Raw genomic sequence first — 68,663 nt, 5'->3', positions numbered from 1 at the left:
ACATTATGCATGTTGCTATTCTCTGCGTCCTCAGAACATGATACAGTTATTTATTTGATTATTTATTTACTTTTTTTTTTATATTTCTCAGTGGCAATCTAGCATACTATTAGAAATGAAATAAGATCTTGCAAGTTAGATTTCTTATTTGTCCAAATAGCTGCTATTTTACAATGCAATGTTTGTTTCTATTACTATCTCTTAATCTGCATAAACTTCAGAGTAAGGCTAATAAAGAGATTTCTTACAATTTTTAAAACCGTCATCTCATGCTGTTTGGTAAATCCGTAATGTAGATGTTCTCCATTTATGCATTCTAATTAAAGAGTGTTGGCTGTTGTTAAACCTGGATTAATTTATTGCTTTAACTACTTTTGTTTTGATAGAAGCTACTATATCTAAAGACTATTTGAGAAAAAAGTTGTAGTCATTGGTCAGCTAATTTACATTGTTGTCAAGGATGAAGCCTGAATTGCTCACAAAATGAATGAAATTTGATATACTATTGCATTTTGAATGTCACACTGTTCTTGTTTTAACTTGTCATATTAGAAGGAGCAGATGCAAATCAAATTTAATTCAGCAGTGATTATTTACTGGAAAGATCATGATAGCTTGAATATTAAGACTATGAATAATACTTATATCTATTGTAACATCACAAGAATGTGGCAGGCCTTTTTTATTGGGCAAACCTCCATCTAACTAAGCAGATATAGAAAATTCTTGCAAAAGGTATTCTTGCTAAAGTTTATAAGAAAATTAAAAGCACCCATCAGGCCCATTGTATCATAAATTATATCAGATAGAAAAATGCTTGACAAATGAATTAATGAATAAGGCTTATGGCTCAGGTGGTCTATATATCCTATAGCCTGTAGGGCTCCAAACCCCAGACACAAAAAACACTGATGACAATCCCAGGTTCAACCTGCTGATTTATTTTATAACAAACTAGCTGTGTAAGCCCATGCTGTAAAAAACGTAGAGTGCTAGAAACTTTTAAATTGTCAGAATAAAAATTGAAATGTAGAAATGTCAGGTAATTGAAAGGAAATACTCTGGGCGTCTCTCTCCTCGTATCGCTTGAGCATTAGCAACGGGAAGAAAAGTAAAAGGGATACCATTTTGTTGATGTTAGCGGCTAAGTGACTCTGTCTTTCTTCTGAGGTTTCATTTTGCTGACGCTTATGTTATTAGTGGCTAAGCAAGTTTTCAGTTTCCTCAAAGGCGGAGCCTTTACTCCAACTCCACCTCTCACTTCCTGGCCGGACAAGCACACACACTTCCACGCATAAACGTTTATATATAAGATATTTTGCACAAGCCTCATTCACTGTCGGCAATACAGTATTATTTTTCTAGCTTTTCCTTTCTCTTGTACTATTCCCCGGGCAAGCAATGTCTGTCTCCTCTCCTGAAGGCAGCTCCTTTTATGCTGGACCTGGGAGTTCTTCTTGCACAATGACATTGCTTAAAGGAAGCACTTCCGGGTCAAGTGGAGCCCCCTCAGAATAAGGACATTGATTCTATATTCTATTCTATAGCACCCAGCAGGGCTACCGACAGGATTAAAATTCCCAGATTGTCCTGCACATTGGTCATCCAGCAAAAGGATGCTGCCACCTAGAGCATTGTGGGAGTATACAGCCCTGATAGGTGGTCTACCTCTGTTCTTCCATTTTGTTGTTTCGTCAGGAAAAGGGAACATTAGCCAGCCTGGTCAGGACATACATTTTATGGGCCTTTCAGCCATCCATCCCAGGTGGGAAGCTAGTCCATCTCTGCCTTCCATTACAATCCATAACATAATTGCATTTATGTTTTTTTTAGTTTTTAATATTAAAACTTCAAATTATATAAAATCACTTTCAGATTATTTGAAGTGTATTTCCTCAATGTTTCCTAACTTTTATAAAATGGTAAAATGCATCTTGTATTATTCAACTAAGGTAAAGTTGTCAGCATTACTAAGTCGAACTTCAATAATCAATGAGAAATTATGCTTTTTACTTAATAAAATAGTATTAACCAAATTGGTTTTGCTTCACAATGAACAAATTGTTATAACTAGGGCACAAAAGTCCCAAAAGCACTTCAAAAATGCCCAGTACAGGGGAAAACTCTGGGCTAGTTACAAAAAGGTCCATGTAGAAGCTTAATAAACTAAAAGATGTATTCTTCACAAAAATGACCTCAATAACACTGAAGCTCTCATGGAGCACAAAAGCAGTAGGTTTTTTTCCAAAACAATAAGACAATCTAATGAAATCAATGTCCAAATACAGAAAGCCAAAATTAAGTCAAAAACATGAAAGCATGAAGTCAATATCCAAAAATCATCTATCCATTATCCAACCCGCTATATCCTAACTACAGGGTCAAGGGGGTCTGCTGGAGCCAATCCCAGCTAACACAGGGCACAAGGCAGGAAACAAACCCCGGGGAGGGCGCCAGCTCACCGCAGTCCGAAAATCATAGTAAAGGTAAAAGATAAAATGTAACTCAACACTCCCTAGCACTTTGAAGTGAACCGCCAGGAACTATGGGAATTCCTTGCCGTCATAGGGCTGATGGCAGTCCCTGGCAATGACTGGCAGGTGGTCCCACCTCTTAGGGAACCACCTACAAAACAAAAGAAACACAGCAAAGGAAGCTTACACATACAGAAACCAAGCAATAACCTAAACTAATACAATACAAGTAATATCAGATTTCCAACATAACTCACAATATTAACATAAACAAAAACATGAACAAAGAAGACATTAAACAAAGATCTGAACCCCAGCCAGGGGAGGAACCCTGACTGAAATAGTTAAGGAGCAGTATATTCCAATGTAATGCTATACAAAGGCTGATTCATGCATTTCATATGCAGTAATTACTAATCCAGACACACAAATTGGTGATGTTTACTTATTTTTGCAGTTTTTAGGTTTTTATTTTGTCTCAGTCTTTTTCGTTATTTTTCTTTTTGAAGGTTTCCCCTGTCCCATCTTGTTTTTCCTTTGTCTTTTGCTTTTTTTGGGGTTTGGTTGTAATGTTTGATCCGTCTGGTATGTTTTTGTTTAGTTTAATGGTTGTATAAATGGAAATTACTTTTCTGTTCTTTGTGTTCACTTTAGAATATGTTTTATAGGTGTGTATTCTTGTTACTGTTTTTATTCTTCAATTTACTGATTGTCACAGTCCCATTATCACCCTTGCGGGACTTGGGTCATGACATCTCTGAGACATCCAGTATTAATTTAATGCCAAACAGTGTTTAGTATCCCTAAGTGAATGTTCTTGACAACAAAACTGCTTGTGTTAATCAGGATGTAATGGTCATGGTGGTAGTGCCCAGTGTTTTTTCTCAGAAGTAAGACTAGGAGATGAAAAAGAGGCAGGTTTGCAATCTCTTAAAAAGCCGACATTAAAACCAAAAGAGAAAAAAATAGAACTTGCAAAACTAGAAGGCAGACCAAACAAAACCTTGGGAATTATTTTCCCTAACTATAAGACCTTTATTTTGAGTCTTTCATCAATCTACCAAGGAACACCTGGAATGCGGGCCCTGCCATGTTTATAGTGAGATGTGATGACTTCAGTCATCTCACATCATGCTCATGTGACAGGCAACAGATGTCGATAATATAAACAACATGGTAGCTTCCACGTCTAAATACTCAAAATAATAAAACAATATTAACAACATTAGAACTGATTCAAGAAAAGCTAACTTCGTAATAAATATGAAAAGAGCAAGATCAAAAACCAAGATTCCTGACAGAGGGTCAGCCAAGTTGTGAATGTTTATTTTGTAATTTGTTCTTTTTTTATGACCTATTTTATGGTTTCTTTGATATTTATTTAATGAATGAGTGTTCTTTGGCAAAATTGTGAGTGAGACCACTCCCTTGGCTGAGAAGCAACTCCACACATGAATGGTCTCAGGATGCTTTACTGTTGGCATGACACAGGACTGATGGTAGCGCTCACCTTTTCTTTTCCGGACAATCTTTTTTCCGGATGCCCCAAACAATTGGAAAGGGGATTCATCAGAGAAAATGACTTTACCTTAGTCCTCAGCAATCCAATCCATGTACCTTTTACAGAATATCAGTCTTTCCCTGATGTTTTTCTTGGAGAGAAGTAGCTTCTTTGCTGCCCTTCTTGACACCAGGCCATCCTCCAGTCTTCGCCTCACTGTGCATGCGGATGCACTCACACCTGCCTGCTGCCATTCCTGAGCAACCTCTGCAGTGGTGGTAACCCGATCCCAAGCCAGGAATAAAGAATGGTACCAAAACATCCTCCGAGAGCAACTTCTCCCAACCATCGATGAACAGTTTGGTGACGAACACTGCCTTTTCCAGCATGATGGAGCCCCGTGCCATATGGCAAAAGTAATAATTAAGTGGCTCGGGGAACAAACATCGAAATTTTGGGTCCTTGGCCAGGAAACTCCCCAGACCTTAATCCCATTGAGAACTTGTAGTCAATCCTCAGGAGGCATGTGGACAAACAAAAACTCACAAATTCTGACAAACTCCAAGCATTGATTATGCAAGAATGGGCTGGTATCAGTCAGGATTTGGCCTAGACGTTGACTGACAGCATGCCAGGGCGAATTGCAGAGGTCTTGAAAAAGAAGGGCCAACACTGTAAATATTGACTTTTTGCATAAACTTAAAGTAATTGTCAGTAAGAGCCTTTGAAACTTAAGAAATGCTTATACCACACAAACATCTCACAAAAAAATCTAAAAACACTGAAGCAACAAACTTTGTGAAAACCAATAATTGGGTCATTCTCAAAACTTTTGGCAACACCTGTACTACAGTACTTACAGTATGTCAGCCATCCATTCATTGCCAAATGCAATTAATCGGTCATTGGAGCTGGAACTTATCATTGAATGACTGGATTCAATGCAAGAACCAGTCTTGCAGTCCAATGGATGGGCACACCACACCTACACTCACATATAAATAGCCAGTTTAGTGTTGCTAATTAACCAAATGTTTTTGAGGTGCTAGAAAAATGAAAGTGTTTGTAGAAGACATCTACACAGGTACACAGACAACATCATACACACAGTGACCAGGTCCAAATTGTGGAGCTCTACACAACCAGCATTAACCACTCTGGCAACAGCTCACACCTACAACTATGTCACCCAGCTTCTAAGGGAGCACAAAAAGCCTTACTTCAAAAATGGATCTTGTCTCTTCCTAATTTCCTGTGTGCCTCCATAGCTACTCTCATCAATAGCCTGGAGTTCTATTTCTCCCCTGGTAACTCTTCCCACTAATATCCCAGCGAGCCCAACATCAGAGTGGTGACAGGTTACAGACTATACAAGAGGCTCTGATTACTTATCTGAATTTATTACTGTAGGAACAGTCAGGTCAGGTTGGGAAGCATGCACTGGTACATCGTGTCGCCACACCCACCACACAACAAAACAGGTCGGGATCCTGGATGGCAACCCCCCAGGCAGCCACATGGTCCAGTCCCACCCTCCAGATATGACCGTCTATGTACCACAGCGAAGTGTTACATGGGCACCTTTGGCCTGGTCCAACTACTTAGGTTATCAACAATGAAGATCACCCTCTGAGAATTGTGCCATATGTCCATAGTGCCGCCATTGACACTCCCTCACATTGCAGGTAACGTGCCTAATTTGGGACTCAGTGAGCAACTGCTCATTTGACACAAAGTCAAACCAATGGTACCAAAGGATTCTCCGAAGAGACACAGTACCAAAGGAGTCTAGTCTTCATCTCAGGTCACTGAACTGTGTCTATGTCTTGCAACAATATAACAAAACAGGAAGCACCAGGACTCTAAATACTTGGACCTTCTTCTTTTTGCCAAGATATCAGGAGTGCCTCACACTCCTTTCCAGCGACCTCATGACTCCCCATGCTCTCCCAATCTGTCTACTGACTTTATAGGAAGAGTCACCAGAGATATGAATGTCATTGTCAAGGTAGGTAAACCTCTCGACAAAGTTGACTTTTCTCTGCAGACAGACACATTGCTGATGGCTGTGCCCAAGAAATCATTAAAGGCCTGGATCTTGGTTTTTATCCAGGACACTCGCAAGCCTAGGCACTCAGATTCCTCACTCAGTCTCTAGAAAGCCCCAATCAGAGCCTCCATTAACTCTGTGAAGATCACATCATCATTGGCAAAGTCAAGATCAATGAATCTTTCTTCACTAACAGATGCCCCACAGCCACTGGACCCCACGACCCTGCCCAACACACAGTCCATACAAGTATTGAGCAAGGTAGGAGTAAGAACACACCACTGACAAACCCAAGAATAAACTGGGAAAAATACAGAGGTTCTTTTTCACTCTGCACAGCACTCACAGTACTAGTGTAAAGGCTGGCCACTGTAGGAAAGATGACGATGAATTTTAACTTGCCCATCCTGGGACAGTCATTACACTGTAGGAAATAAGGTAAGATTTCACTCAGTTAATTAATTGTCAGATTTGCCTTCTGCAGTACCAGTAATTAATCAAATAATTCAGCAAGGGTCTCACTTTCTTTACCTTTCTCTGTTGAGGGAGGCAGGTCTCTGGCCTTTAGACTTATATTAAGGTAACTGATGCACACTCATTTTAAGAAAGAGAATAATACAATTTATTGATAAACACAAGTTTTACAGAACTTTGATTAATGCACATATATATTGACATACCAGAGGCTTTGCCCCCAGTCTCTGCCACTCGTGTATGTGGATTTCACTTTCACCAAACAACAAATCTTTTAATTCTTGCGGATACGCCTCTTCATTGAGAAGAAACACTACTTTTCCCTGATGGCAACACAAGTTAGATAATCTACAAGTCTCAGACTTAAAGTCTAAATCCAAACAATATATTCAATCTCTTTTCACTGTTCCGTTATTTCACCGATTAATAATTTCCATTTGTTTGTGCTAATGCGATCTTTACTATCATTTTTTTGAGACTTTCAAAGTTAAGTACTTTCATAATCTCCAACCTGCTCTGCATGTGTATTGCACCAACATTTTTGAATTCTTTATGACATTCTATTTTGTCATCTACTCCTTGTCTTTTATTTCCAGCCCTGGGCATGGTTAAATCTCTTGGCACAAAGTCTCCTCTTGCAGGACATGAAAGTATCTCTGAAAAAGTCATGTCTTGTCCCAGGCTAAAAAGTCTTGTCTCGTCCCAGGATTTTTTTATTATAATAGAGAGATAAGATGAAGCAGTAAGATAAGACAGATAAACAATATAGAGTTCTAATTTATCTTGGCACAGATAAATAATTTTACAATGCCATGTCTTTAATGATAATGTGTGATGTGTGGAGTCGTTGCTTTGTTGTTGCTCTGGGTTCAAATGGAAGATTCTTCTTGTATTGGGAGTGTGCTCTTTCTCTTTGCTGTATGATCCATTCGTCTGTGGTTTCCTCAGTTAGTCCCTTTGCTGAGATGCCTGCAACTTTTTAGGAAAAATTCTTACTCTTTATAGCACAAGAGTTAGATGCACAAGTTTCCTTTTTAAAGTGATGGCTACTTCTCAGCCTTCAGATTGGCACAGCATTTAGTGTGCCAAACTGGATCTCGGCTCTCAGGTTCATAAAGAGAAGAGTTTGTCAACTTCAGCTTCCTAACTTTTTAGTTTCAGAGAGCAAGTTTCCGAGGTTTTCAGTTTAGTTTCATTTTGGGGAGTGACAGCATAATGCTTCCCTGAGTGTTTCCTCAAAGAGCCCTCAGAATTTCTCATGAGAGATAAGTGAGTGTGCTCCTCTCTCCAGGAATATGTACGGGTACAGCTAGTTTTTAAGAAGGAATTGTAACCTCTCCTGATTGGATTAAAGTCATTTACTGTTACAGTTTTGTCCATCCCAGTTGTCATTCCTTGAATTATAAGTCTTTGTTCTTGCTCGAGTCCCTTGCTTTTGTCTCTGCTGTAACTGACCATGGACCCTATTTTTATTTATTTATTTTCCTCTCTTCTGATTTCAGTTTGCCATAGTTGAACAATTAATTAATCGAATGATAGTGCTAGGCTCCAATTATGTTAATTAGTTTAAAACTATTTGTGTCTTGTCACGCATGCATGTTCGGGATTTCCCGGACAAGCTAAGATAAGCACCACCGCTCTTGGGAGAGAAGGTGGTGCTGCTGCCAATGGTATGCTCTCACTGCCCAGTACAGACACCCAATGAGGGTACTTATAACCTGTCCATGACATCCAGAGTAAACCTTCTGGTCACTTTACCATAAAAAGCATTGACCCAGGAAAGTGACGTCTCATTGCCGAGCATGACCCGAGTCTAATAAGAGCTGCAAAGTAAAGAACAACAAAAGTGTTACTAGCTGCTCTAGAATTTTTGTTTTTTCTGTTGTGTCTCACATACCTGTTTTATTTTAATTTTTTGTTGCTGATCGCAATTAAACAGGGTTTACCAGGGCAGAACCCCAACATTTCTCCCTGCTTCTGACTGTCTTCTTGCTGCTGGTCACAGTTTTATGCACTCCCTATGTACTTAGTAAAGTTTGTAATTGTATTTTACCTGAGAACTCATCACAGTGACCTGTGCTGGCAAATAAACTGAATTGAATTGAATAAAGACAGCAGTTTGCCAATGCCAGACTTGATCATTTATGTCTACCTTAACAGCAACATCATTAATTAGTAGGGAACTGACTGGCATTACAACTATTTATATTGTTTGACTTCTGGTTTCACAGTTGAAAATATTTTTAAGGACAATTCTTGATTCCAGGAAATACAATACATTCATGCTGTTCAAGTCAAACTAGCTATGAAAAGTTATCCAGTAAGGAGCAGTGCTTCATTGTCTATCTGTTTAGTGAGCCTTCACCACACTAGGTATAAAAAACAGCTTTTGATATTTGGCACACTGTATTAATCAATGTACTCACTCACATTTTGAAGTCACTTTCCATTGGTCTGGTATGCAGAATGTCAAAACACAAGAAGTACAAGGAAGGAATAAAAAATAGATAGAATTGCAGAACAGCATTACATTTCAAAGGGAATTTATGATTCAGGAGGCCAACTAGACATAGGCTACATGTGCTGTTGATCTGAGAGTCTGTGTACCATGAAACTGCAGAGATAAGAAACGCAACAAGGTCAGTGAAGTTATTACTAAAAATGTTTGTGATGCTGTGGTGGGCTGGCACCCTGCCCGGGGTTTGTTTCCTGCCTTGTACCCTGTGTTGGCTGGGATTGGCTCCAGCAGACCCCTGTGACCCTGTAGTTAGGATATAGCGGGTTGGATAATGGATGGATGGATGGATGTTTGTGATGACAACTTTTGCAATGACAGAGATGTATCAACCAGAAGGACACACAGACAGACACGAGGGCACTTATCCTTAAGTGGATTTTATAGACAACTACCTCAACAGATGAGCTTTCATTAGTGCTGCTCAGAGCCAGCATTTCTCATTTCATGTTTGTTCTCCAACTTGAAACCAAAACAAAAGAAAAATTGTACAAGAAAAAAAAATCATAAAACCTTTTCATTTTCTCCTTCTCTCTGCTCTTAATGGATAAACTCTTTTACTCAGCGTTGATATTTAGTGACACATAAGTATTATCTTAGGGAGTTAAACACATTTTAGTCTGAACAGAGAAGGCTGCATGATGGCCTAATCTAGTTAAATGAGTAAAGGCATTGATACATTTGATCCAGCAGAGTTATTTTGAAGCAATTCATTGCACAATGCATTTTAGGAAGCTTAACAATATAGCAAGAAATGTAGTTCAAGCAAAAACCTTGAAAACATCTGCAATGTGTCTGGATGGGGTACTGTGGTAGCTTACTCAAATTAACTTGATGGGCTAAATGATCCTCTATTATGCATCAAAGTTTTTATATTCCTATATTCATATTGGAGTTTGTTAGACTACAGGTCACTTTTGAATATGTTTTATTGGAAAAGCAATTTATAGCAGCTTATAAAGTACAGTTAACTCACTATCATCTTCGGCTATGGCTATCATATATTCTGGCTCCTGTTCCATCTCACTAGCAGCACAAGCTGCTATATACGTAAGTGCAGGTATTGGGATGAATAAACACTTTGAGATGCATCTAAATGCAGATTTTTTAGTGGATTTTTTTTGCACATCTTTTTCTTTTTGATCTATGTTTCTTTGAGTGATATACACTCAAAGGGCAAATTATAAGGAACCCTTACTTATCTATGCAAACCTATTTAGCCGATCATATGGCAACAGGACAATTCATAAAATCATGTAGATACGGCCAGGAGCTTCAATTGGTGTTCACATGAAACACCAGAATGGGGAAAAAATGTGATCTCCGTGACTTCGACTGTTGCATGATCATTGGTGCCAGTTGGGCTGGTTTGAGTATTTCTGTAACTACTGGTCTCCTAGGATTTTCACACACAACAATTTTTAGAGTTTACTGAGAATGGCAGAATAAACAAAAAAAAATATTCAGTGAGTTCTTTGGATGGAAATTCCTTATTTATTAATGGAAAATGGCCAGACTGGTTTAAGATAGTGGAAAGACTACTGTAACTCAGATAACCACTCTGTACAACTGTGGTGAGCAGAAAAGCACCTTAAATGCACAACACATCTAACTTAGAGGCGAATGGGCTACAACAGCAGAAGACCACATCTGGTTCCACTCTAGTCAGTCAACAACAGAATGCTGAGGCTGCAGTGGACACCATCTCACCAAAACTGGACAGTTAAAGACTGGGAGAATGTAATCTGGTCTGATGAATCTCTTTAGGTGGTATCTGGAAGCTTAACTTTAATAAATGTCGCCCCTTAGGTGATGGTGCCGTAGGCAGCCACCTATGTTGTCTAATGGATTGACCCGCTCTGGTGGCGGTGTAATGGTCTATCCAAACTGTCTTGGCATGCTTTGGGCTTATTCATACCAATCAAAGACTGCTTGAATGCAGTGGCGTATTTCAGTATTACTGCATAATGTGCAGCCTTTCATGGCCACAATTTACCCATTTTCTAATGACTCATTCCAGCATGATAACACATGTCACAAAGCAAAAGTCATCTTAAACTGGTTTTATGAACATGACAACAAGTTTTGTGTTCTTCAGTGGCCATCCCTCTCACCACATTTAAATCCAATAGAACATCTTTGGGTGTAGTAGAACAGGAGATTCACATTATGAATATGCAGCTGACAAATCTGCAGAAACTGCTTGATGCAATCATGTCAACATGGACCAAAACTAAAAAAATTGAGGCTGTTTAAAGTGCAAAAGAATGCTCTACATAGTATTACTATGTTTCTAGTATAAATTAAAAATATTTTTTTTATTATTGTTTAATAAACTATTTAAATTTATTTTTCCATCAAGCAATCCACAGGTTTATGGCAGCTGGCTTCCTACTTTACTAATGGCTAGTTCAAGCCTGGCTGCCAGTCCAGTTCAAATATCCAAACACACCACATTATTAGCTCTGATTTAATAGTATTGCACTGATCATCTGTTAGATATATTAGGAAAATTTTGAGTTTTTCCAAAACTCATCTTAAGATGACAAGCATGGCAAAAAATTCTAGTTTTTTTTTTGTCTAATATAACCTCACACCTTTCTGTGGATATATTGTAAACTTGGCAGTTTGGGCCTGAGTAGCATCTAAATGATACACATGCAAAGAGCAGCAGCACTTTTGCTTTACAGAATTATTAACTCACAGTTCATGCTGCTGTAGTGAATAAAAAATGTTGCCAAGCAGGACATCAAATGTACAGACAAACCCAAAAGTCAAGGACAGCCACATTACCACAGATAACACTGACTAAAACAACTTGGGATGGCTGAACATGCCGAAAACATAAACAAAACAATTAAGTACATTGCTAAGACAAGACATCACAACCATTAGCGCATAAGACAGAATGTATGTGTGGGGGTTAGAGAATAGTGATAACAAAATACACTTAACTAGAGAAAGACAAATGTGTTATCACAGTGTCGGTTCAGATAGAATTAGCCAAAGAGCTAAATAAGGTGCACTGACACTTGTAGTGGCACCTAGTATTTTAAAATTTGGGTACACTGAGCTGGTGTTTTTTAGTGTGTTGTAAATGAGACGGTTTGCCCTATGATTAAAAATTAATAAGCTGCCAATATTTTTAGAATAACTGAAGATGATATGTGATCTTCTGCCATGGTCTCACATTTTATGTCATCTGCTGTCCTGTTTTCCTGCTGGATTGTGATAATAACAGGGCTTTGTTGATAGGACCAGACTAATCCCTACCAACCGCTTCCAGCTTCTGGGTGGGAATTCCCTGCTGCACCCAAGCCAATTATAAGAGATACATATAACCACCCCAAAGTGTTCCCAACTCACCCCTTCATGTCGTCTTATTAATTTGGGTCGGGCACGCCTCTTGTGGAAGTCACCCAAACAGGGAGGCTAGATGCCTAACTCCATCTGGAGAAGTGGTGGCTCTGCCTAAAACCCCTCATGCACATTTCTAACACCAGCAACCATAATCACTCACAGCTTGTGACCATAGTGTTAGGACTAAGAGTGATATTCTCTGGTCAGTGTTTGGCTTCTAGGTGATCCATATAGCCACTCAGGGTAATTTTGAAGAACTTGTGAAATTCTAATGAGTTTTTAATCGCAACCATAGTGAAGGTCAGAGGTCAGTTTCAGTGCCAACTTGATGACAGTTATGAGCAGGAAAGGTCCATTAGACATTGGCAGTCCACACTGGCTTGGCACATAGAAATAACTTCTTACTGAAGGAATGCAATTGGAACTTATGCAGGAGATTGTAAAATAACAGCTAAATAAAATGCATGTGGAGATTGGAGTGATGGAATTAATCTACAGTATAATCTCTGTGTACTGTATGTATCTACTATTGTCCTCTCTTAGAAACAGTGAGTTTGTTGTGTTTGAAAAGATGTCACCAACTTCACTTGTGAAGGTGGCCCCAACTAGCAAAAGGCTGCCAGGGGCAAAGGCCCTACCTGGATGACACAAGCCATATGAAAGACATCCAGTGCAGAAAGAATGAGATTGAGAGAGGGCAGGGGTTGCAAGACCTTCTGGATCCTAGTGGGCAGCATGGGGTTCCAACTAGTAAATGGATTAGCACTGAAGGGACACTGAGGGTTGCTAGAGAGAATTCCAACCATATGCCCCTTCTATGATCCTGGCAGCAAGTTTAAAGTCAAGGGGATAATGAAAGTTGGGAGGAGAGAGAAATGACATGTAACAAGGGAAGTGTTTATAGTTTTTAAAAGGCGAGCAAATAAGTGAGCCATCCCTCAGGCAGATTTGGAGCATAAAACCTATAGTCAGGTTCAGAGTGGCAGTTGTGTTCATCTACGTATTTTATATACTCAATACACTCGAATACAGAGAGAGGTGAGCTGTCACGCGTAAACTACCAGTTGGGTGTGTTGGCTCAGATGACAGATAGATAGACCCAAGGAGAGAATCAGATGGGTAGTGATTTTGTGCATTAATTGCTTAGTGGAGGTTTCTGTTTTGGGGGAATTGATCTTGTACCATTTATCAGGGCTTATACCTTATCTCATGTTAGGGCTAGGGCTAGGGCAAGGGAATAAAACCTCTTGATTTCAAACAAAAGACCAGACGGTGTGCTGTGTTTTATCAAGGAATCACATTCCTTCCTATGTCTTCAAAGAATCATTGGTGGGGTACTGGGAAGGAGAATGGCTGAGTTGCAACCTCAAATTCTGAAGCAGCAATACAGAAATTTCCATGGCTATTCCAAAGAAAACATTTTCTCTTGTGTACAAATATTTGATGGCTCATACAAGTTTGTCAATTCTGTCTGCTTCTTATGGACTTGGACAGCTCTCATGACTACTTTAGGATATCTTGTGAGAGCTTATGCAAAAGAATTGGGTTCCATGATGACTGCTGTGTGACATCTAGACCTGTGTTTGTGGAGCAAGGGTTATATCTCAATCCATGAGGTCAAATCACATTAATTAAAGTAGAGGACTTATCTCTACTTTAATCACAATTTTCCTGAATAAAATAATAAAGCATATGGAAAACATAACATTACTATATGATAGGGTACAATGTTGCACTTTTGGCTTCACCTGACTGTGATCTCTAATGCACACCAGAGCAGTTAATAGCTCAAAATCAAGTGGTCAAGATACACAGAAAAATTCAAACTCTGATCTGAAATCTTGGTCCTCCAGTGTGTTGGCTGTGTAGGTGAGAACAGATCAGTGCATGAACTGAGGTACCTTGCAGTCACATGCACGAGAGAGTAGAGTTGATGGATACCTCAGCAGTTCACAATGTGTTGGAAAAATGGGGAGACAAATCAAAGTAGAAGGCAATAAAACAAATGCACGGTGAGCATTAAGTGATAATGGGAGGTGCACTGGCTCATTGGGATCACATCTAAAGCACACTGCTGGAATTATATATCGTATTTGGTTCTGAATTTTCTCAGGTGGAGCTGTGGTCTGTTGTAGGGGTCTACCCTTACCTATTGTGAATTTCCCCTTGGGATTAGTAACAGACAGACAGACAGTCAGTCAGTCAGTACCTACCTACCGTGCCTATTGCCCATTCTATAAACCATATCAGAAGTGAGACGAGAGTAAACATGGAATATCAGACATATTTCTGATTTTTCTTTGTTCTAAATATTTTCTTTGTGTGTCATTTTGATTAAACATTCTGGACATGTGGTGATTTCTTAATGGACCTTGACACTAAAAAAAAAAAGTAATTTTTAGGTCTTGTAGTGTTTAAAGTGTCCTACAAACCTCATTTTGAGTGATCTGTTTTAATGAAAAAAAAAAAACTATGGAAGGATTAACCAACACCAACTCTGGCTTTAAAATAGTATTTAAATGTAATTTAAAAAAAAATCAAAATTTTATGTCATTTTTCCTATTTAGATCATTTTATTTAAATAATTTTAGATAAACATAGATACTTAAAAAACAGTGAATTTAAATTAACAAGACTGCAAATGTTTTGGATATCGTAATCCTAACAAAGATAATACAGTATAATTAACTTATGTTATCATTATCTAGTTTGGATAAAATAAATACTTATAGAATTCATCCATGAAGATAATCTCATCATGGGTTTGATTAGGGGTCACTCTTCAAGGAGTTAATGGCCACCTACTAGAAAATATGCTTTTATTTTCTCAACCCATTTATGCAGCAGAGTGTTCTGGGAGGCAGGCGGCACGGTGGCACAGTGGTAGCGCTGCTGCCTCACAGCTAGGAGACCCGGGTTCACCTCCCAGGTCCTCCCTGCGTGGAGTTTGCATGTTCTCCCCGTGTCTGCGTGGGTTTCCTCCCACAGTCCAAAGACATGCAGGTTAGGCAATTCTAAATTGGCCCTAGTGTGTGGGTGTGTCCTGTGGTAGGTTGGTTTGGTTTTGGGGGATTGGTTCCTGCCTTGTGCCCTGTGTTGGCTGGGATTAGCTCCAGCAGACCCCCGTGACCCTGTGTTTGGATTCAGTGGGTTGAAAAATGGATGGATGTTCTGGGAGGCTCGTGTTCATCTTGGCAGCACTAGGGAACTCTACAAAGTATCAACCATGCATGGGGTGCACTTTCATTGCATGGCAGAAGCATGCTAAAGCTGAATTTCCACTAGCACTGGAAACCAGACAAATGAGGTTAATTAAATGTTCTGTGAACTACCTGTAAAAACTGAAGGCTCATTTGAGTACTGTTGTATATTTGGAATCCTTGTCAATAGAAACACCCTCAACAAAAGTGTTGTGACATTGTGGTCACTGAATGTTTTTTTAAACATATGCTTTGTTGTTTAGGATTTCTGTTATTTTAGGTAATGCTGACTTTTTGAGCAAAATGGATTTAAAAAACATGTAACCAAATATGACGTGAAAAGACTTACTACAATTCAACCTAAAACTGTGCTTAATGCAACTTGGAGACTTTGATCCTTAACAAAACATTATGTCTGGACGCATATCAGAAAAGCTGAAAGAAACTGGTATCTGGTGCAATTTAAAGCAAAGGTGAGGAAAAATGTTGCTAAAAGTACAGCTTCAGTAGTTTATAGCAGTATCCAATGCTTAAGTTTGATGTCATAATTTTAAAAGTAATAGCTTCAATTAACTTGCAGCTTCAACTAGGCCATCAGTCAAACAGAATGTCAGTGTTGCCACTAGGTTTCTAAATCAGCATAAAAGCATGTCTTGGCAATGTGGGGGAAAACTGAACTTCCAGGATGAAGTCCGTATGTACATAAGGAAAATGTGCAAACTCCAAACGCAAGCCTACTAACTCACTTATCAAACCAACAACCACTGTGCCCATTTTTAATTAATTATATTTATTAAGTATAAATGATTGTTTCTCAAATGATGTGCATAGTTTCCATGAACTTTAACATCATTACTTACCATAAAGAAGGGCTAAATATAGATTTTGACACTGGCTAAAGTCAGGATTTTTCTCATTGACTATTAGGGTGAGGTCCCTGGTGCACAATTGTAATTTCTATGTCTCAATTCTTTTACCTCTTCTTAAATCTATCACAATGTAGAGATCTGAAGGTAATGATTTCAAACATTTGAATTAAATCGAGTGAACTATAGGCCCTAAATTGACTTAGACATCGAATTAATTTATGAATCATCTTGCTAGCTACAGTATTTCTGTTTCTGTTTACCAAAATATGTTCCTGCCCAAGATTTCTACTTTGCCCCTCGTCAATATCTTTAAGAGAAGCACAACGAAAAAGCGGATTTAAAAACCATATGGTGGTATAACCAGTCCACCTCAACAAGTGATGCAGAGTGGATTTCAGAGTGCCGGAGCTTAGATTGTGCTATAAATCCATAATGTTAAAGTTAATTTAAATGAGAAAATTATTAAATTACTTATTTCCTGAATATGGTTAATGAGCTTATGTCGAGGCATACTAGTTTTAAAATGTGATCACAGTATCCCTAATGCTGCCAGAGTATATCTTGCCGTTCGCTACTTAAGGTACACCCAAAAGGTCAAAGTCGCATTTTATTCTGCTTAAGTATTCAGGATCTCTCTGTTCAGACGACAGTAGGCGATATCACTGGTTTGTCAGGCTCGAGTAACAAAACAGACAGCGAATACATTCATTTTTTAGTATCTTACATTCACGTCAATAGGAGTACGCGAGTGGCGTGCGACAAATCAACCCGCTCTTGCTTCGAAGAATGATCACCGCATGGACTTTCCACAGGGAAGCAACATTCTCGGCGACGTCAGGAGGATGTCTCCTGTTGATCAAATTACTTGTGGGTGGTTTTAGGCACCTTAAACGGCAATCTCCTGTGTAGAACACCAGGTGATTTACACCGTCCAGTCTCACTTCCTGGCAAATGCAATATACGACTTCTGTCGATAGTGACGTATAGTTAGTGACATTTTCCCGTAAAAGGGGGAATGAATGAAACGTAGCAAAATAGCGTATACTGTGTTGAAGATTTTTTTAATGGTATATGTATATATATATTGCATATATAATATATATATTTATATATATATATACAAATGATCGTGCTTTCAAGGCAATCTAAGTAATGGTTTACAGTTAAAAGTGACCCCCCCAAGAAATGGTTTCGCCCTTGCTGAGGGGTTTTTCCACGCTTCAAGCAAGCAGAGGCAAACTGAATCAACAATAGTTGTACATGGGTTCGCTGTCGAGAACGTTCTGCTCTATTTCTTTTTAAAGCACATTGTTGGCATTGGATTTATACATTTAAGGCGAAAAAGGTAAGATAGCATGATGCGTGCTGTTGAAATATGCCGGTTGTCGCACAGCCGTGATCTATCCACGTGAAGTGTTTCTACTGATCGTGTCTGTTTATAATGCGGCAACAGGAGTGATGGGGGCTAGCGAGTTGCTTAGTCGTCTTTACACGCGGTTACTGTATTGTACTATGTGAAGACAATGGAAAGCTACGGGCTGAGTATTCGTAGTATATTCTTTGGGCGAATCACCCCCTCACTAGATCGTGACGGTTTCTACTTTGTTTTGAGTTACCTTGAAATTGTTTTTTGTGTGCTTGTCATAAAGACGCATTACGCTGTCCTCTCGACTAAAGAACGACGCACGGGTTGCTCTGTTGAACAGAGTCTGTTCCTACGAAGTTTTGCGTCCCGATGCGTTCGTGGAGGTTCACAATTGCTTCTTCTGTGCGTCTTAATATCCTCCTGTTTACCATTGTGCAATTTTTTTCTAACAGATACACGCGTATTATTACTATGATTAGAAATATGTAATTTTTAAAGACAACTGTGTAACAAGTAACGTACCCATGATGGTATAATATGGGTATAATAAATGTCTTTTGATAGAGAGCGGTTTGTATTGTTGTTAACATAATGTGAGAATTTATACAAAGCAAAACTTCCGGATATTGTTAACCACATTGTTAAACACTCCTCTTAATATTCAGAAGGGCACAACACTACGCCTACCCCTTCCCCCAAAAATGATGTTTATGGTCAGCACTTTGGTGCCTTTGTTTCATACTTTTCTTCAACAAAGGACTTCACTCAATCTTGCAATGCTTTTTCATATCTGTGAAGAAAACCAGTCTATCCGAAAACGAAGTATTTGATTTCCAAAAATTTTAGATCTTTGTGCCTTGATTGCTGAACGTGATCTCGATTTCCTCAATCTATTTGTTGATTCGGTTTCCTTGTAAGTGTATTTGGTTGTGAGTACTTGGGGAACCACTATAGATTTGGAGTAAATCATAGTTCTTCCATCTGTCCCATCAGAATATTCTTAATCCAGTTTTAGGGATGAAATTTTTAAGATTTATTTTTATCCATGGTCAAGGGGTTACAGCCTATAGCAATATAATTGGATGCCAGGCAGGAACCAACTCTGGAAGGGATGCCTGACCTTGGTATCATCCCAACATGCAGGGTCATTTTAGAATGGCAATTTAGCTTAACATGCAAATCATTAGAGAGGGAAACCCACATATTCAAAGAGAAAATATTCAGACACCACACAGGCAGCATCTTAGCACAGATTTCACACCCGGAAATCTGGATTTGCAAGGCAACAGTGTTTAGCTCTGCATCGTTGTGCCATACAAGTTTATCTCAAATCAGTATATTGAATTCTCATATAGAGCACTTTATGGTAGGCTGGCTCTGGCAGCTGTACATATCAGATTCAAATAAATTACACATTTTAGCCTACTTTTCATTAAACCAGCTTAAAGAAAAGCATAGACTATCAGATGCTAGCCAATTATATTTCAGATGAACCAGAATAATAAAGTTTAAAGCATTGTATACAGGATGATGATAGCTTATGATCCTTGCAATTCTCAACTGGATTAAGTGGGTTTGATAATGAAGAATGAAATTGGTAATGTTATCATCTTTATGAACAATTTATGCAGATTGTAGCTATGCAGATTGTAGCCATGAGGTGAAATTGGAAAAATATATAAAAAAAGTTAAATTAAAACTGGGAAAACATTTGTAAAGCTGTCACAGAGCTTGTGTATGATTGTGTGTTTAGAGAGCATGCATATACACAAAAGTTCTTAAAGGTTGTAGAGGATTAAAAGCCAGTTATAAACTGTATAGACTAACACCTGCATGTTCAAGTATAGATATTTAGTTTTTCGGTAAAACTTTAAAGATTATTTCTGTGGCATTGTGTTATGCTGGCTTGACTCTCTCTGGCAAAAAAGTAGCAGATAATCTGTATGTATGTACAATATATGAACTGTACATAGTGTAGATTAGGATTTTCACATTGATGCATTTATTTCAAGTTTTCAGATAGGAAGAAAAAGAATGAAACCTCATGCAGCTAAATTTCTTTGTAAGTTGCTGCATTTAATTTAAAATTGCCTACAGGATGTTTTCAGCAAAGATTTGTGTGAGCACTGATGTATAAAATAGCTTAAATTGTGTTATCTGCTAATCACTGTTACTCCTGCAGGATTATTGTCTTTCATTGGTCTCCGTGAAGTACTTTGTTTGCAAATTACACATCTATGCACCATTCTGAATTTTCTCTGATTAACTGACTTCTTTACAAAGTGTAAAAGAGGTTCTTGTGGTTCGAATAATTGTGAAGTGGAAGCAATAAAAACTATGTTTTTATATTGGGAGGAGTTTGTAGCACTTCATTTTAAGCTGCTAAAGGAAGCTTCTGCTTAATGATGTGAGAATTTTAGGAGATAATTTCATTCATTTGTTTATAGGGCCTTTAAAGGGTGAACTAAAAAATTTGCATCTTTCACCCCAGCCTTTCTGTTTTTTTGTACATATTTAATGTTTCTAATTCCCTGTTTAAATACAGAATGCCAAATTTCACACATTTCTGCTTGGATGAAGGTTTCAGCCTAACAAACAAGCTGACCTAATCACAAGTGCATAATGCAGTGGTTTATAAATTTATGAAACTGAAGCAGTAACGAGTTTAGTGTTGGCCACCTTGAGGTTTTGCAGTCGGCTGTCAAAATGCTTTATACCTTTGAATATTTTAGTGGTTGCTGTATTTTTATGAAGCTTTGAAATGAAATAACATATACAATGTAATACAAAATGGCTTACCATCGGCTTTAATGTGTTACAGTAGAGATTTGGTGTGCTGGATCTTGATGTAATGGTGAGAGGTACAAGGAAGGAAATTACCCTTTGTGGTGTGCCACAGGCACCTGCATACACTTAACTGGAGGATAACAGAGATTTAAGGTGTCATTATTCATTACTGTATTATTTATATAACCAAAATTGACCTTTATAAGATTACAATACCTTATAATTATTTAATATTGCTCTACTATATATTTGATACTTTTATCCAAGGCCACTTTGCAAGTTGAGGTTGGAATACAATTGTTTACATCCACACATTGCAAAAATGTTTTAAAAAATCACAAGGAGCACAGGTTTTAGTATATATATATATATATATATATATACAGGGAGTGCAGAATTATTAGGCAAGTTGTATTTTTGAGGATTCATTTTAATATGGAACAAACACAGTGCTATCAGTCAATCCAAAATGTTAATAAACCTGAATGTTTCACAACGGAAATGTGAGTGTGAACATCATCAGGGGAATACATATGCGCACAATTATTAGGCAACTATTAGTGTGCAGATTTATTATGCAACTAAAGGAAAATGAAAATTTTCCCATCTCACTTGTTTATTTTCATCTGTTATAGTGAGAATAATAAACAAACACCTCAAAATTTACAAATAAACATCTCTGACATTTCAAAAAAAATAAATCAATCAATCAATGACCAATATAGCCACCCTTCTTTCCAATAACAGTCATAAGCCTTTCCATTCATGGAGTCTGTCAGTTTCTTGATCTGTTGACGATCAGCTTTTTGTGAGCAGTGACTACAGCCTCCCAGACACTCTTCAGAGAGGTGTATTGTTTTTCTCCCCGTAAATCTAGCGTTTAAGAAGTGCCCACAAGTTCTCGATAGGGTTTAGGTCAGATGAGGAAGGGGGGCCATGTCATTATTCCTTCATCTTTAAGGCCTTTACTGGCTGGCCACGCAGTGGAGAACTTCGATGCAAGTGATAGAGCATTGGCCTGCATAAAAATCATGGTCTTTTTCCTGTATCACTGTTTGAAGAAAGTGTCTTCGAAAAACTGGCAGTAGGTTTGGGAGTTGATTTTGAGTTCATCTTCAATGCAAAAGGTCCAACTAGCTCATCTTTAAAAATACCAGCTCATACCAGTACCCCACCTCCACGTTGGAGTGGAGCTCTGTGCCCATTACTGATCCACAGGTCCATCCATCTGGTCCATCAAGAGTCACTCTCATCTCATCGGTCCATAAAACCTTTGAAAAAAATCTGTCTTCAGATATTTCTTGGCCCAGTTTTGACGTTTCAACTTATGTTTCTTGTTCAGTGGTGGTTGGGTTTCAGCCCTCCTTACCTTGGCCATGTCTTTGAGCACTGAACACCTTGTACTTCTGGGCACTCCAGGTAGGTTGCAGCTCTGGAATATGAAAGTACTGGAGGATAATGGGTTCCTGGTAGCTTCACGTTTGATTCTTCTCAAATCTTTGGCAGCTAATTTGCGTCTTTTGTTCTCAACACGTTTCTTGCGACCCTGTTGACTATTTGCAACAAAATGTTTGATGGTTCTGTGATCACACACCAATATCTTAGCAATTCCAAAAGTGCTGCATCCCTCTGAAAGACTTTTTACAATTTTTGACTTTTCAGAGTCAGTTAAATCTCTTTTTTGGCCCATTTTGCCTGAGGAAAACTAGCTGCCTAATAATTCTGCACACCTTGATATAGGGTGTTGATCTCCTTGGGCCACACCCTCCCTCATTACACAAATACACATCACCTGACGTGCTTAAATCCAATAAGCATTCAAGTTAATACAGCTTGTAGTTGGAATATACGCATTAAAAATGATATGGTCAAAATACTCACTTGCCTAATAATTGTGCACACAGTGTATATATTTATATATGTATGTATGTGTGTATATATATGTATATGTTTAAAAAAAGGAGTCTGTGGAAGGTAAATTAAGTGTGCAGACAAGCCTGAATTTGGTAAACCTGAAGACTGGGGCACTTGTTGAGTACTGTGGCTGGGCTCCAGTGGTTAAAGAACATCATACTGGTTTTAGCTAAACTGGATTCTTTTCCCACTTTACAGATTCAGCAAAAACATAACACAGGTGACTAGGGGTGTATGATATTATCTCAATTATATCTCGATATTTTTGGGGACTTGATAATTAGATAATATTTTGCATCTTTTATAAATGTGTTTGTAAAAGTCCCATTGATCTAGCTTGGTCTTGTTAATAGGATATTAATTGTAGCTTACTAATGAGATTAATGGAAACAATAGTTAAGGAAAATTAAGTCCTATTTATTTTTAATTGAAACTGAAGCAAAATAACACAAAAACATTAAAATCACCAGTCAACTTATTACTGAAATTAAATGGTGCAAGTATGAGAAACTATTTCAAAGCGGCCTACAGGATTTACACAAAAGACTAACAAAACTATTATAATGAGAACATTTTAAACAGACACTTATCCTTAATATAAACAAGATGAATCCAAAGGGAATAAAATACTAATCACAATTGAACTACAGGACATGAACATTACAGTCTGGATAAACATAAAGTGCTTTGCTGTAAGCTGGAATTGGGCAGCATACAAGCAAAAACAAAAATCTAAAATACTGTACCATCCAAAAGTTTTGTCAAATACTAATATATAGTATTTGTAAACAAGTTATGTCATATATTGGGCAAAGATACAAAAAAAACCCAAACCTATAACTTTTTTAAATAACTTCAAGCTCTGTCCAATATTGCAAAAAGATATCGGGGAAAAAAAAAAAAAAACAATTGTAAAATTCTGTGGAGGAATCTTCAAGTTGTGTGACAGAAACACCAGTCAGTCCACAGCATCTGGCTTCAGAGCTCCACGACTGCATGTTACAAAATTTCCTCTGTTGCTGAAAGCCCTCTTAGAAGGGCTGCTTGTGGCAAGGATGCACAGATACTTGTGTTTTCCATCAAATCCACTCAAGTGGATTTACATTACTCTTTACCTTCAGTATCATCAAGTAGTTCTTAACACTAAAATCCCTAAAGCCTACGAAAAAAGTCATAATCCCAGGCCACCTTAAATTCCTTCGCACCTCTGCATTAGCGTCTTGTTTTACAAATGTGTTGATCAGCACAAGCAGCCTGCTATTCCCTCCCCACTGCCGCAGCTCAAGTCAGACAAAAAATTGTCCCAGCTCAAGTCTGTTTATCTGGGTGTGTGGTGCGAGTTGTATAGGGTAAGTAATATATCGTTATTTGGAACACATGCATTTCATGTGTATTCCGTGTCTACAACGATCTGAGTAAATTTAGGATAACAGGAAATGTGAGGCAAGAAATATTGAACACATATCTAAAACAACAACCTTTTTTCATGTTATAGTACTAATGACAAAATTTTGACATGAAGTATATAATGAGTGAAAACTGAAGTCCAAATATCAAAGAAACACTTTCACAAAAGGTACAAGTATAACAAAACAAGTGCGCTTTTATTCAAGAGTATATCCGAAGAAAAACAAGTCAGGTTAGGGTACGATGTTGACACGACCACTTGGCTGGTTCAGAGGTAAGAACTGCTGACTCATAATCAAGAGGTTGTGGGTTTGATTCCGGGTCTTTCCTAGATTTACCATTTTGAGTAGTGAGCTGCTGTCATTGTCACTATTATGGAATAAAAACATACATTTGATTTGAGTCTGTAACAGCCTGTGTATATTTATGGTACTTGTAAAGGTTTGCATTTTTTTTTTTTTTTATTATTATTCAGTTTTATTCTCTCAGTCCCCCCGATCTGACACTGCTTTTTTCAAATAAATACCCGTTTAGTTTTAGGGCTCGTTCACACTTGAGAGTTGTAAATTTCCATCTTTTGTTTATTGATTTTTCAAGCACTTTTAATGGCCTTTAGCAAGCACTTTTAAGGCTTGTGTTCAATGTTTTTTGAGCACTTTTTAAGTGTTTTTCAAGCATTTTTCAAAAAAGTGTTTTGCAAGGGAAAATATAATTGGCATCATTTCCATTCTGTAGGTTGTACAGTGTTGTGAAATGATTATTATATTTCAAGAATGTCTTTAATGACTTTTAGTGTTTTTAATCTTGGTAATCACAGTACTGAAGAGCAGGTGTCATTAGCATTGTGGGTGCACATATTGGGTTCACTTAGTTCTGCAGAAAAGGGAGTTGAGGGGACAATTCTGAAATATAAGGCAGTAAATTCAAGAAGAACAGAGGGATGTTGATAAGCAGGTAAGTAGTGATTTTAGAAAAGAAAAGAAAATTGGTATATTATTTCAAAAAGAAATTGATGAATGCCTCTGCTGGTGCAACATAATCAACCAGTTGTCTAATAATATTCATATACTGTACATTTAATCCTGCATCTGCTCAGGGTTAAATTTAATCTGACCGGTTTAGGGACACAGGGAGTTGGTGATTATCATAGCAACCATGAGTGTAAGGCAAGAAGCAAATGTGATAAGGGACTTAGTTGCCCATCCAATCTGAAAAGAGCGTGCTGCATGCAACCCAGCAAAAGAAACATATATTATTAAAGTATTAGTTTTGTTGTAATTCAGTTATTTGGTAAAGATATTATAAAACCAGTGGTTCTGATGGTGCAGGGTCCAATGTTCAACCAGAGGCATTGATTGGGGATAGAAAAAGGGATGGAAGTTATTTACTTCATGAAAGACAAAATGTATTTTCTTAATTGAAAAACATTACTGATACATTTCCAGTATTCGGTGTTAAAAAAATGGATAATAATATTAAACACATAATACTGATCAATCCAGAAATATACAGGCAGAATGTGTAAACCCCATTCAGCTGATGATGTAAGGAAGGAATGCCAGCTCTGCGCTACCATGCTGCCTGTTTGTTAAAAAATCTGTACCAAACTTAAACCCTATTAAAACTAAATGTATACCTATAGCTTTTGTTGTTGAATTCTTGTCACTTGAATGCAGGGTATATGTGCACATTTCACTCCCTCATCAATACCTGTCACTTGACGACCAAAGTACATGCATGGTTGATGACACTGGCATTGGTTTTTTTTGTTTGTTTCAATAAGCAGCATTGTATGACAGTTACTGATGATTTCAATGTAACAAGCATTTTGCAGAATACGCTCAAAAACTGGAGTTTTCTAAACCACTCACTGCTGAAATGCTTATCCTGTGAATAGTAATGGCAAATAACTTTTGAAGCTATTTAGATAGAGGAGCATTCCGGCCCTTATTTGTGAATAGCTCCTAAATGTTGATGGGCTTGTTACTTGCTGGTAATTCCTCTTTACTACACTTGATAGAAATATGATCATTCCTGAAGAATTCCACAGAGTAGGCTTCATAGGAGGAGCTATGTAAAACTGGCCTTATAAAGAGTTAGTGAGGCCATGTAAAGCTGGTAGGACAATTTAAGATCGATAGAAGGCAGCATATACTCGGGGACTTTCCTGTAGAAGTGTCCTTTTCAAGATAACTGAAGATTGAGTGATTCTGGAACACTTGGAATCTGATAAAGGTAGCTCTAGCCTGATGTTCCTTTAATAAAAGATTATTTGCCTTAACCCTAGAATTTATTCAGGTACTGGACCAGAAGTGGCCCCATAACAAAGTTATTGCATTCTTGAGTAAGCAAACCTTTTGAATCTAGAATAAAAAGGTGAGATAGGGAAAGGTCTCGCCAGCAGAAAAAAAAGATTAAAGCAGGATGTGATAGAAAGGTAGTTCTCTCATATGAGGTACTTTTAAGGTATGTGAGTGTGAGGCAGAGAGTGATACTTGAAGGAATAGTTTTGTTGTCATCTTCTCCGTTTGTTTTATTTGCTCCTTTTTATGTTCTCCATTTAGTCAGCCCTTCTTTGTGTTTAAGCATTTTGTATATCTTGGTCTTGGTGGAGACACTCTTTTTACAATGGGCCAACATGTCAGTTCCCTGAAAATATGATTGATTCATTAAACAAATGTGTATATATAGTATATGGCACATCTAGGATAAGGTAGTTGGCAGTTAAAATTACCATGACAGTGAGCAACCCAAGTACATACAGAACATATCTCTGCTAAATTGTTAATATCAGAACTAAAAAAAAAATAATTAAGTGTTTTATATTATAATTGATCACATGTCACTAGAATTGATCATAAGGATCAATACGAAGTGAGCCCAAAATCGTGAACATACTGTATTTTAATAGTGTGTCTTATTACTATTCTAAGCAAGATTTCTGTAAGTAAAATCTGTTAATTAAAAATGTGTATCTCTGTGTATGAAGGTTGTTGCTGCTTACCATGATTGTTAATATTTGAAATCGATTTAAGTCATGACTGTTTACTTGCTAAAATTCAATAAAAGTTTGATCAGAAGAATGTATAAGAACTGCTCAATATTTTTTTTTTCTCCACTTCTTTGAAGATTTTTAAGTCACTCTTGTTCATGCCTTTTCACTCATCTTTGTTGAAACTTGTTTTCTGTGAATCACACCAAACACCTGGGTTCTGAAAGTTAAAATGGTAATCATTTTCAACCCACATCAAAAGCCATCATGGTTGTAGTCTGCTTTTCCTATGTTCCTCTCAGTTTACACCCTTGCGAGGTTCCTGTCTAGGTATAGTTAATCTCATGTTAATTGGATTCTATGACATCTGTGAATCTGGAGGGGTGATTGAAAGTGTAGAAGGGGGAAAAATTTGAAAATGGACTGGTTCTGGCATGCTCAGTTATTCCTGCAAAGTTTAGTAAACTTGTAGTTATAATTTGGCACACATTTATCAAATGAAGTCTGATTCATAATGCAGTTTCAAAAAAAAAAAAAGTTCCAGTGTGTGGGAAAGTTTACCTTTTAGTCTGTAGCAACTAGGCTGTGCACTTTTATATGAATGCTAGTAAGAGTGATTAGCTAGTGAACAATTTAGATATGCACAGTGTCAGTTTTTTATTTTTTTTTTAATGCTTTCTTTTTTAACAGTTTAAACAGTACAAAGTACAATACACAATTTAGGAAAGCTATTTGTAAGAACTTGCGGATTTTGTTTGAAAAATCATGCAAGTTTAACCAATGCTGATGTAATAACTTTATTACAAGTATGAAATTGTCTATTTTTATTTTTACTCAATGTTCTCAACTTTTAAGAATTGTTTCCATTTTGTAGTAGTAGAAGTAAGTGATTTTTTTGTTTCATTTTTGAGCCTTGTGTTTTTGATAGGACAGGTGGAGATGGCTTTTTTAAGTCTTGTGATTACTACTTGTAAATGTTCTCCAGGGGTTACAGGGTGTTAGAAAGCCTCAAATAGAAAACCGTTGCCACTGTTGTTATGAGTGTTATTTAAATAGATTTACATTTCATAGTTAAAGTAAAATTACCTTGTCTGTGTTGAATTTACCCAATTTCTGTTCACATTTTTGTAAAATTTTCTTGGCTTCTCAAAAATTCTTGTGTACATTAATGCCTTGGTAATTGGTTGCTATAGTGTCTGAGGTCACCCTGTGATTGACAAATGCACATTCTTTGGTTGATTTGCCTTATGTCAAAATTACAGTATGAGATGGTGGTGTGTTTCAGTTACCTGTCGTTCCAAATAACAGGATTTCCAAAAAATCTGTGGATGTAGGAATATTCTTCCTAAACACAGTTTTCATATGAGCTCAGACAAAGTCCCTACATAAAATTCTTTACTTCTAACCTGAATGGTTGCAGAAAGCATCGCTTAAATAGACTTGGAGCAAAACTAATGATGTCCTGTGTTTTGTGTACATTTATTTTAAAATAATATATATATATTTTCTTTGCTGTGTAGTTTCTGTTGATATAAATTGGGTAGAATATACTAGGATCTTAATTAAAATTAATTATTGTGTGGAATTCTTTTAAAAGTAAGCGTATGTCCTCATATAAGCATTTTTTATTACAGATTTTGTGATACACTACAGCAAGATAATTCTATTTCTTAATGTGAATCATATGTAATTATTTTACATTTAGTTGTGTTTTGATGTCTTTGGAAATGACAAATTCAAAAATAGTAAGATGAAATTAAATACACTTTTTTGCTTGTTGTTTTATAAATTTCCATTACTTTCTGTTAATTTTAAATGATGTTTGCTTGGTAATTAGCGTGGCAATTAATTAACCCTAACCATCCTTAACACTACGGTATTTTTAAACATGCCCTGCTTTTACAAAAGTTGACACAATAAAGCAAAAAAAAAAAATCCAAAAAACTGCATTTATTTGTCTTTTTTTTTTTTATACTTCCAGTGAAAGGCAGGATATACTACAGGTGTGTCCTTTTCTGTTCTCTTCAGTTTCCTGGCTAGACAAGTGCTCCTGTCATGTCAAACCAGTTTTCAAGTTAACCCTTAAAGTAATTTGTACACTCCACACTGTCCTTGTTAGTGTGAAGAATGTGTTAAGACCGTTAATGCCTTTTTTTTTTTATTTGGTGCTATGACAATCGAAATGACCTGTTGAGCATGATATTTGAGCTAATATTATACACAACAGAAAGACTGAAGAAACGGACAGTTTTTTTTTTTTTTAAGTTGTAATATTAAACTGCTGTGGTAGGCTGGTGCCCTGCCCCGGGTTTGTTTCCTGCCTTGTGCCCTGTGTTGGCTGGGATTGGCTCCAGCAAACCCCCGTGACCCTGTAGTTGGGGATATAGTGGGTTGGATGATGGATGGATGGATAATGGATGGATGGATATTAAAATGGTAAAGTTTTCTATGGTCTGAAATTAGTGTCTAATGGAGCTAAGTGAGCACAAGTTCTGTAACTGAGATTTTCCATAACGCTACCATAGTTTCTATATTTTTAACATATCTAATTGAAACTATAAATGTTTTTGGCTATCAACTGGAGTTTAGAATTGTTTTTTTTTATTTTTAGCAAGATCTAAAATATTCTATTTGAACAATAAACAAGAAACTAATCAGAAATCCTTTTAAATCAAAATGTATTAATTAAGAGCTACTGAAAACTGTACTTTTTTCTGACTCTCAGGATCTTTAGTACAGATCTTTCTTCCATATCTATTTATTCAATCTCTTGCCACTGCTGTAGAAACATCACATAGATGTGATGGCAGATAGTTCATTTAAGGCATGGAGGTATACAGCATTGCCAGTTAACATGTTTTAGAATGTTTAAAGAATATCGTGGAGAAACCGCATCCAGAGGAACTCCTCAAGTTTGTGGAAGAAATATGCAAAGACAGCACCAAATCTATTCTTGTGTAGATTGCAAAGTGTCCAAAATAGCAGTAAAACGTAAAGTGCTTCCATTCTGCTGAACAATACATATTCATATTCGTAAATTACCTTTTAAACTGCAGTGTTTAGCATACAGCTATATTCATAAATATGAAAAGTCAATTATTTACAAGTAAATTTATCTAGTATGATTCTTGCTGTCCTTGTAAAGAATACTTTATTTTACTTTTCCAGAAGATAAGAATGAAAATTTTTTTTAGTGTAAAAATTTTATGCTTGCAGTGTATTTATCGACAATAGAATTAAACTGTTACACTGTATTTTTCTGATGGAAATTCCCCCACACATACTGAAAGCATTTTTTTTGCTTATGTTCTGCTCAAATTGTATTTTAACAAACAAACAATAGCTTTTATTAGTTGCAAGCACTGTTTACCATCTAGTGTATATGTAGCATGCTTTCAAGCACATCTCTTACAATAGAATTCTTTCTTTTTTCCCCCCTTCAGGATCATCATGAATGAAGAAGAGCAGTTTGAGAATATTGATCTTAATGATGACAATGTTTGCAGTGTGTGCAAACTGGAAACTGAGACAGGAACATTGTCATTTTGTCATATATGCTTTGACCTTAGTATAGAAGGTAAGAAAAAACCTTTTCTGTTCCATTGTTACAATGATAAACTCCCAATTAATTATACTTTTAGGTTCAATATTGTCATGTATACATGGTACAAAGAAATGTATTTTTGTGTTTGGCCCTGTAGTGCCTAAAGAGATTTCAGTGCCATAAATAATAAATGTACATGCAGCGGTATTGTTAGCCAATTCTTTTAATAGCTGTACAAGTCTAACACATATTTCAATACATTTTAAATGGACAGATGCTATTTTCACAAAGTCTGTGAGTTTTTTTTTTTTGTTTGTTTTATTTTTAATGATATTGCCTTTTGTTTAACCTGTTTTATCATTGCTAAATCGGTTTTTGGACCTACTGAGAAATTGTAACATTTTCTTATAATAAAAATGATTCATTATATAACATTTTTATTTTATTGAAAATCAGACATATTTTACTGCTTTATAGTATTAGTAGTATATCATGTGATTGTCAAATTCATATCTGAACATCAAATATATTTGAAGTACAGTATATTAAAGTCATAATATATAGAATAAACTCTGTTAGTACTAAGATTGCTACATTAACCTGGCCATCCTTGTTTTTTATTTAAAGGAACAGTATACTTGTATTGACATTGATGAAACTAGCTTCTGGTCAATGTGAAGAAGTATTTTTTTTTTTACTAGATTTGTTCTGATCAGTGGAGCTTCATTATGGCATGGCACATTCTCCTCATCCTGTCAGTCAGCCCAGTATGTGGCTTTCTAAACTTGGCCTTTCATTTGACAGACAGCCAACCCATCATAGAGTAGCGTCATAGTACATTGAAAATATATTTTTGTGATACTTAAAAAGCAATGAACCTTTATCAGTACAACCTCAGTACAATTGTTGGTGGCCCAAGTACCAACGTCCTGGGTATGAGGTTAATCTGCAACCAGGACTGCATGTAGGCCCTCCAACCTGCAGGGAAAAACCGGGGGGTTGGTGGCAGAATTGGCACTTCAGCCACCATTTAAAAAAACAAAAAACTTCACACTGTTACCATTCCATCTGAACTAGTGTGGTCACTAGTCAACTTCTGTTTGTTTCAAGTACTTCTGAGCTTATCTGTTATTGGTTTGGTCCAGCTCTGGCTCACTATTAAACATCAGTTGGTGATACTTGTTTACAAATCTGGTACCATACCATGTCATTTTCAGAACTTGGTTAATCCTGAACAGGATTGTGGGTAACAGGAGCCTAACCAGAATATCCAGAAAAAATCTGAGGAGAATGTATAAGCCAGCACAGTACACTTTTGCCACAGCAAAACTTAATTAAGGAGTTTATGTAAAAGATAAAGAAAAAAGCACCATATTTTCTAATTGCTTTAATTTTTTACACTCCTTTTTAAATGGGAGTTTAGAGATCAGTTTAGCCAGTGCACAAGCATGTAGTAAATAAAATGAATAAAGGCACAAAACTAGCAGCAGGTGGCTTGGAGCACATGGGCTTTGTGGCTGGTAGTATGCAGGAGCTGCTGAGAAAGAGAGAGAGAAATAAAGCTGCTGAGCTGGCTGGTGCACATCACAAGGCTAGGTAGTCCTAGCACAGCGCAACTTTCAAAGACACATTAGAGACAATATGTTTTAAACTGGAAAAAAAAAAAAATAAAGATACCAAATTGTTTGATATAAAAAAACAAAAAAACACCAAGTTCTGTTGTAATGAAAAATCGGCTAAAGAAAATTTAGATTTTGCATTGGGATGGCTGTATGTAATTATTATGTTCACATAACTAGTTATATTGTTAAGTTGTTTATCTCTTAAAATACTGTATTAAACACAATTTTAGAATGTACTAGAGGTGAGTTCAGTACTGTTTTTTTACAAATTGATTTGGAATGCTTTCAACATGCAGTAAATCAGTAAATGTAATTTTATTTTGCCTGGTAAAATATATGAAAAAGTGACATAGTTTAAATGGCACAGCGTGCAGGCAACTATCAAAACACACAGACTTAACTGTTTAAATAGACAAATCAGCATTCTGACAATATTTTGCAATGTTAAAGGGACTAAAAGATGGTGTCTGCTTTGTTGAAACTGCAATGGCAGTGCATTTCATAAATAACTAATTGTAGCTGATGCATATTTTTGTATTTCCAATATTTATTGGTACTAATAAGTCAGTTCCATACATGCTGTGTATAAGTGGAAAATAAAAGTGAAATTTTTTAATGCTGGCCAGAAAATGAGCCCACAGAGTTTTTTCCTTTTTCTTTTGGTCTTGTATCTGGCAAGGAAGCTTGTACGTTTTTTAGAGTACTGGTTGCGTGTGAGATGCCATTATCTGGAGCCATCTTTACTAGTTGGATTGGGGGTTTTGGCCTTGGGGTGGTCTTGGTTTTAGTTTCATGGTTGGGATTGGGTGTTGTTACTGGGCATCTTCTCAAAGCTGAGGAAGAAAAAGAAGATAACATTAACCAAAGGACCCCCTCTCGCCCAAAAGTGGTATTGCTTATCTTGGTTGAACCCGAAAGACAATCCCCCCAGTCACACGTGTGTAGTAGTTCTAATATAAAGAGTGCAGAAAGTAAGGGGAAAAAATGCTTTTGTTTTGTCTTTTAACAGCCAATTACATGGATAAGTCACTGTTCAAATATTGTACCGTATAAATAAGATTAATAAGATGAGGACTAAAGACAGTTGATGATTTTCCTTTTTAGTAAAGATTGCACTGCAGAAGGGTCTTGTGATAAGTTTATGAGCTTTTGACAATGGCGTCCTGTATTTCATCTGATTAACAGAGACAACACAAAACAGTTTGCAGAACTAATTGTCTTGGTGCTGCATTAGATTAAATGTTGGATTTTTATTTAATTTGTAACATATACACACAACGAGAGATAATACAGTGAAATGCAGTGTATTACATATTAAGAATATTACCTATTAAAAGGTATAGATTAAAAGTACTGAACTAATTGTAATTGTGTAACATATATACACATTAGAGGTATAATTGTTAAATATTAAATAATAAAGAGTTAAATATAAATGATTGACTATTTCTACATTTTTGAGGAATGCCTGACAAGATGACCATTTATTTATTTTTTTTATTTTATGGGAAATTAAGGTCTTTGTTATTTTTTTCTGTTCTTGATCTGAGACAATGCAGGAACCTGCTAGATTATATCCTTATAAACTGGCTGTAAAAAGGGTGAGAGGAGTCCTTGATGTTGGTAATGCATATCCCCATAATGCACTCAGCTGAGTGTATAATTCTCTGTGTGTGGCCTTTTTTGAGCCATTTCCATGTCAGGCAGTGAACCATCTTTCCGATATGCGTTCAACAGCCACATGGTAGAAGGACTTCAAGACTATTTTTTCACACTTCACGTTTCTTCAGTTGTCTGAAATGATATAGGTGCTGCCTTTTCTTTCTCACCAGAATTTCTGTGTGTGAACCTTGTTAAGTCACTCCAGATTTGATTCCTGGATATTTGAAACATTCAACCCTTTCCTTTGCAATACCATTAATGAACTGAGGTATGTACAGTAGTACCTTGAGATACGAGTGCACCAACGTACGAGTTTTTTGAGATACGAGCCGTCACTAGGTCGATTTTTTTGCCTTGAGTTACGAGCCAAAATTAGAAATACGAGCCATAAAAGAGCTTGTCACCACATGTTCCGAGGAACTGATGACGGAGGAGTTGACGGAAGTACAGATGCGGCAACATACAGAGGTTCTGCAGGAGATCGGTATCGCGGAGGAGGTTACCTCATAAAGTGAGATAAAGGAAGTGTTTGCAATGTGGGAAAAAGTTTCGAATTTAAAAGAAAAGAAACGCCCTGAAAAAGTTTCTTAAGACATTACACAGTAAATGTTCTTGTGATATCTATGATGTCTGTATCAAGCATTACAGTAGTTAACTCTATATTTGCACTTACAGTAGCTGAGTAGTTAGCCGTGTAGCTTTTTAATACTGATGAAGCATTCTGTTGCCTTGCAGCTATGGGGATTCAGTTAAGTATTATCTGATACAGAATATAAATAGACTTTAGAGTTTCATTATTTAAAATGCACAGAAACAAAATGTTGATATTAGCTAGACCAGTGGTTCTCAAAGTCGGTCCTGGGAACCCCCTGTGGCTGCAAGTTTTTGTTCGAACCAGATTCACAATTGGTGATACAAATCAAAAACAACTAATCTCATTTAATTAGCTGGTCTTTTTTCTCTTTTTTTATTCTGCATTCAGAAAAGCACAATAATATGGTTGTACTTTTATAAGACATTTAGAAATACTTCTATTTTTTTCTAAAGCTATAAATGCTTAACTCTCTTTTATTGTTTTCCTATTATTTTCCCCTATTTCTTTGTAGTTTGCTCCCTTCATTTCACCCTAATACTGACAATTAACAACAAGAAGAGCAGACACCCAGGATGATTTAAAGCCGCAACAACTCCAGAGTCCGATCCACTACTTAGTAAATAATCGATTAAATGACCGGGGCCTCATGTATAAACAGTGCGTACGCACAGAAATGTTGTGTAAGAACTTTTCCACGTTCAAATCGCGATGTATAAAACCTACACTTGGCGTAAAGCCACACACTTTTCCACGTTACCTTATACCTTGTCGTACGCAAGTTCTCCGCTCAGTTTTGCAGACTGGCGGCACCAGACGTCAAAGCAGTGATACTGTTCCTGTGTGGTTACTCTTTTTTATTTTCCTGACACGGCTTTATAAATACACTGAAACTAACCGCATATTGTTCATTAGTGTAATGCATCTGATTGTAATTAACTTGTAACAATATAGTCCAGGAAATAGCCATAGTATTCCAAATACCATAACTGCTTTAGAGTTGTTGCTCTCACTGCACCTTCTTCTTCTTCTTCTTCTTCTTCTTTCAAATTCTTCCGTTAGGAGTTGCCATAGTGGATCATCTTTTTCCATATTACACTCACTGCACCACTCGGAGTATTTATATCACTGTATCTGAGTGGGGAATCACAGCAGCAGCTGATCGGAAAGAGAATTATTGGTATACAGTATCAAGCACACGCTGTCTCAGCCACGGCAAAACGTTTCAAAGCCTATCCTGTGTGGACCTTGCAGTTCAGAAATAGTTTCATCCCAAGAACTATAAATGCACTTAATCAATTGCTCCTTGTAGAACTGTTTGTACTTAAGTACAATCACCTCACTGTAAACTTGCACTACAGTTATAATATTACACAACTTGAGCCATTTATAAAGCACGTATTTACATATGATGACGATATCATTTTTAAGATGAAATGCAGCAAAATATGATTATACTAGCAAAATACCCGTGCTTCACAGCGGCGAAGTACTTCCTTAAAATTTTTATTAAGAAGAAAATTAAACCTTTTTAAACTGAGGGAAAATATACAAATAATTATTTGTTAAGGATCTCTTTGTATACCACGTTGTCAGTTCGGTCCTCCGGTTGTAATATGACCAAGCTGTGCGCTGAGCTTGCTCTTAAGCATGCAACGTATAGTTGGCCATGTGAAAAGTAATCTTGTTTCAAATCTCACAGCTTGGATTGCTACTGTCATAATCGGTTTGAGTTTCATGGTTTGTTTCAATTACGACATTATTTGTAGGACTTGTGTTGAAGAGACATTTGGCATCTGTCAAGCGTTGTAAGTATACAACCGGTCTTATCGATACTTCACATCTAGCTTTTGAGAGTTTAAACATTCATAAACATCAAAGTGTCCACTACTGAAATCGTAACCTGTCAATCTAAGATGTTTAAGAGGCATTGGCTGTTGTCGAAAGGTGTAAAATATTTGGCCATTTCGGTACACTTGAAAGTGACAACCGAAACAATTCAGCGGCAGCCATCAACTCGCATGCAGATGCATAGGTGAAGGGCTTAAGCATTTCACTCTTCTAGTGCTCCTGTGTAGAATAATTATCTCCTGTACCATCATCAGTCCACACCTTGAACCTGTCCCAGTCATTCAATACATAAGACACAATGTTCCTCCGGATATCAAGAGTGAGCCTGATATGGCCGTGCAATATGTAACAAAGAGAATGGAAAAGGTAGGTGCCGTCTCCGGGCATGGAAACCACTCGGTAAGCGACAGTTCTTTGATCAATGGGGATCACCTCGATAGACATGTTAATGGGGGTACGGTTGGAATGATAAAGGAAATGGGTACCTGAACAATGTAAAGTAAGTGTAAAATACCTACACAATAACTATAATCGTAATAAATGAACAATAAAACAGCGGAGAAGCCATGGATTAAATAAAAAGGCTGTAGTTAACAACAGGGAGATGTGAATCCCATGGCGAAGCAAGGAAGGGAATGTAGAGACTGGAGCAACGGACTGCCTTATATAGGCAGGCAGCCAACAACGTGGGAGGCGTTGGGATGGGGGACCCAACGCCGCCTTGCACGGTGACCGAGCTGCAGGCTATGGACGTATATATGTATGTAAGTAGGATTCAGTTAGCATTGGGAACCCGTGTACCAAATTTCTTGAAGATGGGCCCATAAGTAACAAAGACTGTTGAAAAGTTCAATATGGCGGCCAACAGTGGCATCATACCACCGAAATAAGTACGTACATTGGTTTCGGTTAGCGCAGGGAAGCCACCTACCAAATTTTGTGAAGATGGGGCCATGAATAAGAAAGTTCAACATGGCGGACGTTGTTGACCGTTATGACCATTACGTGTAGAATTTCGAAATGAAACCTGCTTAACTTTATAAGTAAGCTGTAAGGAATGAACCTGCCAAATGTCAGCCTTCTACCTACACGGGAAGTTGGAGAATTAGTGACGTTGGAAAATTTCAATATGGCGGCTGACAGTGGCGTTATACCAACGAAATAAGTATGTACATTGGTTTCGGTTAGCGCAGGGAAGCCGCCTACCAAATTTCCTTAAGATGGGGCCATGAATAAGAAAGTTCAACATGGCGGACGTTGTCGACCATTATCGACCGTTCTGACTATTACGTGTAGAATTTCTAAATGAAACCTGCTTAACGTTTGTAAGTAAGCTGTAAGAAATAAGCCTGCCAAATTTCAGCTTTCTACCAACATGGGAAGTTGGAGAATTAGTGATGAGTCAGTCAGTGAGGGCTTTGCCTTTTATTATTATAGATGTTAGAGGTTAGCACCTTCACAAAGTACTTTACAAAGCAGAAAGGAAAATAATACATACAGTACAAATTACAAATACATTAATCTGAGTCTTGGTTTTTAATCTTTTGGACCTCTTTCCACATTCAGTTGTATTATTTAAAATCGGCCTTCCAGTTGTCTCAAATCTTAATCTGTTTGACACTTTGTGCATCAGGTGTGTTTCTAAATGAAAATTAAGTACACTAAAGATACTTGGACGCATAACCTATTAACTGTGGGCAGTATAGAGCGGACACATTTGATAAGTCCACTATAAAAGTACAACCTCCCAAGGTATTAAGCATATCTCTGGGTTGCTACAACAGAATTTTAAATTGTCCTTGTTATTTTGTGTCCAATAGGGCATCATTATAGCTAACTAGGACAGAAACCCCCGGTACTAAACCCATCATTCATTTGAAATGAATGTTTAGCATTAGTACTTTTAAGCAGCAAGTTAGTAATTCTTTTATTTTTATAGTATAATTAATAGAGTAGACCATCACACAACTGGCCACAAATTCCAGTACTGTATCTGGAAAATAAGTGGGCAGCACTGCTAACTTATTCATTCAACTAGCATTTTGAAGCCAATTCCAGCATCTAGACATTATCTGTTGAGCAGTTTCCATCTTCTTCTCCTTTTGCTTTGAGTTTTTTTTTTCGTAGTAGCCCAGGTTTTCATCTACATCCTCGCAGATGTACAGATTAGGGTAACTGGTAGCTCTAAATTGGCCCAGTAAGTGAGTCTTACTGTAAACTGCCGCCAAGCCTAAAGCTGTTTCCTGCCTTGCACCCATTGCTTCTGGGATAGACTCTAGCCTTCCATACTTCTGAATTGCATCAAGCTGGATTGAAAAAGCTATTATTTTTATAATTTTTACAGATTTGGCATGAAGGCTCTGTGATTAGCACAGCTACCTCATTTAACTAGGAAATGTAGCAAGGTCGTTATCTGGGTGAAAGTTGCACCTTAACCTAGTGTTTGCATGGGTTTTACTCCATGCAGACACAAAATGTACTTTTCTTCCTACAAGTGGATAAAAAGAATCAGGGGGAAAAAACTTGTATAGAATTTTTTTTAATAGTTTTTACATCATATACCAGTAATATGGACACATTTTGGTTTGAAAATTAAGCTTTATTTTTCCACGTTGCCTAGCTGTTTTTCCCTGTTATGTATAGGTCAGTGTCTATCCTAGGCAAAAGTATTTTTTTTGTTATTCATGCAGTGCCATGTATATGAATCTGTAAATAATAAAAAGCTTTATTTTCTCAGACCGTTTTAATAATAGAAAAAAAAAACAATGAATTGAATGCTTATGAAAATTCAAGTCTTTGAAATTCTTCATGACATGTTAATTCCCTCCATCCCGCCTCTGTTTTCTTAGTTGGTACCATAACAGACATAACTGCCTGCCAGTAATGCATGTTGTCATTCCAGGGAACTGATATGAAGTGATGATCAAAGCAGTTCTTGCTGTGATTAAAGCAGTGCTAGATTGTTACTGCCTGCAGAAAGTACATGGGCTTATTTGTAATTGAATATTGTATAAACCAGCTTTTTTGCCTTTCTTTCAAATAGGACTGAAAAATGAGTCTTAACATTTCAAATATAAACATGAATTTTACTGAAGTACATTGAAATAGAATTATGTATATTAAATTTATTTATTTACCTTTCTGGCAGAATTGAGTAAAATGTGGGAACCAATCCTGAATTAGGCCAGTCTCGCATCCCCATCCATATTCATTCATATCAGATCCTCAAGAGGATATTATTATTACTACTACTACTATAGCAACGCATTTCTGTAACAATGGACAATTAAGACAGTTAATATTACCATTATCATTTAATTAGAATATTCAGAAAGTAAAATACTTTAAAATAGAGTTCCTTCTGGTTCTTCATCCATACGTTATATGAAGATTGGTGTTTCCACATGAATTGAATTATTGGTTAGCACAAAAGACCCAGATATGCCTTAAAGAGGAAATAGTAAGTAGCCCACTTATTGTAAAATATACAAGGTATACATATTTAGATTCTTTGCAAATTGATTTTTTCCCTCACTGAAACCACAGCTTGGACTTAATACATGTCAAACCTTACCTTTGTTGAGGTGTAGCTCAACTAGACATGTGAGAATAAGTTTGAGTGAGACTGACATCTTCTTCTCTGTTAAAAGTGGAAAGGAGTGTGACTGATTTCATACCTGAAAGACTATTAAGGTCCTTCTTGTAAAGCAAAAAAAAAGCATGTACACCGTGAGTCTTCAGTTTAGACAAAAATTTCTTTGTAGATAGAATTATATAGCAAGTAAAAATGACCGTTTTTGCAGTCAATATGAAAATCCCAAAAATGGGATTTCATTAGGAGAATGTTTAGTTAACAAAAACTGCTTTGGGCTTTGTGTAGTTCCAAATGGACTGAATGCAGCTAACAAACACATTGGGAGAGTTAATGTATTACATGCTTTGTAAGTGGTTTCATGTCCATCAATTCATCTTTTAAATCCATTTTTTTCATTAGAAAGTTTAATTTAACTTTAGTTTGCCCTGCTAACATTAGGCATTAGCCAGAGACTAACCTAAGATGAGATGCCGGCCTATCGCAGGAAACCTTCACTCGCTCATCCAATCCCACTTAAATTGGGCCTGTTCAAAATTGCTAATATGACAAATAGTTTGAGAACATGTAGGGAAACCAGAATATCTTAAACTGTGCAGATATGGAGATAACATTTATAGATTCTACACAGAGAGACGGACAGTTAGGAATTGCACCCTATGCTCTGGAGTTGTTAGATGGCACCACCATACTGACATTTACCGTCAAAAAGAAAAAACATAACTGCACATGGACATCTGAGAAATGTTGTTTTATGCCATAGGTTATGAATTTGGTAATTGATAATTATTGATAATTATCTTTAGTTTTTTTGTTTTTTTTTTAAACATTAGTATACTAATAATAGACACAGTATCCTTTCTATGCACTGGGGCTATGAACTTTGTAAATGAGAAGACTTTTTTTTTTTTTTTTAAATAAGATTTTACATAATATCAAACATATTACTTTGTTAATATTTTTTCCTGTTGTTGTTATCAAAATCAGCCCTGCAGTGTACAAAGTCAAGTGTTGACAGAGCCTGGAGAAGGTGGTTTAAGGTTGCATTGAAGACAGTTCATCTTGCATTGCATTTAGGAGTCCCAGTGCTTGTTTATTTTTGTTTTCATCTGACAGTGCCTTGAACAAGCTGGAAATTTTCTGCTGAAGCTAAATGTCAATTTAATTAATTTTAATAAAAATTATAGTGGCACACACAATGCTTCCATGCTGAAGAAGAATAGATACAGTTTAAGTTGCTGGGAACAGATGCTTCCATGAGCCAGTGTTTAATTTGATTTATTTTTAGACATATAATGAGACTTGGGTGTAAGCTAATCCAAAACAGTCTGCTAAACCATGTAATGGTTTAAGAACTGTTTGACACTTCCTGAGATTATGCCAAGATAGGCTCCAAATGCTTAACACTGCAGCTGCTCATTTTTTCTGTTTTATTTTGGAGACTGGGAAATATTTAATTATAATTTATTCAAGGAACGTTTTTGCCTCTGTTTTGAAAAAAGAGGTTTGAGTTTTAGAGACAATATAATATTAGAATTTTTTTAATGTGTTTACTATTTTAACGAAACAATAAAACACATGCAGGTTCCAAAGTAATAAAGAATCATAAATACGTTTATTTTAAAATGATCATTTGAGACATTTATTTGTTGTTTTTTTAATGTGTCTTAACCCATGAATTACAGCATGAACTGTCATAGCAAAGTGGTTTGTGTAACAGAATAGAAATTAACTTCTGCATATATAAACTGCTTGTGCTGTTCAGTAGTCTATATATGCTTTTGGTGTTTGCCTACTCTGCGGTGGGCTGGCACCCTGCTCAGGGATTGTTTTCTGCCTTGCGCCCTGTGTTGGCTGGGATTGGCTTCAGCAGACCACCGTGACCCTGTAGTTAGGATATAGCGGGTTGAATGATGGATGGATGGATGGATGTTTGCCTACTGTAGGTCAACCTAGATAGGAAGGTGGTTTAACTTAAAGACTGATAGGTGCTTTCACACTACTTAGAATCAGAACTTGTGGTGGAAAGATTTGATTTTCATCCAAGGTTTAAATGCAGTGTGAAGAGAACAGAAGACCAAATAATTTTAAAAGCAAATCCGCAACATGGTTGTTGGAAAAGCAATACTCAAGAAAAGTGATAACAAAATATTCTAACTAGAAGCGTTTTCATGCATTTTTCACATGAAAGTATAGTAAAACATTTTTAATATTAAAAAGTAGCAGACAAGTACAAGTTTGTTTTAATTTTTTGTGATGTTTGGAGATTATATTAGCATCAATTTACAGTTTTTTGGATCTGGCGTACTCTATATACTGTAGATTTAACATTAATCAATTATCTTATTTTATGCTGAATATCCAGTATGTCAGGTAAGTCTGTGACACAGCACTATTAGAATTTTGCTCTGTTTTTAAAGACTTTAAATAAAAATATCTATATACTGTATATAATTCACTAAGGGCACAAAAGGCAGTGAAAGCAAGACAGATAGTCCCGTCCACCAACTCTAAGACCATGGGATATGCTCGACAGAGCCCCGCCCGCCATCTGTAACCGTCCTCCCACGTCCAGCGTCGCTCTCGAGGCATGTGCACTGCCTACTCATGTGCCCGCACGCAACAACTCGCCAAACACAGCCTCAGTCGCTTTCGTCTATGCAAAATCCACATGCACCTTTGAGCCACGTTGACTGTTCACCGCACGCAAGACAGAGAGCCATGACCGCCAACTGTAACAGAGTCCCGCCCATGGGTTACACACAAAAGAGCCATGAACGCCCACTCTAACCCTACTCCCACGTCACTGGGAACGCACAACAAGGCCCTACCTGCCAACTCCAAGATCGCTCACGAGGCAATTATATGGCGACATCGACTTCTCAACTGTCACTCTGGAACAACTCAGTACATGAGCTATATTAAGCGTCACCAATGAAGACTCTCTACAGCTTAATGAACAGGTGCTGAAACTTATCCCTAACGACGAAGTAACTTTCATCAGCGTTGACTCCATCGTCACAGACGATCCTGCAGATCAACTTGCATTCCCCAAAGAATTTCTTAATAGTCTTACTCCCACTGGCATGCCTCGGCATAAACTCAAAAGTGTTCACTTATCAATAAATAATTATATGCGGCGTAGCGGGTTGGCTAGTTAGGTATATTTGTTCAAATTACTTTTGACTTCAGAAGTGCAATACTGAGGCAATAAGGAATACATCAAGTAAAAATATAACTACACTTCCAATATCATTATCTCCTGTGTAACATTTCAGACACCTGTATTCCTTTTTCCTTCCTTGCTTTAAATCTTTTTTTCTTCTGGAAATCACTTGCTACTCTCAATGATTTTTTTTAATGAAAACCAAATTAAAATAGTGCCCCCATGATTGATATCAATTTGATTCTTGTTTTTGCCTTCTTTAGAATTAGCTTGCTCCATAGTACCACAAGTCTGTCTTGTATAAGTCTGATGTGAAACGCTGCTTCAGACTGACAAATAAGTTAATAAATAAAAGATCAGATAACACTCTGTGTATAATAATAGCTGATATAAATCTTGATTGTATTTAGTAAAACTGATTTTTAATGGTGAGATTACAATCTTAGGTTTCAAAAACCATTAAGATATATTAATAGTTTAGTGGCAGTCTTTTAAAGTTTCATATGCTGGCTTGATGGTGAAAAAAATCAAAATTATTATTAAAGTCCTTAATGAATACAGAACAAAAAAAAAGTTTCCCAATAATCACACATTGAAGTGTACTGCTGTTATTACTGATGTGTGTGTGAGTTGTTTTTATCACTGTACTGAACTGAAGTTTACTGTTACTATCTTGAATTTATAAGGATGAGAACAGAATTCTGTGTTCATCAGAATGTCATGAATTCCAGTGTTACACTGTCAAACATTTTTCTTTTTTAATGTTAGAATGTATACTTCTTTTTTAAATGTGTTGCCTATTACTGGTAGTATGCCATTACTGTTCTGTTGAGTATATGTTTCCCATTAGTTTATTAGATCAAACTTAAGGTCACTTTACTAATGGAGTGGAGGGTAGCTATAAACATTTATTTTTTGCTTGGTTAAAGATGAAAATGTTACACGGTGTTCAATTGGGAGCATTTCTACATTTTCTAGGTGCATCTTCAGGAGACTTTTCAAGATGGCATTTAAAAGACTTCAGCAGATTTGAAAAACTTTTTTTTTTTCTGGTTCGTGCTTTGGGGAGTTAGGTCTTATCCAGGGCCAATGCCAAAAAACATTCAACAAAATCTTTGAGTAGTGAGAATATCCATCCATCCATCCATTTTCTAACCTGCTGAATCCGAATAGGGTCATGGGGGTCTGCCGGAGCCAATTCCAGCCAACACAGGGCACAAGGCAGGAACCAATCCTGGGCAGGGTGCCAACCCACCGCAGGTAGTGAGAATAGTGCTGTATAAATGTGAAGAATAATTATTATTATTGTTGTTGTTATTAATAAAATTTGTGTGGATTTTACTGATGAGCAGTAGTCCTTCGTCTATAATTGGTTAGGGCTATAAATCCCAAGTCCATCCACAAGAAAATGATATGATTTAGTGCTAAAACTAAAAACCTCAAAATGATACAATGGTGAGAGCTGCTTTCCCATGACACTTGTCTATAATGGCACTGCTATCCTCATGTAAATTATGATTAAATTGTGAAGTTTCTTCTTTGCACAGTTGCTTATTTCTAATGTATTGCTGAAGTCTCATTCTTTGTTTCATAAAAATACATTTATAAGCTAGTTATTACTGTGTCTTTGTTGTCTTTGAATATTAAAACTAGAGTGAACAATGTATTCATATATGTTAAAACGAGTATCAACTTTATTGTTAATTTTTGTTTCAGTTGTAGTCTACTTGGGGAATAAATAAGTCTTACTACAGATAGTTGTTGGAAAAATGAGTCTTAAGGTTTTTTCTATATTGCTAAATATTTGGATAATAATTAGTAATCCACATCCCTGGGAGATGTGAGGCATCATTTCCCACCACTGCAGCTCAGTGCTGCCTTTCTAATGTACCTCTTTCCAGTACATTAGAATTCTTCTTTCCTTTTTCTCTTAACTATTCAAAAATATGCAAAATGTTAAATAAGTAAGAGAAAGTTAATAATTACAGATTATATGGAATGAAATTGATACAAAAGTAACATGTTACACGACTGCTTGCATTTGTCAGGTTACGTGGGTTTTGGCCCAATAGGAATTTCCTTAATTAAGAGGTTAATTGATGTGCAAAGAATTTTAAAATTTGGGGTAAAAAAAAACTATTCTGTATTTTTATTTTGTGGATGTTCTTTTAAAAACTCTATACTTAACATGTTTTCTGAATTGCACCATAAAATCCCTTGATTCATTTGGCGTTTTTCTTGAGAACTCTGATTTTAAGTTTCAAAATGGGTTTAAAACATATTAGGTCATCTGGAAATGAGGTGTTAGATGTTAGTAGCATTTTCGAATTAGATGGTGGTGTGACTTTCCTTACATTCTCTTCTTGTTTTCCATTTTGACTATCTAAGAGCTTCCTTAACATCGTAAGTGAGTCCTTTGTACTGGTCACTATTCCATGAATTAAAAGCTGTAGCCTGGTTTTTAGTTTTTCTGTGGACATCATTATTGATCCGTAGGATTTGTATATTCACTAGCCTAATCATCCTGGCAATGTATAAAACTGCCCACACAGCATTAGACCTAATTCTGAATACATATTAAAATTAGTGGAACAGTCCTTGAATAGCCTCCATTTTGTTTCAAAGAAGTCCAGTATTTCTTACTCAGTGGCATCTGATCAGCATTATGCAGGTTTTGTTTCAGGCTATGCATCCTATAACTTTTGTTTATAAGAACAGCTAATGGAATAACAAAAGCACTTAATCTCTCTGTTTAATGGATAATGGAAGAGACCACATATTTGAGAGAACTGCACATATTGCCCTCGTTTGCCATTTTTATGTGTAGTAATTGAATACATTTTAATCTGCAGTTTGCTTGAATTTACTGGCATCCTTTGTAGCAGTTAACCCCCTGTCCAATATTCCAAAAACAGACTGTTGAGTATACTGTAAAGACATGTAAAATAGTGCTTTAAGTACATATCACAAATTAAACCTTACATCATTTATTAGCGTGATCTTCTTCCATATGGAACTTTTTTATTTTCCCTCCCCATGAAAAGTCCCCTCCATCCCCTGTACGAGGTGCTGTGTTGGAGCTCTTTTAGCCAGCTCATTCCACCATGGTATGTGAAGAAGTGCCTCTGAGGGTCTTTCCTGCCCACAGCTATCTGGCAATTTGGTGCTTCCTTTCTCCATTCTTAAGTTAATTTTAAATTATCTGCATGATATACATTTATTTACATTTATTTACTGTATTTGTTCTGCGAGTCTGTATCCTTGTTGTTTTTGCTTCTGCAGTTGAATACATCTGCATTTCCCTATTGAATGTTAAATTTTATCTAGTCTAATCTAATCCAAGTAATTGTATGATCTTAAAATATTATAAATATTCTAGTGTAAAAGCACACATCTGTCCAGGATTGCTCAAGGAGTGGTTGTTCTTAATTAGATCAAAATTTAGAAAAGAGATAAGATGTCAAATTTTGGTAGCCATTCATTGCCATATTTTGTTTATTTATGCTGTACTCTTTGTCATTATCTGTTAGAGCATTTACTTGATCAGAACCTACAAGGGAATCAGTCAGTTATTAAAGTTCTTAACAGGAATGTTAAAAGTAACATTGTGAATTAAATATATTAATGCCATCTTTATTTAATTGGATTTTGTGCTAAAACTTGTTATAGTGTTTTGAGTACTTTATTTGTAGTATACATCTGAATTGATTTCACATTTAATTTCTCAACAGGTGTACCAAAGTCAACGCTGCTGCACTCAACATCTTTCAGAGGTCACAGAGACTGTTTTGAAAAATACCATTTAATAGCAAACCAGAAATTTTCCATAGCCAAATCTTCTACAAGCACATACAAAGGCATGAAAAATGCTCTCAGCCAAAAAATTAGCTGGATTGTACAATATGCGCAAAACAAAGATGCAGTCTCGGACTTGGAGCAAAAAACTGGCAAGCATGAGCTACTCTGCTATACTCAGCAAGGTGATCGGAAACTTGTTCCCCAGAGTGACTCACAAGTGCCTCGTTATACACCAAGATGGACAGAGCAGAATGGCCTCCCAGAGTATACCAAAGGCATTTTTGAGTCTAGTCAGTTGAGACTTGGATTAATTTCAGGATCTGGCTCTTCATACCCCTCAGACAGAATTATGTGGCCTGGGACAAAACGGTCTCAGGAATCTGAGAAACAATCAGTTGAATCAAACAGTTCTTTAACTCGAAGATATAAATGCCATACAAAAGAAGAATGTAAGTGTTTAGATCTTTGTATTTGTTTTAATTGTACATCTAAACCATTTTGTAGCTCAACATGGTGGTATTTATTTGGCAAATTAAGGTTAACAGCATTCATCTTGTGCGTAAGGTTTGTTTTTTCTTTTTTACATACTGGTCTGTTAGTTACAAAATGGAAACGGATTGCCTTGTAAATTGATGTAGGACAGCCTGAATGTGCTGCAAGGGAATACAAGTTAAATGGAAGCTGTGAATTCTTTTGCAAAATGACATTGATATGAAAATGTGAGACGTTTCACACCAACAACAACAAGACAACTACAAAGAACATGCACAGAAACAACGTCAGTGAGATGCACATTAGATATTTACCATTATATCTCTCTGTTTTGACATCACTGTACTGTGTTTTAATTAATGTGGAGTTTGTGATGAAGCTGTGGCCGCTAAAAGCAAAATGTATTTTTGGCACAAGTCTGTATTGAATGAAAATAATGAGACCACATTATTTAGACTAGCTATTTTACTAAATTGCTACTATAAGACATTATATGATTCATAGATCTAGAATGAAATTTGTTTTCCCTTTTTTTCCTACAAGGTGGGGGGAGATTTTACACTGATATTTATATATTACATTTTAGATATTAACTTGCATTAATTCTAGATGGCTAACTTTGTCAAATATAGTCATTTTATAGCTCTGCAATACATGTTGAGAAACTTAGGGCAACTTCAATACAAGCTTTGCTTTTGAAATTGAAAGAAACTTTTATTTGGCCCCTTTACCACTATTTATTGTTTATTAGGGTTAGCATATTCAGATAGCTTTATGTTTGGATAACTGTACATCAGTTCGATGTTTAGTTCCCAAGTGGAATCTTTAGTAGATGTTTCTTTGTGGGTGACTTAATTTCACATGTGGTACTTTTTTGTGTTGGTGCATAGCTGCATTCCCCCCCTTTGTTTTTTCTTTTCTTTTTGTTTTTTTCTTCTTCATATACTGATCCTTAACACTGGCACTTCACTGGGTAGTGTGCCGAGCACCACTTCTATAGACTTGTTTACCTATAGCTTTGTGGTCAGACCACTATGACAGCACCACTATAGACCTGATCACCCACAATGATGAGACCGCTTACAGAGAAGAGGTTTGCCTGCCTACTTCGTTGGGGCCAGGACAACAATTTGACCCTCTTTGTCAGCAAAAGAAAAGAGCTGGTTGTGAATGTTGGGTATCAAAAAGAGGGCCACACTGCCATGTGCTTTGAAGGGGATGATTTTGAGAGGGTCATAAGCTTTAAATTTCCTGTTATGACTATTACTGGTGAACTGAAACAAGTACAACACGCTTCAGCTGTTGTCAAGAAGGCTCACCAACGTCTCTTCTTCCTCAGGTGTCTGAAGGTGGCTTATTTAACAAATTATTTTTCTCTATGATTGTGTTAATCATAAGACTCGGGTTTGTGAATGTCATAACAATTCTTTCATCACCAGTATCTAAAAGCGAGACTTAACATAACGGTTAGGTTGCCTAGTCAGTAATGTGCCTATTGACGCTGCATGTGCATCCATCAGATATGCATGCTCAATACTCGAGCTACGACCATTTTTTTCTGGTGGCTTTGGAAGGACACTGGTGAGCTTATCAGAGCTAAAATGGATATGGCTGGGAGGATTGTAGACTGCCTTTATAAAATCACTAATCTCTTGTACAAAACAACAAAAGAGTGTATTGACAACTATGCTTGAATTTATTTCTTTAAACAGTTTTGTCTCCCATCTGTCACACACTCCCAAAAAATAGTGGTATTAGCATTGCTGTCAGTATTCTAGTTTTAGTTGCGTTCATTGGCAACTGTAAATTGGCCTGATGTTTGTGCTTGTGTCCTGCAATGGATTGGCACTTCACTCGGGATTTGCACTTTGCAGCTGATCCTGACACCAAATCCATATTTGCTTAAGATGCTCCACAAAATTGGTGGGTAGATATGTACAATATTAACCAACAGTAAATCTTCCAATATATTTGACATAATGATCAGCTATGTAATAAATTGTGCATAGAATACCATCAAATTTAAAAGTTGTAGCTGGCAGTTCCTCTGCCACCTGGCGTTTTTTATTTATTTTTTATTTCTGTACTTCAGTTACCTATGCATTTAAATGAAATGTATTTAAATTGCAGGCAACATGTAATAAAATGTTGCTGTTTACAAAACAAGTACTTTTTATTTTGAAGGTAGTGTTTGAGAATTTAATCAGTAGCCAGTAGTGTTGACTATAGTCCACTGAAGCTAAAATATAGGTACATGTTATCTATTCACTTGCAGTAGCGGGCCATTGGGAGACTTTGTTCATTGTGCATTTTTCCTTCTTTATACTTCTTATATGGGATATGGAGAAAGTATTGTTTTCATGGAATTAATGTTGACTTATGTTTATCTTTTATTGTGTCTTCTATTTCTCTATTCATTTTGTAAAGCACTTTGAGCTACATTTTTTTGTATGAATATGTGCTATATAAATAAATGTTGATTGATTGATTGATAAACAGAACAACACATTTCAAAGTCCCTAGAACATGTTTTGTGCATTTTTTTCAAAAAAACGTTTGTCCTTAAAAAGTCTTTGACATGGAAAGTCATTAAAAACTGGATTTGATGTGCAGTCCTGATATATGGGGTGCGTCCCACTCAAGACTGAAAGTGTGGTTATTATTTTAGATTGTAGCAGTTCATTAATTGTTTTGTTTATGTTAATGTTTATTATAAGAAATGTGTTTATTTTAACATATTTCCCTCAGTCACTGAAAAAGGCAAGTGATTAAGGGAGACAATTAAAAATACAAGAACATTGTGCATAGTGTTTCTTGAGCTAAGCAAGTAATTAGGTAAAGTAACTGAGATGTTGGTATTTGTTGCAGTGGAAAAACAAAAGTAATTTCATCAGATAAATAATATATTATTTAAATATCTTTATTGTTGGAAGTAGTTTTCTTAAAATTCATTACTTTCTTTTTATTTAAACATACATTAACATAACTAGTGTTTTGTAGAGCACATAACCTTCAAACTGTTTTTTTTTAGTAAAGGTCAAAATGTGTTTTTTTTTTTGAATCACTGCCCTCTGCCCATATAGGAAGTAAAATCCCCACTTTGCTTCTGTGAGAGTAATGTTCCATTTGGAAAATGTTCATCTCAGTGGACCTTGTATACAATAAGTCACTGCTTCTTTATTTAACTTTGTAATATAAAGGAACTTTTTTAGAGTTGATCAAATTGGCTAGCTTTAGCAAAATGTATTAGTTGTAGGTTTGAAAAAAATGCATGGACAGGAGCTTCATTGTTTTGCATAACAGCTGTTTTTATTAATGGAGTAGAAAGGAATAGATAAGTGAGAAAAGCAGCAACGCAAAGCAGTGCTTGAAGTGGATATATATAAGTGCCGATGACCTATGTGTTAAACTGATGCATTAAAGTGTAGAGTGAGGAGCCTGGAGCATTTCCACATTGGAAATTAACTTGCCACTACCTAAGACCAATGTTTCTCCCTTGGAGTTTGCAGCACCGCTAATAAAGAGTGGTTATGGTAAAGTCAGTTGTTATTGCTGCGACCAGGAACTTATCCTAGCCGTGTTATTTTACATAACCTATTCAGTGAGATTTGGGTGCTGGATAAAGAAAGTGATGGTATAGTGGTGCTTGTTTGGTCTTGGAGGCAGTGTTTGAAGTGGGTTGGTACTAGAGGTGCCCCAATGTTTAAACAAATGTTAGTGTATCATAGCGCTTGTATATTCAAGGACCCCCCATGATATCATATACTAATATAAATGCACTCTAACCTCTGTTGTGTAAAAGTAATAAATTCGGGGGAGGAACAAGATGTTGACTGAATAAAGTACTGTCACTAATTTGTTTCCACTTCAGACACTACTTGTAGGTAAATTGAAATGTAATTGTAGTGTATACATGAGATAATAAGTCTAAACCTATAAATCTAAGTATAACCCTAAATAGGTCTATACAGTATATCAAAGCAGTGCCTTACATTTTTTTTTTTTTTTGTTCAGAAGATGGTAAAATGAGATCAACTCCGGACACCATGTTTGAATGAGTAAAAGTAATTAAATTCTGGTATCCTTTTGGTAGACATTTATTTAAAATCATTTTATGGTAAGGCAGATATAATGTCAGCATTGTGAGTTCTAGAAATTTTTAATGAGTGAATTGCCTTTGAATCATCATAATAGCATTACGAATTCCACTGCTTGTGCTGAGTTGCAGCAATCTGTTCTTGGGTATTTCTCAGAGGTACAGCAGTTTTCTTTTCAAATCCCAAATAAATGCAATTTGTGCCTAACTTGCAGTTTTAAATTGTCTGTCCATGTGTGAGTGAATGTAGATGTCTGCATGGTCCACAGTTCATATTTATTTTCTTGCTTTGCCTTCCTGTCTTGTTAAGAATAGACCCTGGCCTCTTTGTCTTGGTATGGATTATCTAATGTCAAGCTAAGCTCTGTGAGCCACACATAATTTTATAAGAAACTTGTGTAGAAAAAAAAATGTACTGTATGTTTCTCACAAACCATTACAAGTCTTTTTGAGTTTTTCATTAGGGGCATACACAGATATAGAAGCTTATGTGAAAAATATCACTTTTAACAATTGAAATTCATGAATACAGGTATCCTATTCCAGGATTTGTTTCAGGCACGTGCCAAGTGCATCCTGGTATATAGACTCTAGTTTCTCTGCTACGCTTCCTTGAATAAGCGGGTTAGGAAATGGGTGGATCTAGGTATAATAATTTGTTGATTTTGGTTTAATAAAGAATTTCAATTAACTAGAACAGACTCTCACCCTAATTTAATTATTCTGTGTTGTCTTTTGAGAGACTTTATTTCTTCAAGTCTTTGTTTTTTTTTTGTTTTTTTTTTGCTACTGGTTGTGTGAGTCATTTAGATTAGCTAGCTGGAATCTTATCTCCCAGCTCAGCATACAACAGTTTTAGCAGAATATAGGGTGGGGGTGGGCTTTCCTTTTTAGAATTTCCCACTTAAGTAGGATTTAGATGTAGGTCATGCCATTCATTTAATTTTGAATAATTTCATTGTTTATGGACTTGTATTTTAGATCACTGAACTATTGTAAGAACCATTTTTGGTTCCTCTTCAGTTTGTTTCTCAGATTGCCTTACATTCTAATTATTCTGTGGTTTATACGATGACTGCAAGTTGCAGAGGCACAGATGCAGGAAAACAGTCTAAAACTGTAATGCTTGCCCAGCCCCCATTCTTTATTTATCGCTGGTATTGGGTATCTTCAAACTCTGCTTTTGACTTTTACTTGCTCAGCACATGGCATATGATGTGGCAGTAAATTACTTACTAACACCTGCCCAGAATACTTGGTTGCAGAAATTATGTGTCCAAGTGATCTCTAGTTAGATCAGGCAGGCTTTTGTCTTTTTTTAATTATTGTGGAAGTCTCTTCTTGACCTCACAGGTTATGCAATTTCCTACTGGTAGTTCTTTTGTGGAACTTACATGTTGACATCCCTTACAACAATTAATTTGGGGGCTCTTAAAGGAGTCTCTTAAGTATTTTAGAGTCAGTGTCTGGAATAAATTATTGTGCAATGACTTACTTGTCATTGCTGTTTGCTTGTCCCTATAGTCCTTCATTTACGCCCACGTGTAAAGGGGAGAGTTGTTCACTGTTGCTTTGTGGTCTTAAATCAAGTTGCTAGTTGATAAATGTGCCCTTGGAAGTAACAAAGACCTCAAAAGCATTGGTCTGTTTATTTCATGTTCATTCAGAGATTTGACAGTGGTCCACAAATGGGCATCCAGAAAAATGGCCAAACTTGCTGATGGTGCTATGTGAGATTGCTGGGGCATTGTGTTGGTCTAAGCGACATTGTATCAGATAAGCTGTGTCAGCTGTACAAGTCATGAGATTCATGCATGATGTAAGTGTAGGCATTTGTTAGGGGTGAGAGTTGTCAAACAGCCTATAGTATATTACTTCAATACTTCTCTCACTATATGGCAATATTGTGTGTGTTTAATTTTTTTTAAATATTACAAGCTGTGATTCAGTGTTGCAAGATATTTCATGTTTTTTAATTTTAGTTAAAGTTGAAATTATATCACTACATCGTGCTTAGTTAGGGCTAGTCAATATTTAATCTAAAAACTTAAATCTCATTGTCGCCTCAAAATACATACCATAGTGGAAAACACCAAAGGTATTAATATAGTGAATACAAAAAAACTAATGAAGTACTCATAGCTGCTGGGGAACTTGTGTTTTTTTTTTTTAAGTGTATCTCACATATAATTACTGAGGAAAATGATGACGCTCAGAGCTCATAGTGGCAACTGTTTGTAGATTTACATGGCTTTTGTACCATTTTTGCTAAATTTCTATCTTTTTTTTTTTTTAAAAAAAGAAATTGGTATTTCTAAAATTTAAAATAAAAAGTGGAGAGTGCATGTGACATTCAAACCAGTTTTGCCGTTTGGTTTTAAAAATCCCATTCTTTGCATAAGTACCAGGAGTGTAGCACTCATGATTTACCTGTTGTGAGTCACTTGTCCTGAATTTGTTTTTTGCTCTAGGTAGAAACTCGGTAGTAAAGCTATTTTAAAAGTTCTTAAAGGTTTAAAAAGAAATTGTGTAGTAAGATGCCAGCTTCTTTTGAAGTCTGGAGTTGTAATAACTTAAAAATATTAATTAGCTATTTCTAAAAAACAACATGTGCTTTGTTTTCAGTGTTTATCTGGCTTTCACATATAACAGTATTTTGTAGCATTTTTTTTTTTTTCATTGAACTTTTTTTTTCTTCTCATTTTTTTTGGCATTTTGCAGTAACAAAAATGACCCTTGAAGATTTGGCCCAACTAAATGAAAAGCTTCGCTGCCAGATTCAAGGTAATAGAGTGGATGCATTTTATGTTTCCCTGTGGTGATTAATATCAGAGTATCATTGCAGTTATCACTATCTTATAACTCTTCAAATAAGAAAAAAAATAGTGCAAGTCATATTTGTCATTATTTTTAAAATGATGTATTTTAAAATTCTAAATAAGTAGAAAGTTATTTGCAAAAGTACCGCTTAATTATGGTACTTGTTGTATGGGTTTGTTGGCCAGGGGTAAATGTGCAAAACAGCCAACTAGAAAAACAAGGATTCCAGAGAGGCAGCATGGTTTTTTTCAGTTACTTATTTTATACTTTGAATCGAATACATGTTTCTGACATTCTTTATTTAATTGTAATTTTAGTCATTTTTGAAGAGCTGGCCCAGGAAGTCCAGGAGAAGGACTCTTTGACATCAGAACTTCATGTACGACACATTGCCATTGAACAGCTTTTCAAAAACTGCTCCAAGTTGCCTTGGCTTCAGATAGGACGAGCTAGAAACAAAGCCAGCAATGCGACTCTTCAGTGAAGACAATTTTTGACTTTTGGATCTACAGACGTTTTCTGATTTTTGGAATATTCTTCACAAACTTAAACTGAGTGGGTTTTTGAAAAAGATGAGAAAAATTTAAAAAATTGACAACCAGTTGTGTGCCTGAAAATCATAATTCCAGCAGATAGAATGTGTTAAAAGTGGTGGCTATATACTATAAAGACAAGTAAAACTGGAACTTTCATGTTTTGTTAAAGAGCACGGGCAAAAGAGCACCAGATCTTTTAAGTTTAGTCCCTGGATTTGATACAGTGGAGTTGAAGATTTCAGTTTCATCTTACTCTTTCATGGGAGAAAAAATCTTCAGGACTAGAGAGGACACTGTGAAAAAGTTACACAATATAATGAAATGAAAAGCAATTGATCAAATCCTTTGTTATAATGGACTGCTCAAGTGTGTAAATCTATGCAGTTTTGCTTATCTGATAAGGTTTTGGTGCCAAGGACCAAGTATACAGTATAGACTTCTAGAAGATTTTGTGTTTCTAAATTTCTTTTCACTTTTGGTCCTGCCTTTTGCTGCTTATTCGTTTTTGAAGTACAAGCCAGAGCTTCACCAGTTTTCATCTTCACCCTTGGTTTTTCAAAGTATTTATTTTGCTGCCATTTATAAAAAATAAAAATAATTCTTTGAATATTTTTTTAATCAGTTTATTGTATTTATTTGCAGTGCTTTGCATTTGCTGATGGGTTTATACATTATTTTCTTTTGGATAATGTTGATTTTTGCCCTGTTTTAAATTGAAATTGCTGCAGTTGCTAGTCAGCAGTAGATGCCCAAATGTGACCTCAACTAAATAAGTAAAATAAGGAAGGAAAATGATGTTGAAATGGGGAGGACACTGAGCGGTCTTAGGGTTTCATGCTGTTTTCCTCTTCTCAACATATGTATCCATCCTCTTGCAGACCCAAACACTTCTCTTTTCTGGAGTATTTGGCACGCTGGGTACCAGAACTAATGAGATAAAAATTGACACAAAGGGAAAAAATGCAGTGTTGAAGATTTTTTGTTGGAGTTCTCTGTGAAGTAAATGGTGAGCTCAGGGCTACATTACTATTGACCAAAAATAGAATTGTTTAAATGTAGCAGGAATATTCCTCGATTAACAAGAAATTTAATTTTATCTGGGCATACTCTGGAGTAATAGGTTTTGAAAAACAAGGGTATTCACTTTTGTGCTTGAATTTAAACATTGTTAACATGCTTAGACTGTTGCCTATTTTTTTTTCCAGTATTTTGATTGTGAATTATTTCTTAACTTTTGCAGTGTTATATTTGTATTAGAGTTCAGGACTAGAGTGAATTTTTTTTTTTTTACATTAATGGAACTTTAAAACCAGTGCAAGAGTATAAAAATGTTTTTCAATACCTTAATGCATAATAGATCAAGAAGGAACATGACATTTAAACATTGCAAAATATATCTTTGCAATTTGCAGCTTTGATGCTCGTTTTTTTTCCTTCAGTTAATAAGTAGACCGTTAGTATTTTTGTTATATTTTCTTTATAATAAACAATAACGGTTTGATGTCACGTAATGTGCATTCCTCAATTATCCCCACCAAATCTTTTTTTTTTCCTCAATCATCAGCTTTTTATATTTAATTTATTAGTTGATTGATTTTCTAAATTGTAATTTTTTTGAATAATGCAGTATCCCAAATTGACCTTCATTCTTTTCGATACTTATTTATAAAAGTATAAATGTTTCTCTCCAGTGAGTAACTGTACTAGAATTTTAACACAATCTATAGATAGGCCCTTTAATTCAAGTAAACCCCTTTCTTGCTGTTCTGTGCAGATAAAGTAATTGTACTGTTTCAAATGTAGCCTCCTGCATAATAATACATTTGAATATTGAAAGCAGTTCATGATTAAGCCTTACTTCGAGCACAATGTAGTGTTTACTGTGGGTCATCTTGATCCGCCTTAGTGTGACAGTAATGGTTGTCCTTATGTTTGTCAGAGAATGTAAAAGTGATTTATCAACAAAGAGTACTAGTAGTAGGAGAATAAAAGAACACAGTTGATGTAATGCTAGCCTACTGAAGGACAGGCTCAGAATGTGCGGCTTTGCTGTGCCAACTTGCATTACTTTAAAAGTGTTTTTCAATAAAGGTGGATTTCATAATATTAGGCTGCATTTCCTTAGCATTTCAGACATGATTGTTTGTGTATTTGTAACAAAATGCATGGGCGAGACTATAGTATGAAATAGCACTTGACTAGTCAAATTACAGTAAATACGTAAAATTAAAAAGGGCCTCTAGCAATATTGTTTTGGTATCCAAAGTATGTTTCTGGCATGGGGGTGATCTTGATTTACTGTAAATATTATATATGTGCATGTTTGATGCAGAAAATGTTTTGCATACAAAAAGAAAGTTCCATTTCAATTAATGTTTTTAAAATGTTTAGCAAAATACATTTTAGGAAAAGGAGTGTTAACTTGATGTTAATTTCATCTCACTTGTGTTTTTTGTTTTCAGTAATTCTTTAGTGACAGAACTTGTCCAGATGCAAATTGTATTTTGAGCTGTGTGAAATCACATGAAAATGTTAAAATGGAACAACACACACCATTTCACCATTTGTAGTGCATGGGGCTTTTCCATATGAGATTGTGTGTTTTGGTCAAATCTTGTCTTTTTTGCTTACTCTCTTTGTAAGAGATGCACACTTAACCCTTTTGGGGTTTAGTCACACCATGTTTCTTTCTCAAAGTTGAAATCAATGCATACCATATGAATGAACTCTGTGCATGCTTTACATTTTAAAACACATTCGTCTATCATTTCAAACTTTAGACATTTTATTACAATCTAAAGCAGGTTCTTACTGCTAAGAGAATATTACATCTTGTTTTAAGTTATAAAAATGGGAGTATTTAAATTATATTGAAGTATGAAAGTTTAAAATAAAGTGACAGATGTTCGTTTTACTGCCATGTTAAAATAAAAAGGAAATATCATCTGTGTGAAATTGTGTACAATCAGATTGAGCTCTTGTTAGTAGTTATATTTGAAAGTGTGAAATTTTGCATATGCTTTGAATCTTTGATGGGGAGGGAAATGTTATAGTATTCATATGTTGCCTTCCTGATGGCATATTTCATTCCACAATAATGGTGATTACTGTTTTTGTATATATCTTATATTTTTCTTCAGTAAAAAAATAAATATTTTTACTATACTTTGGTATATTATTGTCGTATTTGTTTTTGTTTCTCGGTCTCCTAGTTATATTTTTATTTTATACTTCACAAAAATCACGAAGGTTTTATTCAAGATAACTATTAAACCTTTGCAATTTACAAGGTTCAGCATGCTGGGCAAAAATGTGTTACAATCCTTAAACATGTGTTGGAAAATAAAAAAAACAAATTACAGATGTTTCCATTTTTGAGTGCAAATAACACATTGATGTAGTTGTTGCAGATGTAACAAATGTGAACAAGTGCCTCCTTATATTTAATGTTTCTGTGGAAAGTACAGGGATGTATTTTGAGTACTCACCATTTTAAGGCTGCTTTTATACAGTGGTGTGAAAAACTATTTGCCCCCTTCCTGATTTCTTATTCTTTTGCATGTTTGTCACACAAAATGTTTCTGATCATCAAACACATTTAACCATTAGTCAAATATAACACAAGTAAACACAAAATGCAGTTTTTAAATGATGGTTTTATTATTTAGGAGAAAAAATCCAAACCTACATGACCCTGTGTGAAAAAGTAATTGCCCCCTTCTTAAGAAATAACCTAACTGTGGTGTATCACACCTGAGTTCAATTTCCGTAGCCACCCCCAGGCCTGATTACTGCCACACCTGTTTCAATCAAGAAATCACTTCAATAGGAGCTGCCTGACACAGAGAAGTCGACCAAAAGCACCTCAAAAGCTAGACATCATGCCAAGATCCAAAGAAATTCAGGAACAAATGAGAACAGAAGTAATTGAGATCTATCAGTCTGGTAAAGGTTATAAAGCCATTTCTAAAGCTTTGGGACTCCAGCGAACCACAGTGAGAGCCATTATCCACAAATGGCAAAAACATGGAACAGTGGTGAACCTTCCCAGGAGTGGCCGGCCGACCAAAATTACCCCAAGAGTGCAGAGACGACTCATCCGAGAGGTCACAAAAGATCCCAGGACAACGTTTAAAGAACTGCAGGCCTCACTTGCCTCAATTAAGGTCAGTGTTCACAATTCCACCATAAGAAAGAGACTGGGCAAAAACGGCCTGCATGGCAGATTTCCAAGACGCAAACCACTGTTAAGCAAAAGAACATTAGGGCTTGTCTCAATTTTGCTAAGAAACATCTCAATGATTGCCAAGACTTTTGGGAAAATACCTTGTGGACTGATGAGACAAAAGTTGAACTTTTGGAAGGCAAATGTCCCGTGACATCTGGCGTAAAAGGAACACAGCATTTCAGAAAAAGAACGTCATACCAACAGTAAAATATGGTGGTGGTAGTGTGATGGTCTGGGGTTGTTTTGCTGCTTCAGGACCTGGAAGGCTTGCTGTGATAGATGGAACCATGAATTCTACTGTCTACCAAAAAATCCTGAAGTAGAATGTCCGGCCATCTGTTTGTCAACTCAAGCTGAAGCGATCTTGGGTGCTGCAACAGGACAATGACCCAAAACACACCAGCAAATCCACCTCTGAATGGCTGAAGAAAAACAAAATGAAGACTTTGGAGTGGCCTAGTCAAAGTCCTGACCTGAATCCAATTGAGATGCTATGGCATGACCTTAAAAAGGCGCTTCATGCTAGAAAACCCTCAAATAACGCTGAATTACAACAATTCTGCAAAGATGAGTGGGCCAAAATTCCTCCAGAGCCTGTAAAAGACTCATTGCAAGTTATCGCAAACGCTTCATTGCAGTTATTGCTGCTAAGGGTGGCCCAACCAGTTATTAGGTTCAGGGGGCAATTACTTTTTCACACAGGGCCATGTAGGTTTGGATTTTTTTTCTCCCTAAATAATAAAAACCATCATTTAAAAACTGCATTTTGTGTTTACTTGTGTTATATTTGACTAATGGTTAAATGTGTTTGATGATCAGAAACATTTTGTGTGACAAACATGCAAAAGAATAAGAAATCAGGAAGGGGGCAAATAGTTTTTCACACCACTGTATTTACTGCTTTCTTTACTAATTCCTTTGTACACCTACAGACAGTCATTTTAAGTACCTTTATTTTTTGAGTTATTTTATTTGGATAGAGTTAATATTTTAACAGTTCCCTTTCAGACTAGTAAATCTTTTGCCTGAAAAGGAAAACCTATTCACACGAAAGCATGCTTTTGAGTTGAAAGTAGGGGCTGTGACCAATGAATAAGGGGAAGAGGCAGGTCAATAAAACCCTGATGGATGTATTTTCTCTGCCCTAATTTTATGGAAATATTTTCTTAGCAAAAAATATATATTTTTGCCCATTGTGAGCATACAACTAGAAAAATTGATGTGTTGATTATTTGACATGAATAACATTTTTTTCCTAGATGTTTTTATATTGTTTGCTGTAGTCCAGAATTAGTCTCAATTGATGCCACTTCTACTGGAACATTTTCATTCTCTCTGAAAATATGAGATTAAAAATTTTACTTGGCCATGGCTACACACTACATGGGGTAAGTATTGTATCATTTTTGAGTGGAGTATTCCTTTAATCTTTTCTTGTCTTTATACCAGTATTATTTATAAAATGAATATGAAATTTTGGTAACTATGTATTTTAGTGGATCATTAGATTTACTTTTCTACATCACCTAGTGGTTTAACCCAAATTTTGGACACAAAGGTGACTTTAAACCAGAGGGGTAAATCAAATTTCCATTCAAGTTTTTCTGAAAATCTAGAGCCATGAAATGTCTAGCACAGCCCACTTAATCCTGCCCAGTTTCATCTGTTCTCAGGTTCAAGTGAATATGAATAAGCAACATGCATGGTAGCTTACTAGCCCTTCTTACTATTGCTTCATCTAACTGCAGGTCCTTTGGACTATTATCCTAGTATAGTTCCCTTTTTTAATTCTGGTTTATTTAATTGTTTTCATAACCTGTTGCAGCTTGCATTTTGTTGACATCAGTCATTTTAAAATTACACATTTCAAAATCTGTTCTTTGGTTGGATTTTTTAAATTCCAATTTGGAAATCCCATTAAAACTGTAAACATTATGTTTTTCATGAGCTAGCCTACCGGAAAAATAAATTACTTTTATTTAATGTTGTTTTGATAAATGTCCGTCATATTTTTTGAGTAACAGTAGTTGACATTCATTTTTTAGCGAAATCATTCATTAGTATGACTCAGGATTTGAGATTCAAGCAGCGACAATACTGTCTGGTTTTCATTACTTTTATCATTCATAGGCCTTAGTCTTCACATCCTACTGTTGTCTGACATACACTGACTGATCAGTCGCAACTTTAAAGCCACCTGCCTAATATTGTGTAGGTCCCTGTTGTGCTGCCAAAACCTCTCCGACCAGTCAAGTCTTGGACTTCACAATGTGGTATATGGTACCAAGATCTTAACAAAAGATCTTTGAAGTCGTATAAGTTGTGAGATGGGATGGGACTTGTTTTTCTAGCACATCCCACAGATGTTCGATTCAATTAAGAACTATGGAGTTTGGAGGCCAAGTCAACACCTTGAACCTGCTGCTGCCAATGCCTTGTGTATAGGACTGTGGAATTGAAGACTTCATTGTCAGATCTTAGAGCAAAACATTCAAAGTGGTGTTTACATTTACATGTAAACATAAGCTATGTCCACTCTACTATGTTTTCATTTAACAATGCAGATTTTAGTCTACGTTTTTACCTCTTCTCCACACTACCCCAAAATTTTTTAACCCCAGAAAAACGGAGACTTTTGAAAATGCTCTTCAGAGCCGCATACTTCTGAAGGCTCAGTGTGGTAGTGTGGATGGTTGAAAATGAAGAGTCTTGAAAATGCAGACTCTAATTGTACCCTGATTGGTTTGCGCTTATTACATGGCTATTCCCTGATTGCATCCTGTTCATTACAACATCTCATTCTCTGATTGCTCATGTTTCACAGAAGAAAACCATACTTCAACACAAATGTTACTGGTGCATGTTGTGTTGCATACCTGTGTCCATCTGAATCCAATAGGGGCGTACACTCCATGGGAATGTTTGGTTGAAAATCCTTTATAGTCAATTAACTGCCTGATGTCTGGAACCTGTGGCCATCTCTAAGTGCTGGGTTTCCACTCTAGTGATAACTTTGCTCAGCTGTCTTCATTTGCTGAATTATTTGTTGCTAAAAGTCTACACTTCAGTCACACCTTGATTGATTTATTTCATATCCATTGTGATGGCGTACAGAGCCAAAATTATGAAAATAGTGTCACTGGACCTGAATGTGAGTTTACATATATGTATGTGTGTGTGTGTATGTATATATATATATATATATATATATATATATATATATATATATACTGCTCACAAAAATTAAAGGAACACTTTTTTATTGGGCCTGGAATGAAATCAATTAAACCTGTCTGATAATTTTCTGGTTGGTTAAGCAGCTGAGGTCATTGTTAATCACTTTCAGCTGTATTGGTGTTCATGGACTTAACGACAGGTGCACTAAAGTGGCAACAATTAGAAAACCCTCAAAATAGGACTGGTTTTACATGTGGAGGTCATTTCAAGTTTCTCCCTCTTGATCTTTTTTGGCTGGTTTTCCACTCGTGCTAGTTTTGGCTTGATTAATCATCTCTACCGGCAGTATGAGGTGATTCCTTAACCCTACAGAAGTTGCACAGTTTGTCCAACTTCTCCAGGATGGCACATCCACACGTGCTGCAGCAAGAAGGTTTAATGTGTCTCCCAGCACAATCTCCAGAACATGGAGGAGATTTCAGGAGACTGGCTGTTATTCTCAGAGAGCTGGACAGGGCCGTTGAAGGTCCTCAACCCATCAGCAGGACCGATACCTGCTCCTTTGTGCAAGGCGGAACAGGCTGAGCACTGTTCGTGCCCTACAGAATGACCTCCAGAGGGCCACTGGTGTGAATGTCTCTACCCAAACAATCAGGAACAGACTTCATGAAGATGGCCTGAGGGCCCGACGTCCTGTAGTGGGCCCTGTGATCACTGCCCAGCACCGTGGAGCTCGACTGGCATTTGCTCAAGAACACCCGAATTGGCAAGTCCGCCACTGGCGCCCTGTACTTTTTACAGAGGAGAGCAGGTTCACCCTGAGCAGCTGTGATAGACGTGAAAGAGTCTGGAGAAGACAAGGAGAACGATATGCTGCCTGCAACGTCGTTCAGCATGGCAGGTTTGGTGGTGGGTCAGTGATGGTCTGGGGAGGCATATCCATGGAGGGACGCACAGACATCTACTGCGTAGGAAATGGTGCTCTGACTGCCATAAGGTATCGAGATGAAATCCTTGAACCCATTGTCAGACCCTACGCTGGTGCAGTAGGTCCTGGTTTCCTCATAATGCACGACAATGCCCGGCCTCATGTGGCAAGAGTATGCAGGCAGTACCTGGAGGATGAAGGAATTGAAACAATTGAATGGCCTTCACGATCCCCTGACTTAAACCCAATAGAACATCTGTGGGACATTATGTTTCGGTCCATTAGGCGCCGCAAGGTTGCTCCTCAGACTGTACAACAGCTCAGGGATGCCCTCATACAGATCTGGGAGGAAATGCCACAAGACACCATCCGTCATCTCATTAGGAGCATGCCCGACGTTGTCAAGCATGCATACAAGCTCGTGGGGGCCACACAAGATACTGAAAAGCATTTTGAGTAGCAGAAATTAAGTTTTTGAAAAATGGACTAGCCTGCCACATCTTCATTTCACTCTGATTTTAGGGTGTCTACACAATTGAGCCCTCTGTAGGCAGAAAACTTTTATTTCCATTAAAAGACCTGGCATCCTTTTGTTCCTAAGACATTGCCCTGTCGTTATTTGTATAGATATCCAACTTCATATTGAGATCTGATGTATCTAATGTGTTTCTTTAAAGTGTTCCTTTAATTTTTGTGAGCAGTATATATATCTATATATATATATATATATATATATCCTCTTTAAATCCTCTTTAATAAAAGCCCTGTGTGCGTCCAGGTGTCCGTGTGTGTGTGTCTTCTGGTGAAGTGCGCATGTGCGGGGCCAGCACATTGCAACGTGCCAAGCCCATGCGCACGGCACCTTGGTCGCACACACACTCGAAGCTGGGAACACAGTGAATGGCCTATCTGCGGCAGCGCATAATAAGCATATAAAGTTCACACACTGGAAGCTGGGCACACAGTGAATGGTCTTGCCATGGCAGCGCATGATCCTCTTTAATAAAAGCCCTGTGTGCGTCCAGGTGTCCGTGTGTGCGTGTCTTCTGGTGAAGTGCACATGTGCGGGGCCAGCACATTGCAACGCGCCAAGCCCATGCACACGGCACCTTGGTCTCACACACACTCGAAGCTGGGCACACAGTGAATGGCCTTGCCGCGGCAGCGCATAATAAGCAAATAAAAGACATAATTGCTGGGAGAGTGCTGATTAGGTAGTCGCGGCCACGCACATAAAATCCGTTGCTGGGGAGACGCCACGCATACAATAATCAGCTACACGCCAGCACAGATTAAAATACTTGCTGGGGAACTGCACAGTACTTGCTGGGGAGACGACACAGTCACGATTATCAACTGCACGCCACACATTACATCAGTTGCTGGGGACACTGCTGATTGCCCACAGTTGTGACAGAAAATTGAAGTCATATTACGGACATCAAAGCCAGTATTACTGTCAGAGAAAATCGCAGGCATTTTACGGAAATACAAACCAGTATTACTGCGAGAGAAATTTAAAGGCACACAATACACTGATGCATATTACAGCCACATACAAGCCAGTATTGCTGTAAGAGAAAATATTACGGACATATCTACTAACAACATGCCACCCAAACAAAAAAAGGACACGTTAAGTAGGACAAAAGACACAGACAATCAAATCCTATATAAGTAACATCTCCTGGAAGAACGGTCAGCTCAACAAGTAAACATCAACAAAAGAAAGGCTGAAAGACAAAAAAAAAAATACGAACAAATAGATCGATTGAAGAAAAAGAAAATGAGTGTCAGAAAAACGCTAAAAGAGAGAGACTTAGAAGAGAAAACCTTACAAAAAGTTGGCATTTACTTGCCAGAACCAGTATTCAGCCACGGTCAGTTATATGTTGCATTATCAAGAGTTAGAAGTTATCCAGATGTTGTTGTCAAGGTTGTAGATGGTCCTGAACAAGGCTAACTCTTGCCAAACTCAGACAGAATATTTACAAGAAATGTTGTCTATAATGAAATTTTATAGAAAAATTTCATGAGGTAAAAAATAGAAAATTTTTCCTAAATATCTTCTTCAGATATTGTGTCTTACAGATAGTTACAAAGGTTTACACTAAGGCAATATTAATTATACTTACTGTATTGTCATACGTTTCTATTTTATTTTTATTATTATTTTACTTTAGGCTTCTTGCAAAAATAATTTTGACAAAAAAAAATTAAGACAAGAAACAGAATGAGGTCAAGGTCCTTGCCATTTAATATAGACTATTCCTACTAATGTTTATGCACTACTGTTCTAGTGCCCGTTATTGTAATGGGCTTAATGTCTAGTGTATATATATACTAATAAAAGGCAAAGCCCTCACTCACTCACTCACTGACTCATCACTAATTCTCCAACTTCCCGTGTAGGTAGAAGGCTGAAATTTGGCAGGCTTATTCCTTACAGCTTACTTACAAAAGTTGGGCAGGTTTCATTTCGAAATTCTACGCATAAGGGTCATAACTGGAAGCTATTTTTCCCCATATAATGTAATGGAGTCTTGAGTTGGAGATGGCCGCGGGGGGCAGAGTTTCGTGTGACATCATCACGCCTCCTACGTAAGTACGTAGAGAACAAGGAAGAACTCCAAACAGATGAGCACAAAACGCCATTTCACAATTGAGAAGGCAGAAAAACATTATGAAGCAAATGATGCATACAAGCATATTCATAAGTACAGCTACTGCGGAAACAAAGCACGGCGTGAACCGTAAGTTTATATTAAATTAAGTTCATAGACAGGCTGCCACTAGCGTTTGTAATTTAGTGCCTGCCCATATAAGGCCGCCCATCAGCGCAATCCAATACAAACACTGCCGGTAAATATTCACGTGTGAAGGACTGTGCTTATGCAGAGGAAGATGAGATGGTCAGGGTGGTGTTTGGCACAAACTCATTGAAACTGCGAGAGAAACTTTTAAGTGCCGGGTCTTAGCTGACATTACACGAGATGGCACCAGTACAGCTGGGAACCTTCGATGCAAGAACACCAAGCGGCTCACGGAACTGACGCAGTGCACAGACAAAAGCAACAGTTCCAAAGAGTGCTGAACAAAACCAATTACACAATTGAGAAGGCAGCAAAAAATATGAAGCGCCTTATACATACAAGCATATTCATAAGTGCAGCTACTGCGGAAACAAAGCACACGGTGGAAAAAGTGAATGTCCTGCTAAAGGAAGACAGTGTAAAAAAACCCGTGCATGCAGTTTGTCACATCACAGATAAAAGGAAGACGAGCTGTTTATTGATGCAGTAAGGAACTAATCGATGAATGAAACCTCTTATCTTTACAACGATTGACAAACACGGAATGTAACTTGAACACATCCTACAAATACGAGCCTGATTGAAAGAAATAATGATAATCAAATCCTTGATGACAGCAACATTCAATAACACTCACAAAACAATTACTGTATATTGACAATCATGTTACGCTATTTTTAAAATGTTCCCTTTTCTTTTCATAACTTCTACTTCTCCACTGCGTACACGGGTATATATATAAATGTATATATATACCCGATCTACAATACATACTTTAGCATAGACAAGCCACACGCTGTGGCAATTGTAGAGTCTTCGCCTCTAACGCCGACATTCGAGGTTCGATTCCCGAGAGGGGATGTACTGACTATGTACGCGCGCTACCGATTCATTTTACATTCGATCTCCTTGGTTTGGGACATATGAAAAAATATTAGGTTAACGCAGAATCATGTTACGTTATTTTTAAAATTTTTCCCTTTCTTAGCACAAGCACAGCTGAGAAGCTTGATGCATGTACTCCATAACGTTAAAAATAACGATTTAATCACACTTTCAATTCCAAGCAAACGGAACTTTTGTCAATGCATGATTTCCTGGTACATCCATTACACTGATGCACACATCACAGCTACAAAAATGTTAGAGTCGGAATAAAGCGTTCCTACGACTGATCATTTCGACTACCCGAGCGAAGCCTTGATAAAAGCATGGTTTTGTGCACACTGAAAAGCAAGCAAAATTAGATGCATTACAGAAAGCGGACTTTGTGGCTCTTACTGGGGATCATTGGACTTCCGTGACCGTTAGTAATTCTAAATACATCTAATTACAAAATGTTCAATGATCACACTGTTTTAGCCTAATGTACAAAATAATTTTGGCTAATGTTACTCAGAGTTTAAAGAGTAAGCTGGTCAAATTACCTTTTATGTTTCTGACTTATTTTTTTAAGAAGAAAACTGCACTTTATGGTGAAATTTTGGTTATTATTATTTAAAGACAATACTATTCTGAAAATGTACTTAAAGTACTTAAACTACCACTTTATTTTTAAGTCTGCCCAATTTTAACCAGGGATGATATTTTTGTTTCTGTTTTGAATTCAAATGCAGTTTAAAGCTTTTTTTCAGAAATTAAAACAGCTTCAGTTTACAATATTCATGTCCATGTCTATTATTTGATTCTGTCGCCCACTAAAACCGCTTTTAAATAAAAAAAAACATTTGCGATTTGGGGCAAATTTACGTGTCGATTACATACGATTAATCAAGATTAATTCTTACACAGCCTCTAATTAATTGGATTAATTTTTTTAATCGAGTCCCACCCCTAATATATATATATATGTAGATATATATATGTAGATTTGTATATATATGTGTATATACAGTATATATGTAGATATGTATATGTTGTATATACAGTATGTATATATATGTGTGTGTATATATACAGTATGTGTATATATATGTATATGTATATATATGTATGTGTGTATATGTATATATATATAACTGTATATATTGTCAACGGCACCCGGGCACAGACAGGCAGACATCTTGTTTTGCACAAACCACCACACGTTTATTTACACTATTTACAAATTATGGTCACAAAGACCCAGAACAATGGTCACAAAGACCCAATCCACACCGTGCACAGTACCCCAGTCAGTCAATAATCCTGGCCACAATGCCTTTCTTCGGGCCGCCTCCACTCTCCACTGCTTCGTCCTCCTTCCACCCGACTCCAGCCCTGAATGAAGGGAGACGGCCCCTTTTATAGTTGACCCGGATGAGCACCTGGTGTTCCCGGCATTCCTTCGTTGGCCACGCCCCAGCGTGGCGGAAGTGCCGGCTGTCCTCCCGGCTGCTCTCCGGGCGGCGTTATAAATCTTCCCCCCAGCACTTCCTGGTGTGGCAGGAGTGCTGGGAAACAAGTCCCAAGGCATTGGGGCGCCTCCCGGTGAAGGCTCCTACAGGAAAGGCTTATGCCCTTGACCCGTGGTATATATATGTTTATATGTATATATATGCCCCTGGCATTGACAATATATATGTGTATAGTGTGTGTATATATATATATATATATATATGTTTATATATATATATGTTTATATATGTGTCTGTGTGTGTGTATATATATATATATATATATATATAGTATATATATATTATAATATATATTATTATATCCTTCCCTAGTGGTACGGCGGTAATTCTAAAATGAAGAAAATGTAACACTAAAGAAAGGATGTACTTGGCTTCTTTCAGTAGCGCTTGCCATAATAATGCAAGAAAGCTCCTGTCAAAATTTGATGCAGTCAGGTTTTC

The 68,663-nt window shown here is 36.7% G+C and overlaps 1 protein-coding gene across 2 annotated transcripts; it reads left to right on the top strand.

Moving 5' to 3' along the window:
* Positions 1 to 17,653: 17,653 nt before the first annotated feature.
* Positions 17,654 to 56,151, top strand: c2h21orf91 (chromosome 2 C21orf91 homolog). Of its 2 annotated transcripts, none has more exons than XM_039744568.1 (5): positions 17,654 to 17,788; positions 30,353 to 30,486; positions 46,670 to 47,185; positions 54,046 to 54,108; positions 54,462 to 56,151. In XM_039744568.1, the coding sequence occupies exons 2-5, from the start codon at positions 30,360 to 30,362 to the stop codon at positions 54,626 to 54,628; spliced, it is 873 nt and encodes a 290-aa protein (XP_039600502.1). In that variant the 5' UTR covers positions 17,654 to 17,788; positions 30,353 to 30,359; the 3' UTR covers positions 54,629 to 56,151. The 2 variants fall into 2 exon arrangements, with proteins under 2 accessions (XP_039600502.1, XP_039600503.1); XM_039744569.1 differs by lacking the exon at positions 17,654 to 17,788 and adding an exon at positions 26,067 to 26,152.
* Positions 56,152 to 68,663: the final 12,512 nt, after the last annotated feature.

Source organism: Polypterus senegalus, chromosome 2 (assembly GCF_016835505.1).
Source record: "Polypterus senegalus isolate Bchr_013 chromosome 2, ASM1683550v1, whole genome shotgun sequence".
NCBI classification, from domain to species: Eukaryota; Metazoa; Chordata; class Cladistia; order Polypteriformes; family Polypteridae; genus Polypterus; species Polypterus senegalus.
Note: the sequence above shows the minus strand (reverse complement) of the source record. Positions and strands in the feature narration are given on the sequence as shown.

Excerpts from the sequence above, each read along its gene's own strand:
- c2h21orf91 (XM_039744568.1), top strand. The coding sequence starts at position 30,360 with ATGAATGAAGAAGAGCAGTTTGAGAATATTGATCTTAATGATGACAAT. Across the intron at positions 47,186-54,045 it reads ATGCCATACAAAAGAAGAAT|TAACAAAAATGACCCTTGAA; the intron begins GTAAGTGTTTAG and ends GGCATTTTGCAG. Across the intron at positions 54,109-54,461 it reads GCTTCGCTGCCAGATTCAAG|TCATTTTTGAAGAGCTGGCC; the intron begins GTAATAGAGTGG and ends TTGTAATTTTAG.